This window comes from Scyliorhinus torazame, chromosome 5 (assembly GCF_047496885.1).
Source record: "Scyliorhinus torazame isolate Kashiwa2021f chromosome 5, sScyTor2.1, whole genome shotgun sequence".
In the NCBI taxonomy this organism is placed as follows: domain Eukaryota; kingdom Metazoa; phylum Chordata; class Chondrichthyes; order Carcharhiniformes; family Scyliorhinidae; genus Scyliorhinus; species Scyliorhinus torazame.
The window spans coordinates 122,452,041-122,524,129 of NC_092711.1; the positions used below are offsets into that span (position 1 = coordinate 122,452,041).

Consider the following 72,089-nt stretch of genomic DNA (forward strand, 5'->3'; position numbering starts at 1 on the left):
GAGGGCACCTAGCGGAATGCCCGAGGGGACACACATACGATCTGTGGCCCTAATTTCACAGTGGGCAGTCGCAGTCATGCGCAGCTGCATGGCTGCCTTGCAGTCTGCGGCAATAGTGCTTTGTGCCCATCCACGCTGACCCCACAGCCCACCTCCTGGCCATACCCCACTACTCCCCCGAACTTGGCAGAACTCCCCCCGGTCAGCGGCACAACTGTCAGCAAACTATGGCGATGTTGGACACTTTCCGAACCCCTTCTCACTCATCAGCCATGATGCCTGTTTCAAGATTTTTAAAAGCACAAGTGAACCTCACCATCGGGAATTTGGCCCATCGGAGGCGGAGAATTGCCGAGGCCCTGGAGAATACCGGGTCAGGCCTGCCAATTGAAGCCTAACTTCATTGAAGCCTACTCGTGACAATAAGCGATTTTCATTCATTTCAATGATATGCAAATGCCGTTTACTGTATGTGTATTCCGGAATGCCGCTGTCAAGGCAATGGAGAATTGTGATATGGCATGAAATTGGTGCCCGTCGCGATTTCAGAGTCGGAACTGCTTCGCCACCCAATCGCGTTTCGCGATTCCGGCGTCGGTTGATGGAGAATCCCAAACAGTAACTGTCACCCTGTTCAAAATGAAATAAAACTAACTGGTTGACTTTACCAAGGAGATAGGTACTACCTAGGCCATGTAGACAGACTAGGAAGCCTTGTCCCTACATTTGTTCAAAATTGATAAGGAGGAAGGGTTGAACTGAAAATGTAAATTTCAGCGGTGCTGGAAATGAGCCCTCAGTCTTTCCTGGAGGTGCCAGACTGAGAATTACAAATCTTATGCCTTTATACAAAAAGGGTTGTAAAGATAGCCCCAGCAATTACACACCAACTAGTTTAACATCAGTTGTTAGGCATGCTTCAAGAATCAATTATTCCAGATAGAATTGATAGTCACATGGAAAAATTAGGGCTTATTTGGAAGAACCAGTATGGATTTCTTTTTTTTTTCTTTTTTTAATAAATTTAGATTAACCAATCAATTTTTTCCAATTAAGGGGCAATTTAGCGTGGCCAATCCACCTAGCCTGCACATCTTTGGGATGTGGGGGTGAAACCCATGGAAACATGGGGAGAATGTGCAAACTCCACACGGACAGTGACCCAGAGCTGGGATCGAACCTGGGACCTCGCGCCGTGAGCCAACAGGGCTAACCCACTGCGCCACCGTGCTGCCCAGAATGGATTTTTAAAGGGGAAATCATGTTTCATTAATTTGCTGGAGTTTTTATGAAGGTAACAGAAAGGATTGATGAGGGTAATGCTGCTAATGTCGTGTACATGGACTTTCAGTAGGCATTCAATACAATCCAACATAACAAACGTGAGAAAAATTATAGTGCATGTAATAAAAGAGACAGTAACAAAGTGGATATAAAAAAGTGGCTGAATACGAGGAAACAGAGAGTAACAGTCAATGGATATTTTTCAGGCTGGAGGAAAGTATGTAATGGTGTTGTTCCCCAGGGGTCAGTATTTGGACCCTTGTTTTTCCTGGAGTATATTAATGATCTAGATCATGGTCTGTGGGGGACAGTTTCAAAGTTTTCAGATGACACAAAACTTGGAAGTGTTACAAACTGTGAAGAATACAGTGTAGAGCTTCAAATTGGACATAGGTTGGTGGAGTGGGCAGATGGGTGACAGATTATTCAATGTGGAGAAGTGTGAGGTGATACATTTTGGGAGGAAGAGCATGGAGAAACAATATAAAATAATGGGTAAACTTCTTGAGGGGGTGCAGGAGCAGAGGAACCTGTGTGTATAGGTGAGGAAGTCATTAAATGTGGCAGGATAGGTGAAGTGAGCAGTTAAAGCATATAATATGAGCTTGATTAATAAGGGCATAGACTACAGGAACAAGCTGGTTATGCCAAACTTGTACAAGACACTAGTTAGACCTCAGCTGGAATATTGCATACAGTTCTGGGTGCATTACATCTTCCAACTAACCACAGGAGACCCAGGGACAGGTAATAACAGTTTATTCATGATTCAAGCATGGAGAGAACTATCGCAGAGGAACCTCTTGAGTAGCACCGTCCCCTGATTCAGCTCTTTGTCTTTCCCACTTATATGTTTCATATCACCTGGCTGGAGCTCAGAAGAGTGGGTGCGGTAGGGGAGGGTGGTGATCATATGGGAAGAACAGAATTTCAACCTGGACACAGTCCACGAGCACAGTGACCATCCACATCTTGTCCCTATTGGAAAGAAAATCAAGCACAGTATTTATTCTCAATCTAGTTATCCGACTTATTTTTATTTTGCACCTCACACACTTATCACCAATATAACACAGATACTGTACTTCCTTCCCTCATTTGTGAATAGCCAATAAAAGACTTGTTCCTCCCAATTCATCCAGATCACCATGTCGAACATCCCAATTAGTCTTCCTGTCACACAGCCAGATTAGTTTGGATACAGGTTCAGGTGGTGACGAACAACCTGGTGTTTTCTCAGTCACCAGTGCTAATTATGAACATATGGGGACATGAAAGAGAAACACTCCCCCAATCTGACCCCTAAACAAAATTAATTCTTTTGCAAGACATCACGATGTAATGCAGGACAAATTAGAGCCACTTTATGATAGAAAACCTCATCATGTAGGATGGGTGAGACCTTACTTGCTGTGAAGGATGAGGGAAAGTCTTTGCAATGGTGTACCACCTCTTTGACCATACTCACTTTAGGGTTAGGGTCCTGACAAGTTTTTAAATGAGTTTAACTGGAGTCTGACACACCGGTGCCAATGATTGTGTTTTGTCTTTTGGGTGAATCCCACAGAATCTCCTCTACAGCAGCATTCCTGGTGAGTCAGTCTGCCTGGTTATTACCATTACTCTCTTCACTGACTCCTGCTGCTGCTTACAAATAACAATTTGTCCTGGATTTTTCAAGCATGGAGAGAACTATCACAGAGGAACCTCGAGTAGCACCTTCCCCTGATTCAGCTCTTTGTCTTTCCCATGGGGTACGGAAGGGTGGTGATCATATGAGATTCTAAATTCTCCCTCTGTGTACCCGAACAAGCGCGGAATGTGGTGATTGGGGGATTTTCACATTAAATTCATTGCAATGTTAATGTAAGCCTACTTGTGGCAATAAAGATTATTATTATCATCCCAAATCATTCAGAGTTTTGAGTGGAGGGTGAGCAGTTTCCATCCTGCTGTGCAGAAGCTGTATGTGTGTTTCTTAACCAGAGAAGTATGTTTTCAGAGAGGGTGTTACAACTAATGGAGCTTTCAGAATCATTTTAATTTTATCAGGAACAATTTCAAGGGCTGTGATTATTATGATGTCCTGAGATTATGGGCTAAATACCGGGGTGGGTATTTAATGAGGATACTACAGCTGTTATTGGGAATCAAAGGCACAGCAACCATACTGATACGGACCTTGTTCATAAAACACAGATTCATTCACAAATCACAGTACAGTCTAAGAGTGATGTGGGTCTATTAGAATTGGTTTGCTTCCTCTGACAGATTTGCGGGGTCTTTTCATACTGCAACATTCCAGCCAAGTGATAATGGGGGGCACGGTAACACAGTGGTTAGCACTGTTGCATCACAGCGTTCGGGACTCAGTTCGATTCCTGACTTGGGTCACTGTCTGTACGAAGTCTGCACAGTCTTCTGGTGTCTCCATGGGTTTCCTCCAGGGTGCTCTGATTTCCTCCCACAAGTCCCAAAAGACATACTTGTTAGGTGAATTGGACATTCCAAATTTTCCCTTTGTGTACCCGAACAGGCGCTGTGGTGTGGTGACTAGGGGATTTTCACAGTAACTTCGATTTTTAAAAAAAAAAATTGATTTGATTTATTGTCACATGTACAGCAAAAAGTATTTTTCTGCGGCCGCGGGAAGGTACACAGTACGTACATAATAGACAAAAAAATAATCAACAGAGTACATTGACAAATGGTACATCGACAAACAGTGGTTGGTTACAGTGCAAATCAAGGGGCCAAACAGAGCAAATACATGAGCAGGAGCAGCACATAGGGCGTTGTGAATAGTGTTCTTACAGGACCTCAAACCTGTAAGAAAACATAGAAGAACATTATTAGTAATTATATAAGAAGTGGAAAATACTTTTAGTAGGTCAGAACGGTGATAGGAGATAAAAGAAAAGGGTGTGGGGCGAGAGCTCGCAGAGAGTCGCCATGCTCTGGCACCATCTTGGATCTTTGCAGTGTTCATAGAGTATCAGAGAGTGTCATAGAATTTATAGTGCAGAAGGAGGTCATTCAGCCCATCGAATCTGCACCAGCCCTTGGAAGGAGCGCCCTACCTAAGCCCATACCCCACCCTATCCCCATAACGCAGTAACCCCACCCAACACAACCGTTTTGGACACTAAGGGCAATTTAGCATGGCCAATCCATCTAACCTGCACATCTTTGGACTGTGGGATGAAACCGGAGTACCCGGAGGAAAACACCTCGCAGACACGGGGAGAACGTGCAAACTCCGTGCAGACAGTGACCCAGCCAGGAATCGAACCTGGGACCCTGGAGCTGTGAAGCAGCTGTGCTAACCACTGTGCTACCGTGCCCACTGTACTGGGGTTAATGTAAGCCTACATGTGACATATGATTCTGATATTAATTGTGACATTGCAGGATATGAATGCCTTTAATTTGGAACCCCATAATTCATCTGCTCTATCACATCAGGATACTCCCTTAACTTGGCCCTTTGTTAATAATGTCACTGTGGTTTGTGCAGTCTGTCAATTGTTGAATTAACTCAGTTCGTATAAATGCTTTAAAAACTCTGCATGGTCACACAGAAGAACTTTGAGAAATGAGGCATAGCAGATCACCAATTCAGAATTCATCACATTTTAAAATTAATTCATCTCAAATGTTAACAAAGTTATTTTGTTTTAATTGTTTGATGTTTCAATGGTGCGAATATTATCCAGCATGCGCCGCGGCTGTGAATGTGCCCGATTCATACCACAGGAACCCAGTGCGCAGGCGCAGTACCACTTTGTTCGGAGCCCTGCGAGAACGGGAGAGGCGTTTTGGGCGGGTGAGTCGTGGGGCGGAGGGAGGAATGGAGCCGGGAGTCGGGGTGGGGAGAGAACGGAGGCTTTATAAACACCCAGTGCAGGTCCCACGATCGGAATAAGAGTCTGCAGGACCCGAGTTTGCAGCTGCGGGGCTTTTATCGGGGATCAGGCCCAATTCCACCGCCGCCACCTTCCATCAGCGGGGAGCAGAGCGCATGCGCGGCCATCCTGCCATCTTTGATCACAGAATCCCTGGAGTGTAGAATGAGGCCATTCGGCCCATCGAGTCTGCACCAACACTTTGAAAGAGCACCCTACCTCGGCCCACTCTTCACCCTATCCCCACCTTACCTGTGGCAGGAAACCAGAGCAGCCGGAGGAAGCCCACGCAGAAACGGGGAGAAAGTGCAAACTCCACACAGTCACCCAAGGCCGGAATTGAACCCAGGTCCCTGGCGCTGTGAGACAGCAATGCTAACCATTGTGCTACCATACTGCCTAAGGGGCTTCAGGGTTCCAGTGACCAGGAGAGAAAATGTATGACTCATTGATTGAAAGGTCCAGTTTACTGTTGGAGGGAAAACTTGCTTATTGGTAGCACAGTGGTTAGCACAGTTGTTTCACAGCTCCAGGGTCCCAGGTTCGATTCCCTGCTTGAGTCACTTTCTGTGCCCACGCCTGCACGTTCTCCCCATGTCTGTGTGGGTTTCCTCTGAATGCTCCGCAAAGTCCAAAGATGTGTGGGTTAGGTGGATTGGCCATGATAAATTGGCCTTGGTGTCCCAAATAAAGGTTAGGTAGGGTTACTGGGTTACGCGGAAAGGGTGCAGGTGTGGGCTTGAGTAGGCTGCTCTTTCCAAAGGTCGGTGCAGATTCGATGGGCCGAATGGCCTGCTTATGCACTGTAAATTGTATGCATGTATGGATTCAGGGTGCATCTGATGCCATCTGAATCACAGAAGAATAAGATAATCAGAATTAGCAGCAGGAGAAGGCCATTCAAACCATTGAGGCTGCTCTGCCATTTAATAAACCCATGGCTCATCTGATCATTAACTCCATTTTCCTCCTGTCCCTAATGCTTGACACCCTTGAAGGTAAAATGGTGTGCAACACAGCCTTGAATATACTCCATGGCCCAGCCTCCACTGTTTACTGGGGGAAAGAATTTTACCAGCTACTGGTTCTCTGAGAGAAGCAATTTATCCTGTTCTCTGTCTTAAACCCTTATTTTTAAACTGTCCCTGCAGTTTTAGATTCCCTATTGAGGGCAAGCATCCTTCCAGCACTTTTCCTGTAAACTGCCCTCAAATACTTATATGCTTCAGTAAGATCGCCTCTCATTTACCTAAAATCCGTTACACACCTTGTCCACCATTTCCTCACGAAACCAACTCCTTCTAGCCAGGAATCTGCTCAGTGAATGTTGTCTGAACTGCTTCCAATTAAGTAGATCCCACCTTAATTAATCCTACACCAGGAAACGTGTAGAAGGAGAGAATGTTATGAATTTGCATCCCTGACTGACGGACTTTGAAAACTCCTTTTACAAGAGGTTAGAATTGGAATAGTTGCACAGCAATCTCAAATCAAGAAAAATGTTTCTCTCTTAATTTGTAACCACAATTGACACATGGCTCTTGTAATCTCCTTTTCCAGGGAGTTAGAAGATTTGAAGACTGTGCTTTTTCTCTGATTCCAGAGAATTCTTTTGAGCTGCTGCTCCAGCAGCAGGGTTTAAATTTGAAACCAATGAAATGGTTCCAGAGGTGAGTATTATTGAGCATTAATCTTTAATTTAGAGTTTTTAGTGTTGTGCTTTGTTATCTATGCTCTGGTTCCATGGCTATGGGGCAGGTTTGGCTCCTTTACTGTGGATCTGAATCCATATTTCACCCATTGCTCGGTTTCCGCTCTGCCCTCCCTGATCACCTCTCTGCCATTGTTTAACTTCTTCTGCCTCTATTGGTGTATTTATTTTATTTTATTAATTTTTCCAATTAAGGGGCAATTTACATGGCCAATCCACCTACCCTGCACATCTTTGGGTTCTGGGGGTGAGACCCACGCATACACGGGCAGCAGTGACCCGGGGCCGGGATCGAACCCCGGTCCTTTGCGCTGTGAAGTAGATAGTAGATTTATTTTAACTACGTTTGGTATTTTACTGTTATTTCTTCCAATGTGTCTGAATGAAGATTTCATTGCTGCCCACCCCTCGGCTATGTGCTGCTGATTTACCATCTTTATCTTCCCATGGTCAGGAATTGTTTTTCCTGCGTAGAGATCATTTCTCTTCTGTTCATCAGCTGATATTAACCATCAGATTCTGCACCATATTTATTCCCTATAATTGAAGATTTGAGATTACTATCAGACCAGCCATGATCTTATTAAATGGTGGAGCAGGCTTGAGGGGCTGAATGGCTCCTGCTCCTTGTTCGTATTGATGCTGCACACTCTGAGATATTATCTCTGTTTCTCCTGCCACAATTACTCGCTGACATATTGAATATTTTCAGCAACAACAGTATTTTGCTATTATTTTGTTGGAGGTGTTTCTCATAGAACCCAAGTTTAGAAGCAGAGATAGACCAATTGAGGACACAGTACAGAGGTTCATCCCAAAGAAAAGAAAGGTTATCAGAGGGGGGATTAGGCAGCCATGGCTGACAAAGGAAGTTAGGGAATGCATCAAAGCAAAAGAGAAAGCCTATAATGTGGCAAAGAGTAGTGGGAAGTCAGAAGATTGGGAAGGCTACAAAAACAAACAGGGGATAACAAAGAGAGAGATAAGGAGAGGATCAAATTTGAAGGTAGGCTAGCCAGTAACATTAGGAATGATAGTAAAAGTTTCTTTAAATACATTAAAAACAAACGGGAGGCAAAAGCTGACAATGGGCCGCTCCAAAATGACGCTGGTAATTTTGTGATGGGAGACAAGGAAATAGCCGAGGAACTGAATAAGTACTTTGCGTCAGTCTTCACAGTAGAAGACATGAGTAATATCCCAACAATTCCGGAGAGTCAGGGGACAGAGTTGACTATGGTAGCCATCACAAAGGAGAAAGTGCTAGAGAAACTAAGAGGTCTAAAAATTGATAAATCCCCGGGCCCAGATGGGCTACATCCTAGAGTTCTAAAGGAGATAGCTGAAGAAATAGTGGAGGCGTTGGTGATGATGTTTCAAAAGTCACTGGAGTCAGGGAAAGTACCAGAGGATTGGAAAATCGCTGTTGTAACCCCCCTGTTCAAGAAGGGAACAAGGAAAAAGATGGAAAATTATAGGCCAATTAGCCTAACCTCGGTTGTTGGCAATATTCTAGAATCCATTGTTAAGGATGAGATTTCTAAATTCTTGGAAGTGCAGGGTCGGATTAGGACAAGACAGCATGGATTTAGTAAGGGGAGGTCGTGCCTGACAAACCTGTTAGAGTTCTTTGAAGAGATAACAAATAGGTTAGGCCAAGGAGAGCCAATGGATGTTATCTATCTTGACTTCCAAAAGGCCTTTGATAAGGTGCCTCACGGGAGACTGCTGAGTAAAATAAGGGCCCATGGTATTCGAGGCAAGGTACTAACATGGATTGACGATTGGCTGTCAGGCAGAAGGCAGAGAGTTGGGATAAAAGGTTCTTTTTCGGAATGGCAACCGGTGACGAGTGGTGTCCCGCAGGGTTCAGTGCTGGGGCCACAGCTGTTCTCTTTATATATTAACGATCTAGATGACGGGTTTGAGGGCATTCTGGCTAAGTTTGCCGATGATACAAAGATAGGGGGAGGGGCAGGTAGTATGGAGGAGGTGGGGAGGCTGCAGAAAGATTTGGACAGTTTAGGAGAGTGGTCCAAGAAATGGCTGATGAAATTCAACGTGGGCAAGTGCGAGGTCTTGCACTTTTGAAAAAAGAATAGAGGCGTGGACTATTTTCTAAACGGTGACAAAATTCATAATGCTGAAGTGCAAAGGGACTTGGGAGTCCTAGTCCAGGATTCTCTAAAGGTAAACTTGCAAGTTGAGTCCGTAATTAAGAAAGCAAATGCAATGTTGTCATTCATCTCAAGAGGCTTGGAATATAAAAGCAGGGATGTACTTCTGAAGCTTTCTAAAGCATTAGTTAGGCCCCATTTAGAATACTGTGAGCAATTTTGGGCCCCACACCTCAGGAAGGACATACTGGCACTGGAGTGGGTCCAGCGGAGATTCACACGGATGATCCCAGGAATGGTAGGCCTAACATACGATGAACGTCTGAGGATCCTGGGATTATATTCATTGGAGTTTAGGAAGTTGAGGGGAGATCTAATAGAAACTTACAAGATAATGAATGGCTTAGATAGGGTGGATGTAGGGAAGTTGTTTCCATTAGCAGGGGAGACTAGGACCCGGGGGCACAGCCTTAGAATAAAAGGGAGTCACTTTAGAACAGAGATGAGGAGAAATTTCTTCAGCCAGAGAGTGGTGGGTCTGTGGAATTCATTGCCACAGAGGGCGGTGGAGGCTGGGACGTTGAGTGTCTTTAAGACAGAAGTTGATAAATTCTTGATTTCTCAAGGAATTAAAGGCTATGGAGAGAGAGCGGGTAAATGGAGTTGAAATCAGCCATGATTGAATGGTGGAGTGGACTCGATGGGCCGAATGGCCTTACTTCCACTCCTATGTCTTATGGTCTTATAATTAAGAACGGATTTGTATTGCGGAGGGTGTTGGTTGTGGAGGTTGGTCTCTGGCCTCCAGTTACAGTCCTTTTTGACAGAATCATTGAATGATTACAATACAGATGGAGGCCATTCAGCCCATCATACCTATGCTGGCTCATCCCACTGCACTGCCCTTTCTTCACTTGCCTGCAGCATTTCTTCTTTCCAGGGTCCTGTCCAATTCCCTTTGGTTTGTTGTATCAGTTTGGCTGGAATGGAGATGCAGGAGAAGCTGCTGGGTTGAACCCCGAGGACTTTGTAACCCAGTATTGAGCAATGATTTTGGATGTGAAGTTGTCAAGAGAGGTACGGGGAATGCACTAAGTCATCATCCTCGTTTGGAGAGTTGGTGCAGACACAATGGTCCTTCTGCACCCTAACAATTCAGTGATTGGGTGATCAAGAATAGTCAGCTCTCTGGTCAGCTCTAGCATGTGCTGCTGTAAGAAACTGTCCCAAAAAGACTCTGCGAGCTCATCTGTCTGGCTACCTTTGCCAATCTTATTCGCCCAATCTACATGTAGATTAAAATCATCCATGATTATTGCCGTACTTGTCATAGAGCCATTATTGCTCTCTGTACACTGTCCTACAGTGTAGTGTTTTGGGCCAGGGACTAGAGAACACCAAAATATATCATGGAGTTCACCTGACCTACAACTGTTTATAGATTTTGGTTATGAGGAGCACAAGAGCCTACTTTTCAGGTGTTATTCAACAGAGCCTTAAACACTTTAAATCAAAAACAAAGTTTATTCTACAAATTCAGTTAACATTTCTATAAACACACATAGTCAGCATTTTTATCAACTACAAATCTAAATACCCCACACAGCTACAGTACTCTGTATTTAACCCTTAATAACGTCCCTTTACTGTTTCACTCAAGTAACAACCTCCATAAATCAGACAATCCCTTGTACCACAAAACAGTAGGTTTGAATTCCTTCCAGAACACAGTTATTACTTTGAAGTTATCAAGTGATCTGGCGATACCTTTTTAACATGGAGAGACCAGAGAAGCCGTCTTTTGCCTGAATGCAGCTTCCAACAGTCTAAACCGAAAGTAAAATTCAAAGCCACAAATGGCTTCCAGCTCAAAACGAAAGTAAAAACTAGAGCCACAGCCCAGCTCCACCCACACAATGACATCACTGCAGCCAATTGAGAAGACAAACAGTTCTTAAAGGGACATTCCCATGACAGTAGTTACTGTTAGGGGGGGGGGGGGGCTAGAAACTACGCCCACAAGTGACTCCCTATCTTTATCATTTCTTATCGTTACCCAATGTGATTGTACATCTTGACCTCCATAACTAAGGTCATCTCCATCTATTGTACTAATGTCATCCTTAATTAACAGAACTGCCCCTCCGCATATTCCCAGCTTCCTGTCCTTCTCAAAAGTGATGGAATCTTGAATATTCAGGTCCCAGTCTTTGTCATCTTGCAGCCGTGTCTCTGCAATGACTATCAGATCACAGTACCTGGAGTATGGTGCACACTTTTAGTCTCCTTAACTAAGGAGGGTGATTCTTGCATTGGGAGAAGTTCAGGGAAGGATCACCGGGCTGATTCCTGGGATGAAGGTGTTGTGTTGTGAGGAAAGCGTCTGGACTCATTGGAGTTTAGAGGTGATCATATTGAAACATATAAGATTCTGAGGAGATGAAGAGAGGATGTTTCCCCTCATGGGGGATTCAGGAACAAGTAGCCAGATTGTCAAAATAAAGGGTCCCCATTTCTGAGGGGAAATTTCTTCCCTCAGAGGGTAGTTAGTCTTTGCAATTCTCTTCCCCAGACAGCAGTGGAGGCTGCATCATTAAATATATACAAGGCCCAGTTAGAGTTTTGATGGAAAAGGGAGTTGGGGGTTATGGGTGACAGGAAGAAAACGATGTTAAGGTCACAATCCGATCAGCCATGATCTTATTAAATAGAAGAGCAGGTTTGATGGTCTCAATGGCCGACTCCTGCTCTTATTTCTGAGGATATGTGATCTCTTAGTCGAGAACAGGAAACGCTGAGTGTCGATCAGCATGAATTAGCACCTTCAGGAGAATAGGGAGTGTGTATTTTAGATATAGCAGAGTGAGAATGGAGGGAGAGAGTGTGTGTGACAGCAAGTAGAATTGTCTGTTCTGAATTTCTGAGCTGTACTGACCATGATGACATTTGTAAACTCCTTTAACAGGATGTTCAAAGGGGAGGATTTGCAGCAAGAAATCTCAAACCAAACTTCACATCAAGATCTGATGGAGTCGGCCATTTTACCATCAGTGTGACTGGTAAAGCACCGAGACACCCGCACCAGGGGGAAACCGTGGGGATTGTGGGAAGGGATTCACTTCCCCATCTGAGCTGGAAACTCATTGACTCACTCACACCGGGGAGAGACCGTTCACCTGCGCTCAGTGTGGGAAGGGATTTACTGCTTCATCCAATCTGCTGACACACCAGTGAGGTCACAGCGGGATCACACTGTTCACCTGCTCTGTGGGGGAAGGGAGTTACTACTTGTTCCAGTCTACACAAACACCAGCAAGTTCACACTAGGGAGAGACCATTTACCTGCTCGCTGCGTGGGAAAATATTCGTCCATTCATTCAGTCTGCTTACACACTGGCGACTTCACACTGAGATGCCGTTTATCTGCTCCGTGTGTGGGAAGGGATTCGGAGATTCATCCAAACTGCTCACACATTCACGAATTCACACTGGGGAGAGGCCGTTCACCTGTTCTGACTGTGGGAAGGGATTCGCTCAGTTATGCAGCCTTCTGAGACACCAGCGAATTCACACTCGGGAGATGCCATTTATCTGTTCTGTGTGTGGGAAGGGATTCGGAGATTCATCCAACCTGCACACACACTCCCGAGTTCACACTGGGGAGAGGCCATACACCTGTTCTGACTGTGGGAAGGGATTCACTCAGTTGTCCAGCCTGCTGAGACACCAGCGAGTTCACACTGGGGAGAGACCATTCACCTGCTCCGTGTGTCGGAAGGGATTTGGAGATCCATCCAGCCTGAGCAGACACCAGCGAATTCACACTGTGGAGAAGCCGTTTACTTGTTCTGTTTGTGGAAACAGATTTGTTGATTCAATCCACCTGCAGAGACACCAGCGGGTTCACACTGGGGAGAAGCCATTCACCTGCTCCGTTTGTGGGAAGGGATTCACTCAGTTATCCAACCTGCAGACACACCAGCGAGTTCACACTGGGGAGAGGCCGTTCACCTGCTCAGTGTGTGGGAAGAGATTTGTTAATTCATCCAACTTGCTAACACACCAGCGACTTCACACTGATGAGAAGCCGTTTATCTGCTCTGTCTGTGGGAAAGGATTCAGAAGTGCAGCCCACCTGCAGAAACACCAGCGAGTTCACAAGTCATTACACGAGTTGGATTCTGTTGTTATTGCTGCTGTTAATCACATCCAGGATTGAAACATGTTCATTCTGACAGTGGGTGAAGTGGGAGGGTTGGTGGGGGATTTCTTCCTGTTGCACTGACCATGTCCCAATTTTATTTTCTGTTGGCTGAATCTCTGAACGAGGGGACATTTCCACTGAAAGGATCCACAGAAGCAGATGGAATGCATTAATTTTATCCTGGACAGTTGTGATGAATGTAGGAAATTATTATACATGTTGAATTATATATATATTGCAGTAATATTTTTGAAAATCCACATTTACTCTGTATGCGTCACCCAATATCTATGTCCATGCATTTACATTGCGTATTTATCATATGTCCTATGTTTTTTCACGCACGGAACGATCTGCCTGGATTGTACGCAGAACAATACTTTTCACTGTACCTCTGTACATGTGACAATAAATCTAAATCTAACATACAGGCAGGTGGTATGTCTGCAAAAGATGCAATTAAAATGTTGTAAAAATGGGATAATCATTGATTCTAACCATTTAATTGTTTCCCTAAATTGGGCAAATGGAATCTAGTTTATAGAAAGGTTCACTGGGGTTTAAGATAATTGAGGGGTTGTGTTTAGCCTTATTAAAATGGCAATAAGACAGTTAATGGGGAAGCAAAATGTAACTAATGAATCAAAGACAGAAACCTGAAAGGGGTCTCACTTTTACTGAAAGCAACTCTACACAGGACAGCAAGGATCCCTGTGTTTGCTAACTTTATTTGCAAGTGACTTTTGACCAGTAATGGGCTTTGGTTAATTGGAGAATAAGAAGGTATAAGGTAGTAGTTAAGAATAGTTTAACTGTTAATTGCAGCTATTTTCTGTGATGTTAGTGTAGTTGGTACTGTATTAATAATAAAGTTTGTTTGAATATAAAAGATCGCAGTTAGTCAGTGGAATCACTCCTGGGGCGAAGTATCCTTTCCTCTCAGTTTTATAAATTGAAAAACGTTGGGGTCTCGTCCGGATTCCTAATATAAATTGGGGTCTGGTAACACAGTAAATAAATGACGCAAAGTTGGGTGGGAGGGTGAACTGTTAGGTGGATGCAGAGATGCTTCAGCAGGATTTGGACAGGCTGAGTGAGTGGGTATATACATGACAGGTGCAGTATAATGTGGATAAATGTGAGGTTTCAGCTTTGATAGCAAAAACAGGAAGGCAAATTATTTGTTGAATGGGTGTAAATTGGGAGAGGTGGATCCTCAGCAAGATCTTGGTGTCCTCGTGCATCAAACGCTGAAAGCATGTGCTCAGGTAAACTTTTAGAACTGAGGTGAGGGGAAATTTCTTCACCAGGGAGTGGTGAATCTGTGGAGTTCACTCCCACAAAAAGTAGTTGAGGCCAAAACGGTGTTTAATTTCACGAAGGAATTAGATCTAGCTCTTGGGGCTAAAGGGATCAAGGGCTAAGGGGGGAGGGTGGGGGGGCAGGACCAGGGTATTGAATTTGATGATTAGCCATGATCATAATGAATGGCGGAGCAGGCTCGAAGGGCCGAATGGCCTCCTCCTGCTTCTATTTTCTATGTATGTTTGAAGTAAATAGTCTTTTTCTTACCACTACAGGTGTCTTGTCTTTCATCTGTCCTCGTTCTGGAAGTTGGCCGCGCTCTGAATAATCGACATTTAATTCGTTAATTTAATTACTATATATTTGAATTTGGTGGACTTTTCATTATTAGATTGATGCCCTTAAGGGAAAGTGGGTGAGAGGGGTTGACAGGCCTTTAACAGAAAGTGCGTCCCTCTAAGGCCATTGGCAAAGGAGCCAGAGGGGGAGAAGAGATTTTATTTTTCACAGTGAGTTGTTCCGATCTGCCTGAAAGCAGATTCAATAGTATCTTTCCAAAGCTTAAGTACTTGAAAGGGAAGATTTTGCAGGGCTGTGGGGGAAGAGCAGAGTAGTTGGATGAATCAGAGAGTGCTTTCAAAGAGGTAACAGGGGAATGATGGACCAAACGGACTCTTGCTGCAGCCTGTGAATCTGAGCCCCCTCTTTTTGTGCAGGTTAAAAGGGACAAATTTAATTTCAGCCTCTTCCCTGTTTATGTATTTAAAGAGAAGATATAACAATGTTTTCCTCGGTGTATTTTAAACATTGAGGTCTTGCATGCCCGAATATAGTCAACAGCCTTCCTGCAGCTCTCTCTGGACACAGCAAGAAAGCGTTTGACTGCTTATCAATAGCAGGTTCCACTGAATATGATCTAACCACAACAACAAAAACAACTTGCATTTGTATAGCACCTTTAAACTTCCCCGAGAGCTTCACAAATGTGAATACCGAAGAGAATTTGACACTGAACCACAGATATTTGGTCAGTTGACCAGTCACTTGGTCAGAGGTAGGTTTTAAGGAATGTCCTAAGGAAGCAAAAGAGATCGAGGGGCAGAGGTTTAAAACCGAGTCGTTAATTTAATGGCAGTCAACGTAGATCAGGGCGAGTAGGGGGTGATCGGTGAATGGGACTCAGTGTGAGTTGGGACAGGGGCAACAGAGTTTCTCTACTGAAGACAACTGGGACAGTTCTGTACATTTCCCAGCACACTGCTTATGTCTAAAGTCCAACTGACATCACAGCATTCCATTGGGATTGTGGAATCCCCTGATGTCATCACATTCTATTGTGATGTCATAAAATGACATCAGCCTTTTTATGATTCCATAATCAGCTGACACCAGACTGGGAGTGTGGAATTAGCTGATGACTGCACATTCCTTAATCATTGTGCAGTGAGCAGAAATGATTCATTTTTAAAATTTATACATAGAATTTGGACTACATGTATATAAATAATCTTCTGATCCAAAAACAAAAATATGTGTAACTTTTCGGGCAATTTGTTATTATTGTCCACAATAAATCATTGGGAAGAAGAAAACCACATTTTGCTCCCAATGTTGACAAAACCTTTCACAAACTGAGTATTGCTGAAAGAGTTAGGCATGTTGTCGAAGCTTTTCATCTTGTGCTCATCAGGATAGATGCAAGAATACCAAGTTTCAAAGAGAACAATAATTCATACTGTCTGAGTAACAGGGTGCTGATTGGTTGGCTGGCAAGTGGGCTCCCAATTGGTTAAAGCAGTGCCACAAACAAAACCAGGGAACAGTTCCCCAAAGCTTTGTTTAAATACTAAAATGGTAGTGGACTTTCACTGGTCAAGTCGTTGCCGTGGGGAATGCATTAGAGAATAACTTTCCCCCAAGCTTTTGTTTAACTGAAAAATGCAATGCCTGAACAAATTCCTTTTGTGTGCAGAGGACCAGGTCCTGTGTCTGAATATTTTCAAAATCCAGGATCAAGCCCATATGTTCACCAAATCTAATCATTCATCCTTGGGCCACAGCCTATTTGTTTGTCACATTTTCTTCAAATCCATCAATTAGTTTAGTGACATTGTATTACAGACAAACAAACCAGGATGAAAACATGCTTTGTAACTACAGAGCTGATAAAGTAAGTGTATTTATTAAGAGTATTCATCTCACTGAACAGACTTCAGGCTCGGGGGCTGGTTTAGCGCAGTGGGCAAACAGCTGGCTTGTAATGCAGAACAATGCCAGCAGCGTGGGTTCAATTCCTGCACCGGCCTCCCCGAACAGGTGCCGGAATGTGGCGACTAGGGGCTTTTCACAGTAACTTCATTGAAGCCTACTTGTGACAATAAGCGATTATTATTATTAATCCACAGCTAACAGCCTGCTGTACAAACTCTGCCCATATTTTTACAGCTGTGATAAACAGACACCATCCACATCATTCTAAAACAATTAACATTCAAAATAAAACAAAGCACAATTATCTTAAAGAAAATATCAATTCACCTGATCACCCAATGTGAACGGATCCTATAAAAAAATTCCAGGATCCCAATCTTGGCCAAAATTAATCAGTTCTTCCATGGGTCATACCTGGCCAGTGTACCAAGTTTCAGTGAAATCTGTCTTAGTTTGTGGGATAAATTTGTTCCAGAAAAACAGAATAACAGGGAGAAAACATAACATTTAGCCAACTTCAATGGCAGAGATACTTTCAAGACATTGAGCAGCCCCGATGCCTATTCTCAGCCAGCATTACGCAGCAGGATCAGGGATGTGTGCTCAGACCAGCAAGTCAAGGCACCCTCTTTAAATGACCAGTTTCCACAATGTATTCAATGGCCTGTGAAGGGAAGCAGCCACAGTCCATACTGGGAGTACCTGCCCTCGCGCTGTCAGCTGGCGTGTGCTGGCTCAAACTGCTCGATGATCTACCTGCAAGGATAGGAGCAGGATCGGAGTTTGTCAATTTACAACAGAAACTAGCATTTAAATAGCACCTTTCACAACCTCCGGGCATCTCAAAGGCCTTTCTGAAGTGTGGTCACTGCAGGAAAAGTGAAGCAATGTTGCAAGACCGGCCAGTCCAGCAGAAGGAAACCCACTGACCCTCCGACTTCAGGAACTGTCAGAATTAACATGGTTCAGCCCTGGATGTGATTAACAGCAGCATTAACAGCAGAATCCACCCCCTGTCATCACGTGTGAACTCGCTGATGTCTCAGTAGGCAGGATGACTGAGTGAATCTCTTCCCACACTCGGAGCAGGCAAACAGCCTCTGCCCGATGTGAACCTGCTAGTTTCTCAGCAGACTGCATAACTGACAGAATCCCTTCCCACACACTGAGCGCGTGAATGGGGTCTCCCCAGTGTGAATTCGCTGGTGTGTTAGGAGTGCAGGTGTATCACCGAATCCTTTCCCGCACTCAGTGCAAGTGAATGGTCTCTTCCCAGTGTGAACTTGCTGATGCATCATCAGGTTGCATGACTGAGTTTCCCACATTGGGAGCAGATGAATGGCTTCTCCCCAGTGTGAATTTGCTTGTGTATCATGAGAGAAGATGAATTACTGAATCCCTTCCCACACTCTGAACAGATGAACAGCCTCTCCCCAGTGTGAACATGCTGGTGCTTCAGCAGGGCGGACGACTGAGTGAATCCCTTCCCACACACACAGTGCAGGTGAATGGTCTGTCTCCAGTGTGAACACATTGATAGGTTTCCAGTACAGATGGGGTGCAGAAACCCTTTTCACAGTCCTCACATTTCTATTGGTTCATCATCGTGTTGATGCCCTTGTGACTCTCCAGGTTCGCTAGTCAGTTGAAGCCTCGTCTACACACACAAAAGTTATACAATATCTCCTCACTGTAAATGGTGTGACATTTTTTTCAGGCTGTGTAACTGGTTAAAGCTCTTTCCACAATCAGTTCACTACAATGCTCTCACTTGGATGTGTGTTGGTGCTTTTCCAGTCACACTTATATAAAAAATATTTTCCCACAGACTGAACAGACAAACATTTCTCCTTCCACATTCAAAAGAGATGATATTGAGGTCCTGATGAATCCAGTCACTCTGTCAGATCTTGCTGCAATATTTGGTTTAAGTTTCCCCAAGTTAAAATCCTCTTCTCATGTCCTGTGAAAGGAGTTTGCAAACATACCGCTGTCAGGACATGATAGAATTTCAGAACTTACAATGCTTGTTTCTATGGAATATCCCTTCCTCTCTCCTTCCCCAAAAGCTGTAAATCTCCACCCCACACACTCTCCTTCCATTCTCACTCTGCTGTGCCACATATGCATCTTTGTGATTCACATGAATGGCAATTCATGCTGATCTACAGATCCATGTTCACTGCTTCCTGTCAAGGGCACAGGGACCTGAAAATGATCATGTACTCTGCCAGCCATGTATATGTATATATTATTGGATTAAAAATGTGTGCAATATACAGTGCATCACTTGATTAAGGATGCAGTGAGAATGGAAGGAAGAATTTTATTTATGAGTGAATGCACATGGCCAGGAACTCGTTACGTATAAGAATGGTGAAACTGGACATGATCATGATTTCAAAATGGAATTGGATAAGCCCTTGGAAGAAATAAACTTCTAAGCAGGAGAACGGAGATATAAACTGGGAATGGTACTGACTGGATTATTCTAAAGACTGTCAACATGGACACAAGTTGTTGAATTGACTTTCTGTGCTGCAATAACTCCACAATTGGGTGTCCAGAACCAGGGGTCACAGTCTGAGGATTCAGGGTAAACCATTTCAGACAGAGATGAAGAGACATTTCTTCACCCAAAGAGTGGTGAGCTTGTGGAATTCATTACCACAGGAAGTAGTTGATGCTAAAATATTGAATATATTCAAGATGCGGCTAGATATTGGGGAGAATGGGATCATAGGCTATGGAAACAGGATTAGGCTATTGAGTTGGATGGTAAGCCATGATCGTGATAAATGGCGGAGCAGGCTCGAAGGGCCAAAAGACCTCCTCTTGCTCCTATCTTCTATGTATCTCTGAAACACTTCATAAAACTACACGAGACATATCTCTAGCCTCTCAATTTACAGTCCCCTTAAATGTCAGCCATCTCCTGGGGAAACCATTATCGTGAACTTTTAGCCAGACAAATAAATGTGTCAAAATAAAAGCAAATTACTGCGGATGCTGGAATCTGAAATCTGAAGGTTGGAAATAAATGTGCCAAGCTGAGGGAGAAAAGGATGTCAATCTCTTGAGAGAGAGAGACCTGGGTGTAGCACCGTCAATATGACGCGAGGCAGGTTGAGGTAATGTCAATTGAAGGCTTTATTAAGCAGAACTTTATCCCCAGCAGCGTGGTTACAGAATACAACTGCTGAGGGAAATGGAGGGAAAAACTGGGTTCTTATACCAGCATTTCTGGGTGGAGTCCAGTAGGTGGCAGATCCTATCAGGACCTGGCATCCCTCCACCAATAGCCTGTCGACACGTGGTGTACCATATTACCCCTAATACATACCACCACACTGGGCCAACCTTTCCAGAGTCTGCACCCTCCCTGGATTCATTCCCATTCCGTCCAGTTCCTGCAAATCAACAATTTAACCCTAAATTAAAAAAGAAATGGAAAGTATGAGAAAGGGAAGTGTTTTACTCACAGATATTTGACACGGGAGGAGATTTTAGTCTGAGTGAAGCTCAATCTTTACTCAGATGGAGCAGCAGCCACTTTGCTGGGCAGCACTGGACGGGTTCACAAGTTTTTCGTTCAGACAATGGAGGAAGCTTCGTGCAGCCATTGGCACAAAGCCCGCGTTCTGATTGGCTGGGTGATCCGAGTGCTTCCGGTCTGCAACTTCTTCCTATTGGTCAATACCCGGCATGAGTGGGCCGAGTCCACGTGGGTGTGGGAGCCACTTTGACCTCCAGACACGGCTGAGCTGTTGTCCAATCCGCAGTATTTTCCTTCTGGAACCAGTGATATCCTCCCAATGGGACAGTGTGTGCTGGGAACGCCCCTCTGAGGCATTGTGACGTCACAATGGAGCCCAGCCTGAATCTGTTCCGCGGTGACGTTCTCGGGTTCCAATGCGCAGGGCCGGCGGGCGGACACGGTGTACTTTACAGCAGGACGCGCGCGCGCCCCCACCATTGTTTCCCCCTCCCACTGATCCTCCTCGAGACAAAGTTTCCAGGCAACCGGCTGACAGCTCCAGCCAATCGGACGCCCTGGAGGACTGGAAGGACTCTGGTCCTCCAACCAATCCGAGGGTGAGCTTTGTGTGATTGAAGATGTTGCTTCACACACAGTCTCAGAGTCATGGTCACAGAGCTTAACAGCACAGACCTCCTGTGTCCAACATCTGTGAGTGAAACAGTTTGCGTTGAAAAGCGGGAGAAGCGATACAGACAGGGTTTGAGAGGTTTTCAAATAGAAAAGGGGAGTTTAGTAAGTGAACAGTGAAGCTCTGAGTGGGAGATGGGGAGGAAGGAAGTCTGAGCAGCTGGAAAAAGAAGAACAAAAAGGCTGATTGGGGGAATCCAGCAGGGAGATCCAGAGGTGGGAAACCAGCATTGAGAGATACAGAGGTGGGGAATCCAGCAGTGAGAGATACAGAGGTGGGGAATCCAGCAGTGAGAGATCCAGAGGTGGGGAATCCAGCAGTGAGAGATCCAGAGGTGGGGAATCCAACAGTGAGAGATCCAGAGGTAGGGAATCCAGCAGTGAGAGGTGGGGAATCCAGCAGTGAGAGATCCAGAGGTGGGGAATCCAGCAGTGAGAGATCCAGAGGTGGGGAATCCAACAGTGAGAGATCCAGAGGTAGGGAATCCAGCAGTGAGAGATGGGAAATCCAGCAGTGAGAGATCCAGAGGTGAGGAATCCAGTAGTGGGAGATCCAGAGGCGGGGAATCCAGCAGTGAGAGATCCAGAGGTGGGAAATCCAGCAGTGGGACATCTGGAGGCAGGGTATCCAGCAGTGAGAGATTCAGAGGTGGGGAATCGAGCAGTGAGAGATCCAGAGGTGGGAAATCCAGCAGTGAGAGAGCCAGAGGTGGGAAATCCAGCAGTGAGAGATCCACAGGCTGTGACTCGTTTTTTTAAATATAAATTTAGAGTACCCAATTCATTTTTTCTAATTAAGGGGCAATTTAGTGAGGCCAATCTACCTAGTCTGCATTTCTTTGGGTTGTGGGGGCGAAACCTACGCAAACACGGGGAAAATGTGCAAACTCCATATGGACAGTGACACAGAGCCGGGATCGAACCTAGGAACTCGGCGTCGTGACGCAGCAGGGCGAACCCACTGCGCCACCGTGCTGCCCCCAGAGGCTGTGACTCCTGGGACTGCCTGTGGGAATGGGCTGTGGGGAGACATCTGGCTGAAGGGACTTCAGTCAACCTCCTGTAAGAGGTAAATAATTTAATCTGTACCTGAGTCTATATGGGGATTGTAACAACAGAGATATTTCTCAAGTTATAATGGTACATATTAGGTATATTAATTTTGGTCCTGCTGTAAAGTACATGTATTATTTCTGTTCTTATAATGCAATACTGTAGTTAGGTTAAATAAAAGCCAATTACCACGGGTGCTGGAATCTGAAACCAAAAGGGAAAATGCTGAAAAATCTCAGCAAGTCTGGCAGCATCTGAAAGGAGAGAAAAGAGCTAATGTTTCGAATCCAGATAGTTATGTTATATATTTCCAGTCAGAGAGACATTGCCGCATAGAAGGAGTGTATTCTGCAACTCAAATCCAAGCCAACTCTCTGTAGAGCAATCCAATCAGTCCCATTCTCCGTCTGTATCGCTGCCCTGCAAGTTTATTTCATTGAAATGACTATCCGGTATTATTTTGAAATCATGAATTGTCTCAGCTTCCACCATCCACATACGGAGTGAGATCCAGTTTATGACCACTTGCTATCCAAATAAAGCTTGTCCTCACATTCTCCAGTTATCTCTAATTAAGTAATATTGAATTTTACACACTGTTAGTCCAGTTATATATACATATATGGGATACATATGTATAATGTATATATAGAATATAGGTGAACAACCTGCCTGAAGATTTTCAGTGTCCTGGATAGTAAGCATGGATCTGTTGATCAGCATGAATCAGGAAAATTGGGAGGATGCATATCAGGAACAGCAGAGTGAGAATAGTGGGAGAGTGTGGCACGGAGATTTACAACTTTTTGGGAATAAGTGAATAAAAATGTTTCATTGAATCTAGCATTTTCTGTTGTGAATTTTTTCAATATGGACGATGTTGACTATTGTAAACTTATTTTACAGGTTATTAGAAGGGGAGGATATGCAGACAGATCAAAACAAACATCACGTTCAGATCTAACAGTCACTTGATTAATCACAGCATGAATATCGTCGGCCTCTGAACCTAGAATCTGTTGGTAAGGAAAAAGGATTAAACATTCGCGTGACTGGAAAAGCGCTGAGAAGTACATGCCCGAGTGTGAGTGTGCAGGTTACGCAGCCTGAAAAAATATCACACCAGGAGGGACTGTACACATGTGTGTGAAGACGAGGCTTTAACTGATTGTCAAACCTGGAGGAACAGAAGGCCAGAGAGAAACCATGGAAGTGTGTGGACTGTGGAAAGGGATTTAAAGCCCCTTGGGAGCTGGAGATTCATCGACGCAGTCACACTGGGGAGAAGCCGTTCACCTGTCCTGAATGTGGGAAGGGATTCTCTCAGTTATCCAACCCGCTGACACAGCAGCGAGTTCACACTGGGGAGAGGCCGTTCACCTGCTCTGAATGTGGGAAGGGATTCATTGATTCATCCCGTCTTCTGACACACAGTCGCATTCACACTGGGGAGAGGCCATTCACCTGCTCTGAATGTGGGAAGGGATTTGGGAATTCATCCAGCCTCCGGAGACATAAGCGAGTTCACACTGGGGAGAGGTCATTCACTTGCTCCATGTGTGGGAAAGGATTCACTCTTTCATCTAACCTGCGGAGACACCAGCAAATACACGCCCGAGAGAAGCTGTTCAGCTGCTCGGAGTATGGGAAGGGATTCAGGGATTCCTCTGCCCTGCAGAAGCAGCAGAGAATTCGCACCGGGCAGAGGCCATTCACCTGCTCTGACTATGGGAAGGGGTTCACTCGGTCATCCCATCTAATGATACATCATCGGGCTCATACCGGAGAGAGGCCGTTCACTTGCACTGTTTGTGGGAAGGGATTCACTCAGTTATCAACCCTATTGCAACACCAGGCAGTTCACACTGGAGAGAGGCCATTCCCCTGATCTGTGTGTAGGAAGGGATTTACGAATGTCCATAAGTCTACTGACACACCTGCAAATTCACTCAGGAGAGAGGCCGTTTACCTACCCTGTGTGGGAAGGGATGCACAGATTTATCCAGCCTGTGGAAGCACCAGAGAATTCACACCGGAAAGAGGCCGTTCACCTGCTGTGTGTGTGGGAAAGGATTCACTGAATCATCCAGTCTGCGGACACACCGACGCGTACACACTGGAGAGAAGCCGTTCACCTGCTGTGTGTGTGGGGATTCACTGAATCATCCAGTCTGCGGAAGCACCAGCGAGTTCACACGGAGGGGACAGGCAGTTCATCTGCTCTGAGCGAGGGAACTGATTCACTGAGTCATCCAACCTGCTGGGACACCGTGACAGTCACACCCATTAGAGACATTTTCGGTAGATGTTCTAACCGTGGATGTTAATTGCATCATTTGGGGTTAATATACACGCAGTGGATACTGATTGGATGTTTACATGACTGCATTAAAGAGACATTTACTGAAAACTGAGTTAGGATTTACAGACCTGTAATGTTACACTCTGTGAATAAATCTTTACCAAGTAAAGATTGGCTCGTTTCTTCCTTCACTGTAAGGCTGTCAAGATTATAACATGGTCACATGTTTGTTATGAAGAGAGATTGGACAGACTTGGATTGTTTTTCTTGGAGCAGAGGAGACTGAGGGGGGGCATGATTGACTGAGGGGGGGCATGATTGACATGTGAAAATCATGAGGGGCATAGACAGAGTAGACAGGAAGAAATCTTTCGCCTTGGTGAAGAGGCCAATAACCAGGAGGCAGATATTTAAGGTAAGGGGCAGGAGGTTTAGAGGGGAAGTGAGGAAAATACCTTTTTTTACCCAGAGGATGATGGGAGTCTGGAACTCGCTGCCTGAAAGGGTGGTGAAAGCAGAGACCCTCATAACATTGAAGAATTTAGATGTGCACTTGTGATGCCAGGGCCGACAAGGCTATGGGCCAAGTGCTGGGAAATGAAATTACAACAGTTCAGTGGTTATTTTCGACCGGTGCAGACACAATGTGTTGAAGGGTCTTTACTGTGCTGTAGACCTCGATGACTATGGCCTTGGAAAGGCTGCAGGGATTCAGTACGGTGACAGGAATGAGGAACTTCAGTGATGTGAACACACTGGAGAGGCCGACTTTCTTCTCCTTGGAGTAACGAAGATGAAGAGGAGAATTGACAGAGATATTCAAGATCGTAAATGGTTCACATTGAATAAATAAAGAGAAACTGTTTCCACAGACCAAAGGGTTGTTAACCAGAGAACACACACCAGGAGGCATGGTGGTGCAGTGGGTAGCACTGCTGCCTCACGGTGCCGAGGACCCGGGTTCAATCCTGGCCCTAGGTCACTGTTGAGTTTGCACATTCTCCCTGTGTCTGCGTGGGTCTCACCCACACAACCCAAAGATGTGCAGGGTTGGTGGATTGGCCACGCTAAATTGCCCCTTAAATTGGAATTTAATTTTAAAATTTAAACCAAAGGTCACAGATTTAAGGTGATTGACATAAAGGTCAGAGGGGAAGATGAATGAGGTGTTGACCGGAATGCACTTCCTGAAAGGCTGGTGGAAACAGATTCAACAAAGGGAGTTGGATAAATACTGGAAGGGGACTAGTTTGCAGGGTTCATGGGAAAGAGCAAGATAGTGGGACTAATTGAGTAGCTCTTTCAAAGAGCCAGCACAGGCTCGACGATCGGAATGGCCTTCTGTGCAGTGAGATTCTGTGATCACAGATAAATGTGTGCTCCCTGTGTCTGTGTGGGTCTCAACCCCTTTGATAAAGCGAGAGGAGTCCAACGAGTTTCTTAAAAGTCTTTTTATTCAGCAACAGCATTATTCCCACAGGGCTGGGTTACAATTCATCAGCTCCTCTCTCCTTTTTAGCTGACTCTACTAGTGCTGGGTTAATTCAGTTTAAGGAGCACGGGGAAACAATCATCCCCAGTTGGATGAGTCCTGTACAGGTCATTACACCCCCACAACCCAAACATATATGGAGGTTAGGTGAATTGGCCACGCTAAATTGCCCCTTAAATTGGAAAAAAAGAATTGAGTACTCTAAATTTATTAAGAAATAAATGTGTCTTCAATATGTAGAGTAATGCTTGGATTTCCCATCATTCCCTGCTATCTCTTTGAAAGGACTCTAATTCAGCCAATTGCTCTGCTCTTCCCCCACAGCTCTGCAAATTCCTCCCTTTTAAGTATTTACCCATTGGAAAGATACATTGAATCGGCTTCCAGGCAGATGAGAACAACTCACTGCGTCAAAAAGTAAAATAAAATCTCCCCCCCCCCCCCCCCCCCGGCTCCTTTGTCAATTACCTTGGAGGGCCGCACTTTCTGTTAAAGAACCTGCCAACTCCTCTCGCCCACTTTCCCTAAAGAGCATCAATCTAATCATGAAAAGGCATGAGAGATGTAATATTTTTACTGAAAAAAGTTTATTAATGAAACTGAACATGATTAAAAACAGAAAATTACTGGGAGATCAAAGCCAACAAGAGTAACAGGATGTTCACAATGTTCTGGGCCCCAATGGTTTCCCTTCGGCTCCTCTGTACCCTGTTCCCATGATTCCTCGCTTTGGACACAGGGGTACTGAACCCTGGGGGTCGTGTCACCATCAGACATGGTCACCCCCCTCCAATGCCCCATTTGGAGACCCATTTCTCAGTCAGTCCTCCAGGACCTTCCTGTCTCTCTATTAGTGCGATACCCATGGCAGTTTCCCACTGGGGAACAGGCCCCATTATTCTCAGCTAAATTCAGCCCTCAGCTCCATCACCGGGCTGCCATTGACATGTGTAATAGAGACAGAAAGGTGCCAGAGGGTCAAGTGAGAAGTGAAAACTTGTGTCTCTAAACAATTGTTAAAATCTCTGTAAAGATCAGTAACTTCTCCAAAGAATTTAAAATTCCCAGTGAAAGAATTACATCACAGGATTTCACGTTTTTAAGCAAAAACAAACTTTATACATAAAGGAAAAAGAAAATAAAAAGCAGGACACTGCAGTTTATAAAATGTCTGCTATAAACTCAGTTCTACTTTTCAAGTAATGATATCCAGCACTTGGCCCGTAGCCTTGTATATCAAATGCACATCTAAATACTTCTTAAATGTTATGAGGGTCTCTGTCTCCACCAGCCTTCCAGGCAATGAGTTCCATACTCCCACCACCACCCTCTCGTTTTTCCTCACATCCCCTCTAAACCTCCTGGCCCTTACATAGATACAACAGCCAAGGGTCATAGATGTAAAGTAAGTGCGTGCATGTGTCCATCCATCCATGTTGCTCATAATTGTATACATCCCAATCATGTCCCCTCTGCTCCAAAGAAAACAATCCTCATCTGTCCCGCCTCGGTTTATAACTTGTTTTTTTAATTTAGAGTACCCAATTGTTTTTCCAATTAAGGAGCAATTTAGCGTGGCCAATCCACCTAACTTGCACATCTTTGGGTTGTGGGGGTGAAACCCACTTAAACATGGGGAGAATGTGCAAATTCCACACGGACAGTGACCCAGGGCCGGGACTCGAACCGGGGTCCTCAGCGCCATAGGCATCAGTGTTAACCACTGTGCCACCCCGCCTCTCTTCATAACGGCAACTCTCCAGCTCAGGTGACATCCTGGTAAATCTGCACCCTTTCCAGTGGTATGATATCCCTCCTCTAATGTGGATTCCATAATTGCACACAATACTCTAACTGTGGACGAACAAACATTTTATTCAGTTCCAACATAACCTGCCTGCTCTGAAACGATGCGCCTCGGCGAATAAAGGCAAGTATACTTTACCATCAAACTTAAAACGCCCAGACTTCAAGTCAAGATTGCGAAGGCAGCCAATTCTCAATCCCCACTACCCTCAAGGGACCTGGCGTGCGAGCATTCCCTATCCAGCCCCAACTCCCCGAGTCGGTGAGGATAATCAACACCCCATGCAACAAGATTTACAAGCACTGAAGACGAGCCCTCACCGGGGAGTTTGCCCCATCGAGCAAAAGGATTCTCATCTCCACTTCCACTATTCTCTTGATTTCGCAGTTCATCAAAGTGAGCACCAACAAGCTGCGCCACGGAGCAGAGACCATCGGCCACAACATCCTTCCTAATGGCAGCCAGCATCACAATGTCAACAGCACAGCCGAGGTGTAGGTCTGCTCACCAGCAAAACCACCACTGCAAGCTGGGCCCACCCCAGCCACCTCAACTCGGATCCTCATCACTAAAGTCCAGCCAGGAGCTTCCAGGGACATAGTACAAGACACGTGCTCCAAAAGCAGGTATTTATGTGATGTCCATCCAGAATAAAAACAAGGATTAAAAGATGAGTATCGCCTTGGCTTGAGAAAATGCAGCCGCTTCATGTGCTCACGTGTCTACCCCCTTCCCCGTTTTGCAGTTCGATGAGGGTCAGAGTTCTTACTGCCCCCACTCGGTGTTGAAGGTAAGATGGTGGACAGCGCAGGCTGCGTGCCTGGAGCTACTGTTTCCCGGCGATCCAGCAGAGACTGCCCGAGTTCAGTTCCACAGGACAATATTACAGGGGCTAGCAGCTTGGGGAAGGCCTTCCACCATTCCCCCGAGACATTGAACAAGGGATGCATTTTCCCAGGTCTGGAAGCTTGAGGTGTTCAGTTGTAATCAGGGTTCCTTTTATTGTTCGAGACAATATGTTTCATGTTGAAACCTTTGTTTCAGAACAGTTAATGTTGAGGCCATTGGCACTATTATTGAAGATTAAGATTTGCAACCAGACGCCTTTGTTGGTAACTGGTTGGGGCAGACAGACCGTCTGCTGGGCCACTGTGTGGCTTAGCTGGAATGTTCATGTGATGCAAGATGTGTTACATTCCAGGACATCCGTGGTGTTAGCCTTTGTTCACTTTGAAACTCCTCAGAAACTTGCAGAAACCAGAATGTGACCTGCTGGAGTCAACCCGTCAGCTCAGCAACTGTACCTTCCGAAAAACATTAATAAAAAGACTTAATAAAAGTATGTTTCCTCTTCCATCTTGATGGTGATGTATATTTCATTGAAAGTTTTTAAAAATCTTTTTAACTTGTTACTTTCCCACCTGTGAACAGTTAATGAATCCTATGAAGTTACCATTTGAAGTGTCCATTCTGGCTGGATGGTTAAGGCTTGTGAAACTTGATTGAATTTGCAATGGTAATTTCTTGTACCCCATAAATCAACCTGTCATTTGTGAATTTGCTGGTGTTTCTTGAGGGTGGATGACTGAGTGAATCCCTTCCCACAGTCAGAGCAGATGAATGGTCTCTCCCCAGTGTGAAGTCGCTGATGTGACAGCAGGGTGGACGAACGATGAATGCCTGCCCACAATAAGAGCAGATGAATGGCTTCTCCCCGGTATAGCGGTGCCAATAGATTTCTAGCTGGGATGGGAAAATAAATCCCCTCTCACATTCCCACGGTTTTGCCATGATCCAGGTGTCTCTGCCTCTCCCCAGGTTCAATGATGATTTGAAGCCTCGCCCACACACACAGAAAACACGTGTACAATCCCTCGCCGCTGTGAATGGTGCAATGTCTTTTCAGACTATGTCAGTGTTTAAAGCTCTTTCCACAGTTTGTACAATGGAATACGCTAAATTGGGTGTCTGTGAATCCCGGTGCTTTGGCAGTCACACTGATTTTTAAAATCTTTTGAATCAGGTTGAACAGGCAAACATATTTCCTTCTAGATTCAAAGACCGATGATATTCAGGTCATGATGAACTGAGTGACTCAGTCAGAGCTCGACTTGCGTTTGGTTTGAGATTTTCCTCCGTAAATCCTCTCCTTCCATTATCCTGTGAAAGGAGTTTGCAAAAGACATTACTGCCGGTACAAGATAGAAATTCAGAACAGACAATTCTAGTTTTATGGAACATTCTTTCCTCTCTCATTTACTGAAAAGCTATAAATCTCCATCCAACACATTCTCCCTCCATTCTCACCCTTCTGTACCTGATAGGCAACCTCCAAACTCTACTGAAGGTTTTGGTTCAGGCTGATTGACAAATCTATGCTCACTGCTTCTTATCCTGAACACAGAGACCTCAAAATCTTCATGCAGGCTGCCAGACAGATGTATGTCCCTGGCCCAAGGATGGAATTGAACCCGGGTTCCGGCTGCTGTGAGGCAGCAGTACACCACTATGCTGCCCTCAAGGAGATCGATAGGCCAAATGGCCTCCTTGAGGGCAGCACTGTGGCACAGTGTTAGCACTGCTGCTTCACAGCGGCAGGGACCCAGGTTTGATTCCAATCTTCGGTGACTTGCTGTGTGGAGTTTGTACGTTCTCCCCTGTCTGTGTGGGTTTCCTCCCATAGTCCAAAGATGTGCAGGTTAGGTGGATTCGCCATGTTAAATTGCCTCTTGGTGTTGTTGCATCACCCTGGGCTAATGTGCGGTCAATTCCAGGCCCACAGATCCGGAGTCGCGACACGAGTGAATGAACCAACAATTCGTATAAAGTATCCGACATCTTTGGCACTTAACTGCCCCAATAACTTACAGGCATCAGATTTGTAAGTGAAACACAACAACTGTTTATTTATAACAAAGATAGGAATAAGACAAGCAATAATTATAATAGAATAATGACCAGATAATCTACCAGTCCCCCCTTTTACCATCTGACCCTCCACCTAAACGCACACAAGACACTCAAAGGGAGGAGAAGGGGTAAAAATAATAAGAGGATTAATATGAAATGGAAGATGAGTGTCCTTGCTTCAGATGCTGAAATTGTTGCAGCAGCAGGCTGTCCTCCCAAGCCGAGGGGTGATTGTAACCAACGGTTGGATCGCCAATGAGGATCTTTTGGCAGTAGCATTCAGCCAGAACTCCCAGCTGTAGGATTCCCTGTGGGGAAATCACTTTAACTTGTGTTAACCTGAGCCTTCACTCTAAACGAACAGCCTCAGTCCTGTGTTTTTAAGTTTTTGGTCTCACTTTCTCCCCAGCTTCAACTTGTGATTTAAACTTCACTGCTTTCCAGACTCACCAGAATGTCCCCTAGCTTTACTGAGGAAAATGGAGTATCAGAGAAGCACCTTCCACGAGATCTTAGAGAGATCTGGTAACCTTTCAGGGAGAGAAATCCAAAGAGTTCCTCCAGCTCCGTCTTCAGGCATTGAACACTAGTTAGAAGCGGAAAGTTGGCTGCATCCATTTACCTGGAGTGAGCTGCAGGTTTGAGAGAGTTTTACCCTTTCAAGGAGAGAGAAACTCAAAGAGCCTCCTTCAGCTCGGAGTTCAAAACAAAACTAAAAACAGGAAACATAGTCTCACAGAGGATGGGACTATTCCTGAGAATGGAGCAGCGCTCCGAAAGCGAGTGATATCAAAACAAACCTGTTGGACTTTAACCTGGTGTTGTAAGACTTCTTACTGTGCTCACCCCAGTCCAACGCCGGCATCACCACATCATGAGAAAAACCTGACCAATCAGCACAACCTATTGATAAGGCCCGGCAATCTGAACCAGTCGATTGGCCGACAGCCAAGTCCATCAAGAAGTGCCATCATTGATGTCAGACCAAATAGCATATCCTGCTGGAGATCCCTGTTTTAAAATTAAAGGTGAAATCCATAAGACCATAAGACATAGGAGCGGAAGTAAGGCCATTCGGCCCATCGAGTCCACTCCACCATTCAATCATGGCTGATTTCAACTCCATTTACCCGCTCTCTCTCTATAGCCCTTAATCTTAAAGATACTGGCATATTTTTGTCCATATACAAATAATGAAATAGAATCATAAAATCATCATAGAATCCCGACAGTGCAGAAGGAGGCCATTCAGCCCATCGAGTCCACACCAACCCTTTGAATGAGCACTCTACCCATTTACATTCCCTCTTCCACTCACCTTATTCCCATAACCGAGAATCTAATCTGCACATCCCTGGACATTAAGGGGCAATTTTGCGTGGCCAATCTATGGTGGCAGAGTGGTTAGCTCTCTTCCTTCACAGCTCCAGGGTTCCAGGTTCATTTCCCGGTTTGGGTCACTGTCTGTGCAGAGTCTGCACATTCTCCCCATGTCTGCGTGGGTTTCCTCCAGGTGCTCCGGTTTCCTACCACAAGTCCCGAAAGACGTGCTGTTAGGTAATTTGGACATTCTGAATTCTCCCTCAGCGTACCCGAACAGGCACCGGAGTGTGGCGACTAGGGGATTTTCACAGTCACTTCATTGCAGTGTTAATGTAAGCTTACTTGTGACAGTAAAGATTATTACCTAACCTGCATATCTGTGGACTCCACAAAGAGGCCGGAATTGAACCTGAGTCCCTGATGTTGTGAGGCAGCAGTGCTAACCACTGTGCCACCATGCCATGTTAAATAGAAAAACAACAGAAATTAAAAGGGAAAACAAGGGGCAGACAGGGATTTAGAAGAGGATCCTTACAATGTCCAAAAGGTTAGGTGGGGTTACAGGTGAGCAGGCATGGGCCTAGGTAGTGTGCTCTTTTTGAGAGTCAGTGCAGAGTCATTCCTTTCCCTTCAACAGTCGTAACAGCCTCCCCGAACAGGCGCCGGAATGTGGCGACTAGGGGCTTTTCACAGTAACTTCATTTGAAGCCTACTTGTGATAATAAGCGATTTTCATTTTTTTTAATTTTCAAATTGCTGCAAGTCAACAATTGAAGCCCAGAATGAGAAAACAAATAGAAAATGAGAGGAAAAGTGTTTTACTCACAGTTGTTGCTCACAGGAGGAAGTATCAGTCTGTGCAGCTCAATTTTCACAAAGCCCGCGCTGATTGACATGAGGACCAGAGTCCTTCCGGTCCACCAACACTTCCTATTGGTCAATATCTCAGCATGCAGCTCACGGGACAACCCGCTCATACGCAGTTTACCCTCTCCCTTGGATATGCGCAGTCGCAGGTCATTAGGGAGGTGGCGATCACCGGAGCGGCTTCTCGCTCTGGCCGGAGCCGGCAGCCGTTTGCGTGGAAACCGTGGAGGCGAGACCAGGCATGCGCATTGGAACCCGGAGACGTCACCACGGAGCAGAGTAGTTCCTATTGGCTGATTCAGGCAGGAGTCCATTGTGACGTCACAATACGGAGGTTGAACAATGAAATTGTCTCCCTTCAACATCTGGGAGGAATGATGTGGAGATGCCGGCGTTGGACTGGGGTGAGCACAGAGTCTTACAACACCAGGTTAAAGTCCAACAGGTTTGTTTCAAATACTAGAAGCACTGCTCCTTCCTCAGGTGAATGAAGAGCTATGTTCCAGAGACATATATACAGACAAATTGAAAGATGCAGATACAGAATTTGTCTATATATATATATATATATATATGTGTTTCTGGAACATACCTCTTCATTCACCTGAGGAAGGAGCAGTGCTCCGAAAGCGAGTGTTCGAAACAAACATGTTGGACTTTAACCTGGTGTTGTAAGACTTCTATCTGGGAGGAAGTCAGTGTTTCACCCTTTCCATTTCTCGTCTCATTCTGGGGGCAAGTTGGTGACTAAACCCCAAACTTCCTCTGGTAGCCACAGGTGACTGACCTTTTTGGGTTCTTGTGTATTGAAGGAATGTAAACAATGTAATAATCATGTAAAGTCTATCCATCGCCCGTGTACCATCACACCTCTTTTAATGTATTTTCCCAATCCACCACAACTAATTTGTCCTTTATACGTTCATAATTTCCTTTGTTCAAATTTAATACCCTGGCTGCAGATTGAATATCTCACATTCAGACTTCCGGGTGCGGCGATGACCAGCTGAGTCGCATGTTTCGGCAGCTCCCGGTGAAACGGACTTTTGGGCTCTTAATAGGAGCCTCAACGGCAATTTTGACGGCTAAAAACACTGTGCGGTAAACCAGAAGGGAATCCCCCCTGGATACGGATGAAAAAAGGAGGAGAAAGTGGCCGGATTGCAGTGGATCCTTTAGAACAGCGGCAAGGAAGGCAAGCAAAAACCAAGATGGCGTCGGAAGGTGGCAGTTTAACATGGGGCCCTGAACAACAAGAGTTCTTGAAATGCTGTGTGGAAGAGCTCAAAAAGGAAATGAAGAAAGAGCTGTTGGCCCCGATACTACAGGCGATCGAAGGGCTAAAGGAGGAACAAAAGACCCAGGAGCGGGAGCTTCGGGTCGTGAAGGCAAAGGCAGCCGAGAATGAGGACGACATACAGGGCCTGGTGGTGAAGACGGAGACGCATGAGGCACATCAGAAACGATGTGTGGAAAGGTTGGAGGCACTGGAGAACAACGCAAGGAGGAACAACCTGAGGATTCTTGGTCTTCCTGAAGGTGCGGAGGGAGCGGACGTCGGGGCATATGTGAGCACGATGCTGCACTCGTTAATGGGAGCGGAGGCCCCGGCGGGTCCGTTGGAGGTAGAGGGAGCATACCGAGTGATGGCGCGAGGACCGAGAGCAGGAGAAATTCCCAGAGCCATAGTGGTGAGATTCCTCCGTTTTAAGGATAGAGAAATGGTCCTTAGATGGGCAAAGAAAACTCGGAGCAGTAAATGGGAGAACGCGGTGATCCGCGTTTATCAAGACTGGAGTGCGGAGGTGGCGAGAAGGAGGGCGAGCTTTAATCGGGCCAAGGCGGTGCTTCATAAAAAGAAGATAAAATTTGGAATGCTGCAACCGGCAAGACTGTGGGTCACATATCGAGGGAGGCACCACTACTTTGAGACGGCGGATGAAGCGTGGACTTTTATTGTGGAAGAAAAACTGGAATGAGCGGGTTATTAAAAAGAACGTTTGAACAAAGTGGTGGGGCGAATGTGGGGGGCGAAGAGGGGGGTTAAAAAGGGGGGAAAGATGAGTTTTATGTACTAGTCCTGCGATGTGGTAACTTTTCTCTCTTCCACAGGTGGTGATGGGGGGAGGAGGGGAGGTGGAGGAGATGGGGCGTTGGCCATTGGGGGCGGGGCCAAGGGAGAAGCGCGGGCTTGGTTCCCGCGCTATGATAATCATGGCGGGAATAGAGAAGCAGGAAGGAGGGGGCGTCGCACGGTGCGAGCCGAGGTCACGGGGGGGAAGCCGAGGTCGGCCAGAGTTTGCTGACTTCTGGGAGCAACATGGGGGGAGTAATTATGCTAGCGGGGGATCTAGCGGGGGGGTGGGAGGGGGGAATTACTGGGTTGTGCTGCTGGGGAGAGGGGGAGCTGGTATGGGAGGGGATGGGCGGGGGGGCACCGCCTGGGGGAGATACAGCTGCGTGGGAACCGGGTGAGGAGCTGGAAAAAGGGGATGGCTAATCGACAAGGGGGGGGGGGTAGGAAGGCCCCCAACCCTGCTGATCACGTGGAACGTGAGAGGGCTGAACGGGCCGATAAAGAGGGCACGGGTACTCGCACACCTTAAGAAACTTAAGCAGATGTGGTTATGTTACAGGAAACGCACCTGAAACTGATAGACCAGGTTAGGCTACGCAAAGGATGGGTGGGCAGGTGTTCCATTCGGGGCTAGATGCGAAAAACAGGGGGGTGGCTATATTAGTGGGGTAGCGGGTAATGTTCGAGGCAAAGACTATAGTGGCGGATAACGGGGGCAGATACGTGATGGTGAGTGGCAAACTACAGGGGAGACGGTGGTTTTGGTAAACGTATATGCCCCGAACTGGGATGATGCCAATTTTATGAGGCAGATGCTAGGACGCATTCCGGACCTAGAGATGGGAAAGCTGATAATGGGGGGAGATTTTAATACGGTGTTGGAACCAGGGCTGGATAGGTCGAAGTCCAGGACTGGAAGGAGGCCGGCAGCAGCCAAGGTACTTAAAGATTTTATGGAGCAGATGGGAGGTGTAGACCCGTGGAGATTTAGCAGACCTAGGAGTAAGGAGTTCTCGTTTTTCTCCTATGTCCATAAAGTCTACTCGCGAATAGACTTTTTTGTGCTGGGAAGGGCGTTGATCCCGAAGGTGAGGGGAACGGAGTATACGGCTATAGCCATTTCGGATCACGCTCCACACTGGGTAGACTTGGAGATAGGGGAGGAAACAGGAGGGCGCCCACCCTGGAGAATGGACATGGGACTAATGGCAGATGAGGGGGTGTGTCTAAGGGTGAGGGGGTGCATTGAAAAGTACTTGGAACTCAATGATAATGGGGAGGTCCAGGTGGGAGTGGTCTGGGAGGCGTTGAAGGCGGTGGTTAGAGGGGAGCTGATATCAATAAGGGCACATAAAGGGAAGCAGGAGAGTAAGGAACGGGAGCGGTTGCTGCAAGAACTTTTGAGGGTGGACAGACAATATGCGGAAGCACCGGAGGAGGGACTGTACAGGGAAAGGCAAAGGCTACATGTAGAATTTGACTTGCTGACTACGGGCACTGCAGAGGCACAATGGAGGAAGGCACAGGGTGTACAGTACGAATATGGGGAGAAGGCAAGCAGGTTGCTGGCACACCAATTGAGGAAAAGGGGAGCAGCGAGGGAAATAGGGGGAGTGAGGGATGAGGAAGGAGAGACGGAGCGGGGAGCGGAGAGAGTGAATGGAGTGTTCAAGACATTTTATAAAAAATTATATGAAGCTCAACCCCCGGATGGGAGGGAGAGAATGATGGGCTTCTTGGATCGGCTGGAATTTCCCAAGGTGGAAGAGCAGGAAAGGGTGGGACTGGGAGCACAGATCGAGGTAGAAGAAGTGGTGAAAGGAATTAGGAGCATGCAGGCGGGAAAGGCCCCGGGACCGAATGGATTCCCAGTCGAATTCTATAGAAAATATGTGGACTTGCTCACCCCGGTATTGACGAGGACCTTTAATGAGGCAAAGGAAAGGGGACAACTGCCCCCGACTATGTCTGAAGCAACGATATCGCTTCTCTTAAAAGAAGGAAAAGGACCCGCTACAATGCGGGTCCTATAGACCTATTTCCCTCCTAAATGTAGATGCCAAGATCCTGGCCAAGGTAATGGCAATGAGAATAGAGGAATGTGTCCCGGGGGTGGTCCACGAGGACCAAACTGGGTTTGTGAAGGGGAGACAGCTGAACACAAATATACGGAGGCTGTTAGGGGTAATGATGATGGCCCCACCAGAGGGGGAAACGGAGATAGTAGTGGCGATGGATGCCGAGAAAGCATTTGATAGAGTGGAGTGGGATTATTTGTGGGAGGTGTTGAGATTTGGTTTTGGAGAGGGGTATGTTAGATGGGTGCAGCTGTTGTATAGGGCCCCGATGGCGAGCGTGGTCACGAATGGACGGGGATCTGCATATTTTCGGCTCCATAGAGGGACAAGGCAGGGATGCCCTCTGTCCCCATTATTGTTTGCACTGGCGATTGAGCCCCTGGCGATAGCGTTGAGGGGTTCCAAGAAGTGGAGGGGAGTACTTAGAGGAGGAGAAGAGCACCGGGTATCTTTGTATGTGGACGATTTGCTACTATACGTGGCAGACCTGGCGGAGGGGATGCCAGAAATAATGCGGATACTTGGGGAGTTTGGGGATTTTTCAGGGTATAAATTGAACATGGGGAAAAGTGAGTTGTTTGTGGTGCATCCAGGGGAGCAGAGTAGAGAAATAGAGGACCTACCGTTGAGGAAGGTAACAAGGGACTTTCGTTACCTGGGGATCCAGATAGCCAAGAATTGGGGCACATTGCATAGGTTAAATTTAACGCGGTTGGTGGAACAAATGGAGGAGGATTTCAAGAGATGGGATATGGTATCCCTGTCACTGGCAGGGAGGGTGCAGGCGGTTAAGATGGTGGTCCTCCCGAGATTCCTCTTTGTGTTTCAGTGCCTCCCAGTGGTGATCACGAAGGCTTTTTTTAAAAAAGGATTGAAAAGAGCATCATGGGTTTTGTGTGGGCCGGGAAGACCCCGAGAGCGAGGAAGGGATTCTTACAGCGTAGCAGGGATAGGGGGGGGCTGGCACTACCGAGCCTAAGTGAGTATTATTGGGCCTCTAATATTTCAATGGTGAGTAAGTGGATAGGAGAGGAGGAGGGAGTGGCGTGGAACAGATTAGAGAGGGCGTCCTGTAGGGGGACTAGCCTACAGGCTATGGTGACAGCCCCATTGCCGTTCTCACCGAGGAACTACACCACAAGCCCGGTGGTGGTGGCTACACTGAAGATTTGGGGACAGTGGAGACGGCATAGGGGAAAGACTGGAGCCTTGGGAGGGTCCCCGATAAGAAACAACCATAGGTTTGCCCCGGGGGGAATGGATGGGGGATATGGAATGTGGCAAAGAGCAGGAATAACGCAACTGAAAGATCTGTTTGTGGATGGGAAGTTCGCGAGTCTGGGAGCGCTGACCGAGAAATATGGGTTGCCCCAAGGGAATGCATTCAGGTATATGCAACTGAGGGCTTTTGCGAGGCAACAGGTGAGGGAATTCCCGCAGCTCCCGACACAAGAGGTGCAGGACAGAGTGATCTCAAAGACATGGGTGGGGGATGGTAAGGTGTCAGATATATATAGGGAAATGAGGGACGAAGGGGAGACTATGGTAGATAAACTAAAAGGGAAATGGGAAGAAGAGCTGGGGGAGGAGATCGAGGAGGGGCTGTGGGCAGATGCCCTAAGCAGGGTAAACTCATCGTCCTCGTGTGCCAGGCTAAGCCTGATTCAGTTTAAGGTATTACACAGGGCGCATATGACTGGAGCACGGCTCAGTAAATTTTTGGGGGTGGAGGATAGGTGTGCGAGGTGCTCGAGAAGCCCAGCTAATCATACCCATATGTTTTGGTCATGCCCGGCACTACAGGGGTTTTGGATGGGGGTGACAAAGGTTCTTTCAAAAGTAGTGGGGGTCCGGGTCGAACCAAGCTGGGGGTTGGCTATATTTGGGGTTGCACAAGAGCCGGGAGTGCAGGAGGCGAGAGAGGCCGATGTTTTGGCCTTTGCCTCCCTAGTAGCCCGGCGCAGGATATTGTTAATGTGGAAAGAAGCCAAGCCCCCGGGGGTGGAGACCTGGATAAATACCATGGCAGGGTTTATAAAGCTAGAGCGGATTAAGTTCGTCCTAAGGGGGTCGGCTCAAGGGTTCGCCAGGCGGTGGCAACCGTTCGTCGAATACCTCGCAGAAAGATAGATGGAATGGGAAAAAGAAGGCAGCAGCAGCAGCCCAGGATCGGGGGGGGGGGGGGACCAGAAGGACTCTCAGGGTTGTTAATATATACTGTATAATATGTATAGGTCGTTGCGACAGATAATTATATATTGGACTGTTAAATTCTATTTTTGGAGAGTGTTACTTGTGATAAGGCAGTTGCCAATTAGGGTTAGTTTTCATTTTTGTTATTTATTATTTATTCATTTTTTGTTTATAAAATAGGTCATTGTTATTTGTGTTGTTATAATATTGTGTAAAGGATGCACAATGTACTGTGTTGGTTGACCAAAAATTTTCAATAAAATATTTATAAAAAAAAGAATATCTCACATTCAAGCATCATGTAAGTCTATCATCATCTGGTCACACATCTCTAAAGGTTCTTTTATGGCAAGATTATCAATTAACCCTTTATCCTTACATAATACTTGATCTAAAACACCCTGTTCTCTTGTCTGTTCCTCAACAAGGTAGCGTTCCTCAACGACTATCGACTGGTGGTCCTGACATCTGTCATCATGAAATGCTTCGAATGGCTAGTCATGGGACGGATCAATGCCAGCCTCCCAGACAGTCCCGAACCATTGCAGCTCCCCTTTCACCGCAACCGGTCCACAGCAGATGCTATCTCCTTGGCCCTACAATCAACACTCGAACACCTCGACAACAAGGACACCTACATCAGATGTGTTCATAGACTACAGCTCCGCCTTCAATACCATTATCCCGACAAGACTAACAACCAAATTCTGCAATCTTGGACTTGACCCCTCCCTGTGCAGCTGGATCCTTGACTTCCTCATCAACAGACCACAATCTGTCAGGATAGGTAACAACACCTCCTCCACAACAGTCCTCAACACCAGGGCCCCGTGAGGATGTGTGATCAATCCTCTACTGTACTCCCACAACTGTGTGGCAAGATTTAACTCCAATTTGATCTATATGTTTGTGGATGATACAACTGTGGTGGGTCGTATCTCAAATAATGACGGGTCAGACACCAGAAGGGAGATAGATTGCTTAGTTGGATGGTGTACCGAAAACAACCTCTCTCTAAATGTCGGAAACACCAAGGAACTGATCATCGACTTCAGGAAGTGTAGTACAACACACGCCCCCATCTACATCAATGGCTCTGAAGTGGAGATGGTCAATAGCATTAAGTTCCTGGGAGTCACCGTCACCAACAGTCTGTCCTGATCCACTCATGATGATGCAACAGTCAAGAAAGCCCAACAATGTCTCGACTTCCTATGGAAGCTAAAGAAATTCGGCATGTCTGCATCGACTCTCACAAACATCTGCCATAGAGAGTATCCTATCCGGCTGCATCACAGCTTGGTATGGCAACTGCTCGGTCCAAGATCACATGAAAATATAGTGTGGTGAACTCAGCCCAACACATCACACAAGCGTGCCATTCTCCCATTGATTCTGTCTACACCTCCCACTGCCTCAAGAAACAGGCAGCATGATCAGAGACCGCTCCCACCCAGGCTTTGCTTTCTTCCAGACCATTCCATCAGGAAGAAGATACAGAAGTCTGAAAACCTGCACATCCAGATATAGGAACACCTTCTTCCCACAAAGCTATAAGACTCTCAACGATTCTCCCTCGGACTCATCCGTTCCCTGTAAGAATACTATTCACGGTGCCCTATGCTGCTCTTGCTCATGTATTTGCTTTGTTTGGCCCATGTTCCACAATGTATCCAATCATTATTTATCAATGTACCATTTGTTAATGTACTCTGTCAAATATTCTTTTTGTCTACTGCGTGCATACTGTGTATGTTCCCTTGGCTGCAGAAAAATACTTTTCACTGGACTTTGGTACATGTGACAATAAATCAATCAATCAAACTCTGGCCCCATCTGCCCTCAGTTGGGTGTAAAAGTTCCCATGATGTTATTCCAAAGAACAGGGGAGTTCTCACTGGTTTACTGCTTAATATTCATCCCTCAATAAACATTACTGCATGGCACTAAGGACCTGGGTTCAATCCCGGCCCCGGGTCGCTGTCTGTGTGAAGTTCGCACATTCAGATTAATGTCTATCACAAGTCATCAATGAAGTGAATTATAAAACATATTCTTACCTCTAATTATATAAATTTGGTAAAAAGGTACAGAAAGGATTATCAAACATTTTATTTGGTTTTCAGCCCCAGGAGGAGGGAGAGTGTGTGGGACGGGGATTTACAGCTTTGGGGAAAGAAGAGAGAGAAAAATGTTCCCCAGAAACTGGAATCGTCTGTTCTGAATTTCTATCCTGTTCAGTTACAGGGCATTAGGAGAGGACTTCCAGACTGGAAACACAAATCAAATATCACATCAAGCACCAACAGTGTCATTCGGTTAATCAGGACCTGAATATCCTCAGACTATGAATGTAGAATGAGAAAGTTTCCTTTGAACATCAGTGTGACTGGAAAAGCCCCAAGACACACACACACCCGAGTGAGAGTGTTCCAGTGAGCTGACTGTGGAAAGAGCTTTAATCAGTTACACAGCCTGAAGAAAAGATCACACTATTCACTGCCAGGAAAAAACATCCATGTGTTGTGTGTGTGGCCATGCTTCAACTGATTGTCTAAAGAGGAGAGGCACAAAGACACTGACTCCATAGAGATACCATGGAAACATGGAGATTGTGGAAGTTGGCTGTTCGGCAGTTTAGTGAGAATCAGGTCAAAGGAGCAATGGGTGAGTTTCACAAACAAGATGATTTCTGCGAGAGCATGATGGAAGATAACAGAAAAGGAGGGGAAAGATGTGAGTTCAGAACTTGGGCAAGAAAGGACTTTAGAGGCAGTTTTACGGAGTGGTTTAGTAGAAGAGGAGGAGCAAGGATTTTCACAGTAACTTCATTGCAGTGTTAATGTAAGCTTACTTGTGACAATCATAATGATTATTAGAATCAACAGAATCAGATTGTTTCAATGGGTGGGATTTTCCAGCCCTTACTGCTGGTTGGATCTTCCAGACCCACCAACCGCCTTGCAGCGGGGTCCCATGCGGCAGGACGGCTGAACCATGCAAATGGCCGTCGACTTTGACAGGACTGGAAGATCCCGCCTGTGGCCAATGGGAAGCCACAGGAGAACCGGAAAACCCTGCCCAATCTGAGTGACAAAGAAGCTCCATGAGCTCGTCACATTTGTTTGGGGTGAGGATGGAGGAGACAGGGGAGAGGGAGAACTTAGGTTAGAGATATTAAAAAGACTCAACACATATTATTTAACACAAATATTTGGCCGCAGAAAAATACTTTTCACTGTACTTCGGTGCATGTGACAATAAATCAAATGAATGGCCTACTTCTATTCCTTTAAAAAAAATTTAGAATACCCAATTCATTTTTCCAATTAAGGGGCAATTTAGCGTGGCCAATCCACCGACACTGCACATCTCTGGGTTGTGGGGGTGAGACCCACGCAAACACGAGGAGATTGTGTAAACTCCACGCGGACAGTGACCCAGAGCCGCGCTCAAACCTGGGACCTCGGTGCTATGAGGCAGCAGTGCTAACCACTGTGCCACCGTGCTGCCGGAGCCTACTCCTATGGAATATTCATTGTTTCATAGAATGATACAGCACAGATTGAAACCATTCGGCCTAATATACCAGTGGTGGCTCTTTGAAACATCCATCCAATTAATTCCACAGTCAGACTGGCTGAGCCAGAACAATGAATATCTGCTGTAGTAATCCGAGAGTTTAATGGATGCAGTTGGACACTTCTGAGGTGCTCGCACCTTTGTGGAGAAAATGATTGGCCAGTGTATTAAGCTGGTTTAAAAACTCACTGAAATCAAAACAGAAAGTTCTGGAAAAGCTCAGGCAGCATCTGTGGTGAGAGAAACAGAGTTAATGTTTCAAGTCTAATATGACCCATCTTTGAAACTGGACAGTCTTTTGACCTTTATTCTGACATTAAAACTTCCTGTAATTTCTTTCTTTATCACAACCATTGCAAGTCCGCTTGCAAAGATGATGGGAGTCAAAGACATTGGATAAAAATGGAATAGCGAGGGGGAGCTTCAGAAAATACAAATTGCTGGTCATGAGACCAGAGGAGCACAGTGAGGGGCTGCAAGGGGAAGAAGGCAGATTGTATGCCCAAGACTCAGCTATCTTCAGATGATAGTGTGTAGTCCCTGAGGAGACTCTGCCTATCAAGGCAAGTGGTCCGGACATTTGCGCTCTGGTCTACAATGAACGGATGCCTCATGCTTCTTATAGAAGCCCCTCCCTGCAGCGGAGAGAAGGAAAGACCTTCAAAAGGAACTAACTTGTTTCAGCGATATTAAAAAGACTCAACGCACTATAATTAACACAAACTAATTTGACTTGATTTTTATTCTGAATTTAATTGCTTCTAACTGGGTTGGAGTTCATGAACATCAGCAGCAACTGACCCCAATTAACATGTTTCAGTTCAGGATGTGATTACCAGAAAAAAACAATCACTGAAGTCACTTGTGAACTTGCTGGTGCATCAGCAGTTTGGATAACTGAGTGAATCCCCGCCTACACTCGGAGCAGGTGAACGGCTTCTCCCCTGTGTGAACTCACAGCTGTAGTGAGGTGAGAAGATCGTCTGAACTCAGTTCTACAGCGTGAACATGTTAATGGGACATCAGTTACCAGAATTTTTAAAAAACTCACAGTCTGGATATTTAAATGGTCTTTCCCCAGTGTGAACTCACTGATGTCTCTGCAGATTGGAGGAATGAGCAAATCCCTTCTCACAGTGGAAGCAGGTGAACAGCCTCTCTCCAGCAAGAAATGTTGGTGTGGCTGCAAGTGGTGCGAGTGTGGAAGCCCTTTCCCACACTGGTAGCAGGTGAACGGTCTCTCCCTAGTGTGAGTGCACTTGTGGATTTTCAACTTGGATGGGTAATCAAATCCCTTTCCACAGTCTCGACATTCCCATGGTTTCTCCCCAGTGTGACGGCATTTGTGTGCTGACAGGCCAGATGATTGGCTGAAGTCTCGTCCACACACAGGACACATGCACGGTTTCTCTCCCCTGGGAACAGTGCTTTTTCCTTCTATGTTCAAAATCTGATGATATTCAGTTTCTGATAAATTGGGTGAGTGTTAGATGCTGATATGATGTTTAGTTTGTGTTTCCTAACTGCCATTCCTCTCTTTCCAAGACCAACTACATTAACACCTATAACTGAGCTGGAGTTATTTTTCAATTCAACAGAAACAGACTCAGATGAACATGGTTCAATCCTGAATATGATTACCAACAAATTCCAATCACAAGTTACTTATGAATTCGCTGGTGTTTCAGCAGGTTGGAGGACTGACTGAATCCCTTCCCACACAGGGAGCAGGTGAATGGCCTCTCCCCAGTGTGAATATATCGATGTGCAAGTAGGTGGGATGATTGAGTGAATCCCTTCCCACACTGGGAGCAGGTGAACGGCCTCTCCCCAGTGTGAACTCGTTGGTGTCTCAGCAGATTGGCTGAGTGAGTGAATCCCTTCCCACATGGGGAGCAGGTGAATGGCCTCTCCAGAGTGTGAACTCGCTCGTGTGTCCGCAGGGTATATGAATGAGCAAATCTCTTCCCACACTGGGAGCAGGTGAACGGCTTCTCCCCAGTGTGAACTCGCTGGTGTAATGCTAGGTTGGATGACCGATGGAATTCCAACCCACACACAGAGCAGGTGAATGGCCTCTCCTGAGTGTGAAGTCGCTGGTGTCTCAGCAGAGTGGATGTGTGAGCAAATCCCTTCCCACACTGGGAGCAGGTGAATGGCCTCTCCCCAGTGTGACTGCGTCGATGAGTTTCTAGCTGGGATGGATAATTGAATCCTTTCTCACAGTCCCCACATTTCCATGGCATCTCCCTGTCATGACTGCAATTATGTTCCAAAAGGCCAGGTGACTGGTTGTCTTGTCCAGACACAGAACACGTGAACAGTTTCTCCCCACTGTGATCGGTGCTTTTTTCTTCCATGTTCAAATTACGATGGTGTTCAGGTTACAATAAATTGGCCAACTCCATCAGATTCTGATATCATTTTCCGTTTCAGTTTCCTGACTGCAAATCCTCCTCTTCTACCACCCTATGAAATTGATTTGAACAGAAAAAAGGGAGTGAGAGAAAAACCACAAAACACAAAGGCAGGTTGTGAAATTGAGCTGAATGAATCTGGTCATTTGTGGGCCGGCAATAGGAAAAAGTGACCATGAAAACTGCTGGATTGTCATAAAAACCCAACTGGTTCACTGATGTTCTTCAGGGAAGGGAATCTGCCAAACTGGAGTCCCACTCACTCACCCATCATCCCTGTGTTCATTGACCTACATTGGGCCCTGGTTAAGCCACATCTCAATGGAACATTCACATCCTTGTTTGCAAATCTTGCTCTATCCTATTTTCAGCTGCACAGATGTTTAAATCTTTAACCACAGATTAAACAGAAACACTTACATTCAGGCCCTGATGAACTGAGTGACTGTCAGATTTTGAAGTGAATCTTGGTTGAGTTTTCTGAGGGAGAGAGCGAGTGAGAGAAAGAAGGGATTTTATATGTCGCTAGCTGGTAGCCCTCACCCTCCATGGGCATTTTGCATTGTTTTTTGAGAGTCACACCAGCCCCAGAGTCATGGAACCCCTCACAGGTAACAGAGCACTAAAAGCTCAAAATGGTTGATAAATGCACAGAAATACTGAGCTGTGAAACAGTTGCATTGTTTTCAATATTAAAATGTCCCACTGTAGCCTGCAGCTGGAAAGATATCAGCAGCTCTGGAGTTGGAGGAAAAATCTCCCAGTTGAGGAAATATCTGGGGATGTCCCCGTGCAAGTGTTGGTGCGTGATGACATCACAGACAGATAGACAGAACATCTGGGTGTGTGCAAACCAGTGATCACCACATATTATGGAGGATGTGACGGTCCTTGAGAGAGTGCAGGGGAAACTTACCAGAATAGTTCCAGGAATGAGGGATTTTAGTTGCAATGTGAGGTTGGAGAAACTGCGGTTATTCTCCTTGGAGCAAAGGAGAATGATAGAGGTACAAGTTTCTGATTGGTCTCAGTAAAATAGCTAAAGAAACGTTGCTCCTCCCAGCTGATTGAAAAAGGATTTCGGGACACAGATTTAAGATCTTGAGCAAGATCTACAGGGCGATATGAGGAAGAAATTTTACAGTGAGTGGTAATGTCTTGGAACTCAATGCTTACGCTGAAAGTGCAATAATATCCAGGTCCTGATGAATCGAATGATGCTGTAGGGATTTGATGTCAGGTTTCGCTCGCGTTTCCTGTCTGCAAATCCGCTTCTAATACCCTGAAAATGAAAGTAACAAAAGCCATCTTTGTCAGTCCAAACAAGAAATTCAGGAAAAAAGTAAACCTATTCTTGGTTTGAGTTTGCTTTGAGTAAATCCTCCCTTTCTGATCCCTTGTAATAGGAGTTTCCAAAATTCATCACTATCGGTCCAGGATAGAAATTCACAACATTCTCTCCTCCTGCTCCCTGGACCAGGATGACTGCTCATACTCCCAGCTGCACTTTGCCCCTCGTTGTCATCAGCAGTCCCTTGATTCGAGGATGACGTTTACTCAGGGTTGAGAGTTTTTGACATGGTTCTTGAAGTGACTAGACACATGGAGGAGAATATCCCAAGAGGTAGTGAGAACTGAAAAACAGGATGTCTTTCTCTTCTTTTCCTTCTCTGCCTCAACAATAAGAAATTGGGTCTCAAAGGCTAAAGTAGCTTGATGGTTGTCTTCATTCTGAACAATGGGTAACAAACTCCTCCCAAAACACTCTCCTCCTTCAAAACATCCCGAAAGACATGCTGTTCGGTGAATTCGACATTCTGAATTCTCTCTCGGTGTACCCGAACAGGCGCCGGAATGTAGCGACTAGAGGATTTTCACAGTAACTTCATTGCAGTGTTAATGTCAGCCTACTTGTAACAAAAAGGAATATTTTTTTCAAAAAAACATTGCCTCCAGCAAAGATGGCGGCTCCGCAGGCACCCTGATGCGCTACCCTGGTAAAGATGGTGGCCGTTCGCCCGGGCCTAACATGAGGAGCTGCAGCCCCGCTTGGTACAAACTGGATCCAGTAAGCTCTTTTCCCAGATTTGCGGCTCATACAACATTTTTACGCAGTGTTTCTGCCCACCGTGCGCTTCTTCACTCCATCCACACCGTCAATCGCCTCTTACCGATTTTAGATCTCAACAAGGAGCCGCAGTCCATCACCATTACGCACACTGCGCATGCATCAATCAAGCCCAGGCCTGCCCCTCATTCACTCCGATTGGTTGGAGGACCAGCCGCTCTCGGTCAGTTCTCCAGTCCCGCCTCTCCTCTTCCTAATGGCTGGGAGCTGCCGTCAATCACCCAGGCATTGTGACGGTTACAGATGGTGAGAGCGGCCACAGGCTGAGGCTGACTCGCTGATTGTCCAATAATAACAGTGAGAGTCTCAGTGGGACAATCAGACAATAATAGTGGAGATGGGGCCCAGAGGAGAAACGGCAAAGGACTCATTCACTCACTTTGAGAGTAACAAACACAGTTCACAAGTTCATAAGATATAGGAGTAGAATTAGGCCATTTGGCCCATTATTATTCTGTGAGTCTGATCCGCCATTCTATCATGGCTGATATGTTCCTCATCTGTCACCTTCAATGCTACAGAACAAGAGGTGGATTGCAAAATCAGCCGGAGCATCTCCTCCTTGGAACACATGACCTAGGAGCAGGAATAGGCAATTCAGCCTCCCGAGCCTAAACACATCAATGTGATCATGGCTGATCCCATCATGACCTCAAATCCACTGTCCTGTCCTTTGTCCATAAACCTTCAAACCATTACCATTTAAAAATCGTCTAACTCCTCCTTAAATTTACTCACTGTCCCTGCATCTGGGGTAGCAAATTCCACAGATTCATAACCCTTTGGGAGAAGTAGTTTCTCCTCAAATCATAGAATTCATAGAATCATAGAATTTACAGTGCAGAAGGAGGCCATTTGGCCCATCGAGTCTGCATTGGCTCTTGGAAAGAGTACCCTACCCAAGCCCACACCTCCACCCTATCCCCATTACCCAGTAACCCCACCCAACACTGAAGGCAATTTTGGACACTAAGGACAATTTAGCATGGCCAATCTACCTAAACCGCACATCTTTGGACTGTGGGAGGAAACCGGAGCACCCGGAGGAAACCCACGCACAGAACGTGCAGACTCCGCACTGACAGTGACCCAAGCCGGGAATCAAACCTGGGACTCTGGAGCTGTGAAGCAATTGTGCTAACCACTGTGCTACCTTGCTATCCGTTTTGTTTTAAATTTTCTCCTTCTTATTATATGGTCTTATGAAAACAAAAAGGGAGCATAAGAGAGAGGCCACAAAAACAAGGAGACAGGTTGTGAAATTGGGCAGAATTTATGGGACCAGCAGGAGAAAAGGAGACCATGAAACTGCTGGATTATTGTAAAAACCCAACTATGTGTTCATATCCTTCAGGGAAAGGTACCTGCCATCGGCTCTGAACCGACACAAGAGTTTGCCAGGACATTAACAGAACCTGTCACTCCACCAGCTACAAAGAGGAGGGCACCAGTGCAGACAAACACTATCACCTACAAATCCTCTTCTAGTCACACACCATTCTGAGTTGGACATATATCCCTGTTCCTCCATCGTCAGTGAATGAAAATCCTGCAATTCTACCAAAAAGTATTTTGGAACACCTCGATAGCTTGAAATACTCAACGGATATACTTGTTAATCAAACAATGTTGTATTCTATTGCAATGTTGGAACAACGTCTGCTTAACAACTAATTTTTCCTGGAACCCACCTCCCTTTAGTGTCCCGTTTTGGACATTTCCGGACTCAATAAGTCCACTGGGGTTTGGACCCATGGGAAAGACTAGGACGAGGTGACACACTTTAAGAATGAGACACGGGGAGAACGTGAAGCCTAAAATAAGGATAGTTTTTCTGTTTCCAAGGTTCATTATTCTGTGGAATTCACTTCCCAGAGAACAGTGGATATTGAATTTATTTAAGGCAGAGTTAGACAGATTTTTGATAGACAAGGGAGTCAAGGGTTCTGGGGGCAGGTTGGAGGTGCAGACAGGCAAGGGGAACTGAGACCACAACCAGATCAGCCCTGATTTTATTGAATGGTGGAACAGGCTTGGAGGGCCGAATGGCCTGTTTCTGCTCCTAAATCCTAGTCAAATGGGTTAAACCCAGCAGCATCTCCTCCATCTCCACTCCAGCCCAAATTGCTTCTGCATCCAATGCCCATCCTAATTAAACCCTGCTCTTAATTGGTCTGCCCAGCCTTTCTGTACCTGCACATTCCAGTCTTTTTGATTAAGATAGGATGAACTCGCCAATGCAACTGTTTTAGAACATAAGAACTAGGAGCAGGAGTAGGCCACCTGGCCCTTCGAGCCTGCTCCGCGATTCAATGAGATCATGGCTGATGTTTTGTGGACTCAGCTCCACTTTCCAGCCCAAACACCATAACCCTTTATTCTTCAAAAAAATATCTATTTGTATCTTGAAAACATTTAATGAAGGAGCCTCAACTGCTTCACTGGGGAGGGAATTCACAACCCTTTGGGTGAAGAAGTTCCTCCTAAGCTCAGTCCTAACCCCTTTGGGGTTGAACTGTGCTCCCTCTTGGGAGGGGTGTTCTTTTTCTCTCCCTCTTCAGCCGTGCCCAATATCAGTGTGTCCTTTACCAGTGGTCTGAGCTGCTCATTTGGGTGCCTTTCCACCGTTGTGGGGCTACCTTTGAGGGGGTGGGGGGGGCTGCCTTGAAATCTGGTGGTTTTGTTTTCTTGTTGATTTTTCATTGGTTGCTGTTTTTGGTGTATTATGGCTATTTTTACTGTATTGCTGATTGTTTTGTATTCCGCTCTGTTCTTGTGTAATATGGAGTTGTTAATAAACTAAAATATCTGTATTCACCCATGCAGAGAATTCTGGGTAGCATGGTCCACCATTTAAATAGAAGAAAAAAGAAAGATGATGTATCAAAATCATGGAAAAGAAGAACGGTATAAAACAACTAACATAATCGCTTCCATTCTCCATCAGTGTCAGAAAAAAAATAATATATTAATTGCAATCAAGTGCTTTGACTTAAATCATTCAGTTTATCAATTGAATCATGTTTCTTTAACTGTATTTCCGAATTCAGATTCATGTCCTCATTGTTTTCCTCCTCTGAGTCTCTGAACTCCATCAGACAGAATAATGTAGGAGAGTGGACACTGATTGTCCTGGGAAACAACAGCAAGAGGAGCTCAGAGGCCAGAAGGGCAAGGGAGCAGTGAGGTCTGTCACCAGACTTGAGGCTGGAACCTGAGTTGCTCAGTCAAGTGAGTGAATGTCTTTTTTTTATTAGTGTCACAAGTAGGCTTACACTGCAATGAAGTAACTGTTCAGCTACAGAGAGAGAATTCAGAATGTTCATTTCACCTAACCTGTGGACTATGGGAGGAAACCGGAGCACCCAGAGGAAACCCACGCAGACACGGGGAGAACGTGCAGACTCCGCACAGACAGTGACCTGGGATTCGAACCAGGGTCCAACTATCTATATTTTAAGAATGTCTTCCATCAACTGAGCAGTTTGCTATTTATCAGTACTTTGATTTCCTGAAGCTCCTGTTTTGAGTTTCAGACAGTTCTGTGCCAAGTGAGATGTTTAAAGAACTTTCATCTTCCTCTCTGCATATTCATTACGGATGTATAAATTGTTCTCCCTGTGTCTGCGTGGGTCTCAGCCCCACAACCCAAAGACGTGCAGGGTAGGTGAATTGGCCACCAAAAAAGGATTCACAAATTGATTTCCCTCTCATTAGATATCTATTTTCCAATATTAGATGGAGAGGGTTTCCCACATCGATGCTACGACCAAGAAAGAGTAACAGCGCCTATACGTCCTCAGGAAACTATGGAAATCCAGCATGTCCACGTTGAGTCTTACCGGTTTTTACAGATGCAGCATAGAAAACATCCTTCCTGCTGCATCACAGCCTGCTGTGGCAACTGCTCAGCACAAGACCATCAGAAACTACAGAGAGCCATGAACACAACCCAGTCCATCACGCAAACCTGCCTCCCATCCATTGACTCTGTCTACATCCCCCGCTGTCTTGCGAAAGTGGGCAGCATAATCTAAGACTCCTCCCATCGGGCAGGAGATACAAAGGTCTGAGAGCACGCATTAACAGATCCAAAGACAGGTTTCTTGCACGCTGTTACCAGACTCCTGGATGACCCTCTTCTGGACTGATCTCATCTCTCCACGAACTTCTCGACTGAGCAGTGCTACACACCGTATGCTTCACCCGATGTCTGTGTCTATGTATTTACATTGTGAATCTGTTGTATGTCCTCTGTTTTTCATCCAAGGAATGATGCCTGGATTGTACGCAGAACAAGGGGCTGGATTCTCCGATCCCCGCCACTAAAATCGTGTTCGGCGACGGGGCGGAGAATCTGTTTTGACGCCGAAATCGGGGTCGGCCCCGGTTTTCGGAAGCTCTGCCCCCTGAAAATCAGTGTACTCTAGGAGTACGCCGCACGCCGCATGACCTGAGGCCATTGCCTGAGGACCGCCCCGCAATGCTCCGTCTCCGACCGCCCGAGTTCCCGACGACGTTGGATTCTCATGGTCCCAGCCGTTCGGCAACCTTGCATCATATTCAGTCGGGGGAGGGCCGATCGACGGGCAGGGGGGGCTTCAATTGGGAGCACTGTGGGGGGGGGGGGGGGTCCAGGGCATGCGAGCGGCCAAAGGGGATACTTCTTTTGCGGTCCGGGTCTGCGGGCATAGTCTGCCTTGAAGCACGGCGAGGCCGCTGCTGGCCTCACCCTGCGCACGCGCGGCCACGGACCCGGCAATCCTCCAGGCCGTATCAGAAGCTAGAGATGGGAGCTATACGCTGCCTCAAAGAACAAAGAACATACAGTGCAGAAGGAGGCAATTTGGCCCATCGAGTCTGCACCAACTCACTTAAGCCCCCACTTCCACCCTATCCCCATAACCCGATAACCCCTCCTAATCTTTCTTATGGTCACTAAGGGCAACTTATCATGGCCAATCCACCTAACCTCCATGTGTTTGGACTGTGGGAGGAACCCGGAGCACCCAGAGGAAACCCACGCAGACATAGAACAGTATAGCACAGAACTGGCCCTTCGGCCCTCGATGTTGTGCCGAGCATCGTCTGAAACCACGATCAAGCTATCCCACTTCCTGTCATTCTGGTGTGCTCCATGTGCCTATCCAATAACCGCTTGAAAGTTCCTAAAGTGTCCGACTCCTCTATCACAGCAGGCAGTCCATTCCACACTCTAACCACTCTCTTTAAAGAACCTACCTCGGACATCCCTCCTATATCTCCCATCCTGAAACTTATAGCTATGCCCGTTGTAACAGCTACATCCACCCGAGGAAATAGTCTCTGAACGTCCACTCTATCTATCCCCCTCAACATCTTATAAACCTCGATTAAGTCGCTTCTCATCCTCCCCCGCTCCAAAGAGAAAAGCCCTAGCTCCCTCAATCTTTCCTCATAAGACCTATCCTGCAAACCAGGCAGCATCCTGGTAAATTTCCTTTGCACCCTTTCCAATGCTTCCACATCCTTCCTATAATGAGGTGACCAGAACTGCACACAATACTCCAAATGTGGTCTCACCAGGGTTATGTATAGTTTGCAGCATAACCCCGTGGCTCTTAAACTCAAGCCCCCTGTTAATAAACGCCAACACACTATAAGCCTTCTTCACGGCTCTATCTACTTGAGTGGCAACCTTCAGAGATCTGTGGACATGAACCCCAAGATCTCTCTGATCCTCCACATTCCTCAGAACCCTGCCGGTGACCTGTAATCCGCATTCAAATTTTTTCTACCAAAATGAATCACCTCACACTTATCAGGGTTAAACTCCATCTGCCATTTTTCGGCCCAGCTCTGCATCCTATCAATGTCTCTTTGCAGCCTACAACAGCCCTCCACCTCATCCACTACTCCACCAATCTTGGTGTCATCAGCAAATTTACTGATCCACCCTTCAGCCCCCTCCTCCAAGTCATTGATAAAAATCACAAATAGCAGAGGACCCAGCACTGATCCCTGTGGTACACTGCTGGTAACTGGTCTCCAGTTTGAAAATTTTCCATCCACCATCACCCTCTGTCTTCTAAGTGATAGCCAGTTACTTATCCAATTGGCCAAATTTCCCTCTATCCGACACCTCCTTACTTTCTTCATGAGCCGATCATGGGGAACCTTATCAAACGCCTTACTGAAATCCATGTATACGACATAAACTGCTCTACCTTCATCTACACACTTAATTACCTCCTCAAAGAATTCAATCAAATTTGTGAGGCAAGACCTACCCATCACAAATCCGTGTTGACTATCCCGGATTAAGCTGCATCTTTCCAAATGGTCATAAATCCTATCCTCCAGGACCTTTTCCATTAACTTACCGACCACCGAAGTAAGACTAACTGGCGTATAATTACCAGGGTCATTCCTATTCCCTTTCTTGAACAGAGGAACAACATTCGCCACTCTCCAGTCCTCTGGCACTATCCCCGTGGACAGTGAGGACCCAAAGATCAAAGCCAAAGGCTCTGCAATCTCATCCCTTGCCTCCCAAAGAATCCTTGGATATATCACATCTGGCCCAGGGGACTTGTCGACCCTCAGGTTTTTCAAAATTGCTAATACATCCTTCCTCAGAACATCTACCTCCTCCAGCCTACCTGCCTGTATCACATTCTCATCCTCAAAAACATGGCCCCTCTCCTCAGTGAACACTGAAGGAAACTTTTCATTCAACGCCTCTCCTATTTCTTCTGACTCCATGCACAAGTTCCCACTACTGTCCTTGACCGGCCCTACCCTCACCCTGGTCATTCTTTTATTTCTCACATAAGAGTAAAAAGCCTTGGGGTTTTCCTTGATCCGACCCGCCAAGGACTTCTCATGCCCCCTCCTAGCTCTCCTAAGCCCTTTTATTTTTAGCTCATTCCTTGCTACCTTGTAACCCTCAAGCAACCCAACTGAACCTTGTTTTCTCATCTTTACATACTCTTCCTTTTTCCTCTTGACAAGACATTCAACCTCTTTTGTGAACCATGGTTCCCTCACACGGCCATTTCATCCCTGCCTGACAGGGACATGCCTATCAAGGACACGCAGTATTTGTTCCTTGAAAAAGCTCCACTTTTCATTTGTGCCTTTCCCTGACAGTTTCTGTTCCCATCTTATGCTTCCTAATTCTTGCCTAATCGCATCATAATTACCCCTCCCCCAATTATAATCCTTGCCCTGCCGTCTGGCCTTATCCCTCTCCATTGCAATAGTGAAAGACACCGAATTGTGGTCACTATCTCCAAAGTGCTCTCCCACAAACAAATCTAACACTTGGCCCGGTTCATTACCCAGTACCAAATCCAATGTGGCCCCCCCCTCTTGTCGGCCTACCCACATATTGTGTCAGGAAACGGTAGAGGGCAGCACGGTAGCATTGTGGATAGCACAATTGCTTCTCAGCTCCAAGGTCCCAGGTTCGATTCCAGCTTGGGTCACTGTCTGTGCGGAGTCTGCACATCCTTCCCACATGTGCGTGGGTTTCCTCCGGTTTCCTCCCACAGTCCAAAGATGTGCAGGTTAGGTGGATTGGCCATGATAAATTGCCCTTAGTGTCCAAAATTGCCCTTAGTGTTGGGTGGGGTTACTGGGTTATGAGGATAAGGTGGAGGTGTTGACCTTGGGTAGGGTGCTCTTTCCAAGAGCCGGTGCAGACTCGATGGGCCAAATGGCCTCCTTCTGCACTGCAAATTATATAATTCTAATTCTATGAAACCCTCCTGCACACACTGTACAAAAACCGCCCCATCCGAACTGTTCGACCTATAGAGGTTCCAATCAATATTTGGAAAGTTAAAGTCACCCATGACAACTACTCTGAGACCTCCGCACCTACCCATAATCTGTTTTGCAATTTCTTCCTCCACATCTCTTACTATTTGGGGGCCTATAGAAAACTCCTAACAATGTGACCGCTCCGTTCCTATTCCTAACTTCGGCCCATATTACCTCAGTAGGCAGATCCCCTTCGAACTGCCTTTCTGCAGCCATTAAACTATCCTTGATTAACAATGCTATGCCTCCACCTCTTTTACCACCTTCCCTACTCTTACTGAAACATATATACCCCGGAACTTTCAACAACCATTCCTGTCCCTGTTCTAATCATGTCTCCGTAATGGCCACAACATCGTAGTCCCAAATACCAATCCACGCTCCAAGTTCACCTACCTTATTCCGGATGCTCCTTGCATTGAAGTAGACACACTTCAACCGACCTTTCTGTCTGCCGGTACACTCCTGCGACCTTGATACCTTCCTCAGTACCTCACTACTCTCCCTCAGTACCTCACTACTCTCAACACTGGCTTCTGGACTGCAGCTCGTTTTCCCATCCCCCTGACAAATTAGTTTAAACCCCCCCCCCCGAAGAGCCGTAGCAAATTTCCCTCCCAGGATACTGGTGCCCCTCTGGTTCAGGTGCAAACCATCTTGTCTGTACAGGTCCCACCTTCCCCAGAATGTGCTCCAATTATCCACGTACCTGAAACCCTCACTCCTACACCATCCCTGCATCCACGTGTTTATCTGCACTCTCTCCCTGTTCCTCACCTCACTAGCACGTGGCACCGGCAACAAACCAGAGATGACAACATGGTTTGTCCTGGCTCTCAGCTTCCACCCTAGATACCTAAATTCCTGTTTTAAATCACCGTCCCTTCTCTTACCTATGTCGTTGGTACCGATGTGTACCACGACTTGTGACTTCCCCCTCCCCCTTAAGGACTCTGAAAACACGGTCCAAGATGTCACGACCCTGGCACCCGGGAGGCAACATACCATCCGTGAGTCTCTTTCGCTGCCACAGAACCGTCTATCTGTCCCTCTAACCATCGAGTCCCCAATAACTATTGCTCTCCTGCTCACCCTCCTTCCGTTCTGAGCCAGAGGGATGGACTCAGTGTTGGAGATCCGTTCACCGTGGCTTACCGCGGTAGGTCATCCCCCTCAACAGCATCCAAAACAGCATACTTGTTACTGAGGGGAACGACCACAGAGGATCCCTGCACTGACTGCTTCCTCCCAGCTCTTCTCACCGTCACCCAACCATCTTGATTCTTCGGAGTTACTACATTTCTGAAGCTACTATCTATGACCACCTCTGCCTCCCGAATGATCCGAAGTTCATCCAGCTCCAGTTCCCTAATGTGGTTTCTGAGGAGCTGGAGATGGGTGCACTTCCCACAGATGAAATCAGCAGGGACACTGACGGCGTCCCTCACCTCAGACATTCTGCAGGAGGAACATTGCACAACCTTCCCTGCCATCCCCTCTAGATAAAAAAAAAAAAAAGAAAAAGAAAGAGCTTACCTGTTATTGACTCTCCCCCTTAGGTTAAAGAAGGTGGAAGGGTGGGGGACACTACAAGTGTAGTGTCTAGGGTTTAGGAACTGCCCAACTTAAATACAGGTAAAAAATAAAACACTTAACCAGCAACCACTGGACCTCACACAAGAACAGCAATCAGCTGGTATGGGCCTGCGCAAACAATTTAAATGTTTACTACTTACCCAGCAGTCACTCTGTCCTCACTCCGACCGGATTCAACTGGAAACTTCCAACAGCAAGATTTTTTTAAATGTACTCCCCTTCTCAGCAAGCACTCACTCAGCAACCACTGCGTCCCGCACGATAACACCTCAGGGAAACACCTCACCAGCCAATCACTTACCTGCAGGCTGTGACGTCATGATTCAATGACACGGGGAGAAAGTGCAGACTCTGCACAGACAGTGACCCAGCGGGGAATCGAACCTGGGACCCTGGCGCTGTGAAGCCACAGTGCTATCCACTTGTGCTGCCCTGCTAGCCCCTGACCTCAGAGCAGGGAATCAGCGGTTGTTTTGTGCCAATTTTCCTGGCGTAAAACACCACCGCTTACATGCCGGCGTGGGGACTTGGTCCAGCCCAATACTTTTCATTGTACCTCAATGAAAATTAATTTGTACTCCCCTTCGTTCTGGTTTATAATTGAGAGCCTGCTCACTTGGATTTATGTATAATTTTTATCCCATCCATCCAATCTTCACAACATAGCAAACAAAAATCACTATTCACTAATTGGGTTGACCAATGACGTGTTCATTACCCGGCATTCCCCGTGGTGGTGAATGTCCCCTCTCGACACTGCAGGACAGCAGTGCGCAGGCGTATTGCCTGGGAGTAGTTGGAGCATGCGCAGTGTGTGATGGCGCCTGTGAAAGAGACACTTCTTTGTCTCAAGGGCAGCGGGTACGGATGTGGAAATCCGGAGCAAACGATGGAGCCGGCTCTGGAGGGAGAGAATTTTTAAACACCGCGTGAAGGCCCTAAACCAGGAATACGTACCTGCAGATCCTGCGTTCGCAGCTTCGGGTCTTTTCCCCGATAACAGGCCCAGTTTAACGGCCGCCATCTTGATTTAAATGGAGCGGCGCGCATGCGCGGGTGCGGTCACGTTATTAATGGGCGGGGCTTCATAGTCTGTTCCAGGCCAGGTCCTAGTGCCCGTAAATGCATTTGGGCTGCAGCTTGATTCATTTATTTGCCAAGTTAAAAGATGATAACAGAGATGATAATCGCTTATTGTCACTTTCCTAATGTTCCCAATTAAAGGGCTGGTTTCCCCAGGAGATGGCTGACATTTCAGGGACAGTAAATTAATATTGGGCAGAGATATATCTAATGCAGCGGCATGGTTGCAAAGTGGTTAGCACTGTTGCTTCACATCGCCAGGGACCTGGGTTCGATTCCCATTTGGGTCACTGTCTGTATGGAGTCTGCACGTTCTCCCTGTGTCTGCGTGGGTTTCCTCCCGATGCTCCGGTTTCCTCCCACAAGTCCCGAAAGACGTGCTGTTAGGTAATCTGGACATTCAGAATTCTCCCTGTGCACCCGAACAGGCGCCGGAGAGTGGCGACTAGAGGCTTTCACAGTAACTTCATTGCAGTGTTAATGTCAGCCTACTTGTGACAATAATAAAGAATATGATGTTCTGAAGGTTAGTCTTTGGATTTCTCTTCCACAGGGAGCAGCGAAGTCTGGGGGTCATTGATTATATTTAAACACGGGTTCGACAGATATTTTATTGACAATGGAGTTAAGGGATATGGGGTTCAGGCAGGAAATAGAGAAAGCTGAGCTGAGGAGGGAATTCTTCCCTCGAGGATGTGGTGAAGCTTTGGAATTCTCTATCCCAGAAGAATGTTGAGCCTTAGTCATCAAATATGTTCATGACGAATATCGATAGTTTCTAGATATTGAAGATATCGAAGGATATGTGGATCGTGTGGGGAAAATGGTGTTGAGGTAGATCGGCCAAGGATCTCATTGAATGGCTGAGCAGACTCGGTAGGCCGAATGGCCTACTCTTCCTCCTATTGTAATCGCTGTGTTCTGGTCAGGTGGCAGTGAGCTGAGCTTGGATCTGTCAATCAACATGAATAAGCACCTTCAGGAGCATTGGGAGGGTGAATATTAGATACAGCAGAGTGAGAATGGAGGGAAATTGTGTGCGATGGAGATTTACAACGAGAGAGGAAATAATGTTCCATCGGAACTAGAATTGTCTGTTCTGAATTTCTATCCTGTACTAACAATGATGACTTTTGTTAATTGTTTTTAAAGGATATTGGAAGAGGAGAAATTATAGACAGAATCTCAAACATCACATCTCGATGTGACAAACTCACTCGATTCCTTCTGATCTGAATATCATCGGGCTCTGAATATTGTTATGGGCGTGGCTTTTCAGAACCCCAAAATGTATCATGGAGTTCAACCAACCTCTCCCTTTAATGGATTTGTTGCTTTTCCGAGCACACGGCTTTTTCCCTCGGTGTGGGATTACAATTATGGGCACGTGGGTTTTTAAACACAAAACACTGTTTATTCCATGAACTCAACTTAACATCTTAAATAAACATTGTATCTCTTAACACCCCTTACTTCAAAGATAACTCAGAAAATATTGCAACAGTAAATAATTCCTTAAAATGTTCCTTCAAACTTCCAAGCGACTTAACAACTTTAAACAGTATCACATCAGGTTAAAGGATATATATTTTTTCTGTAGAATGGCAGAGACTGTCGCAAACTGGCTTTCTACTTTTAAACTGCTCTCAGCAAAACCAGCCAGGCACTTTTTAGCTGCTCTCAGCAAAACCAAACTGCAAAACTTGCAACTCTCTGGAAACACACAGACACTGCTTTTAAACTGAAACTAAAAACCTGCAAAATGGCTGACCTAAAGCCCAGTCCCACACACTCTCTGACATCACTGTTTTCTTAAAGGTACATTGCTTACACATCCATTTCTTAAAGGCACTCTTGCATGACACATCCCCCCCCCCCCAAGAAAAATAAATAAACCGTCAACTTCAAGATGGTTTCATTTTTCACTTTTGCACCATCCACTAAGAAAAGCACACAGTAAATACACATTTTCATTTAAAGAAAACAACACACACAAACAGGTATAATAATATAGTCCATTTTTCTTTGTTCTTCTTCCTCCAACCGAAATCCTTCTCGATTGACAGTCTCTTTGAACAAAGTCTCTGCACGATCCATCCATTCCTCTCCTCCTCGGCATTTCTCTTTAGAATCAGATACTTTAGTTCAATCTGACCACAGAGTCCCTTGCAATTCTCCAATACAGGAGCATTGGCGATCACAACTTTCAGGCAGTGAAATGCCTGTTGAAAGTCCACTGTCCCTTGAAACTTTTGACGTTTCTTTAGCAAGTCCATCAGTGGAGTAATCACGCCACAAAAATTTGCACAACTGTTCGATCAAATTCATTCATAGAACATAGAACATAGAATGATACAGCGCAGTACAGGCCCTTCGGCCCATGATGTTGCACCGAAACAAAAGCCATCTAACCTACACTATGCCCTTATCATCCATATGTTTATCCAATAAACTTTTAAATGCCCTCAATGTTGGCAAATTCACTACTGTTGCAGGTAGGGCATTCCACGGCCTCGCTACTCTTTGTGTAAAGAACCTACCTCTGACCTCTGTCCTATATCTATTACCCCTCAGTTTAAAGCTATGTCCCCTCGTGCCAGCCATTTCCATCCGCGGGAGAAGGCTCTCACTGTCCACCCTATCTAACCCCCTGATCATTTTGTATGCCTCTATTAAGTCTCCTCTTAACCTTCTTCTCTCCAACGAAAACAACCTCAAGTCCATCAGCCTTTCCTCATAAGATTTTCCCTCCATACCAGGCAACATCCTGGTAAATCTCCTCTGTACCCGCTCCAAAGCCTCCACGTCCTTCCAAAATGAGGTGACCAGAACTGTACGCAATACAGTTGCAAATGCGGCCGAACCAGAGTTTTGTACAGCTGCAACATGGCCTCCTGACTCCGGAACTCAATCCCTCTACCAATAAAGGCCAACACTCCATAGGCCTTCTGCACAACCCTATCAACCTGGGTGGCAACTTTCAGGGATCTATGTACATGGACACCTAGATCCCTCTGTTCATCCACACTTCCAAGAACTTTGCCATTAGCCAAATATTCAGCATTCCTGTTATTCCTTCCAAAGTGAATCACCTCACACTTCTCTACATTAAACTCCATTTGCCACCTCTCAGCCAAGCTCTGCAGCTTATCTATATCCCTCTGTAACCTGCTACATCCTTCCACACTGTCGACAACACCACCGACTTTAGTGTCGTCTGCAAATTTACTCACCCACCCTTCTGCGCCTTCCTCTAGGTCATTGATAAAAATGACAAACAGCAACGGCCCCAGAACAGATCCTTGTGGTACGCCACTTGTAACTGAACTCCATTCTGAACATTTCCCATCAACCACCACCCTCTGTCTTCTTTCAGCTAGCCAATTTCTGATCCACATCTCTAAATCACCCTCAATCCCCAGCCTCCGTATTTTCTGCAATAGCCTACCGTGGGGAACCTTATCAAACGCTTTACTGAAATCCATATACACCACATCAACTGCTCTACCCTCGTCATTCTACCCTCTACCCTCTACCATTCTACTGCTCTACCCTCATTCATTCTAGGAGATCGCATTGCCTCCCTTTGTCTTGAGGATAACGGAAACTCTGCAAGGAAAGTGATTCCGGCTTCTCCAAATTCACTTTCGGCTAGGTTCATCACCAAACCCGCCCCCTGAAGTCGATTGAAGAACTCCATACAATGTTTTAAATGTTCTTTCCATGTCTGGAAGTTGGAAATAAAAGCAGATTGTCCCACTTTCTCCATGCAACCCATCAAACATGGGATAGGATAAGAGTCCGTTCTTGTAACTGCATTCCCCTTTCTGTAGTCCACACACAACCTTTGGGTACCGTCTGGTTTAGGTACCATCACTATGGGTGAGCTCCATTGGCTGCAACCCACTTCAATTATGCCATTCTTCAGCATACTCTCAATCTCTCTGTTAACCTGTACCAATTTTAAAGGATTAAGTCTAGATGGATGTTGTTTGATAGGAACAGCATTTCCCACATCTACATCATGTATAGCCATTTTAGTACTTCCCAATTTATCTCTACAAACTTGCCCATGTGATATCAATAACTCTCAGTTCAGTTTGTTTTTCCTCTGGAAGGTAACAACAATTCATCCCAATTTTTAAGAACATCCTCATTTTCCAATTTAATTTGAGGTATGTCAAATTCACAGTCATCTGGATTTGGTTCGTTACTTTGAGCTAGAATCATTAAAACCTCCTTTTTCTCTCCTTCCCTTTCAAAGTACCTTTTAAGCATATTCACATGACACACTCGGTGAGTCTTCCTTCTATCTGGTGTTTTTAACCACATAATTCACCTCACTTAATTTCCTTTCAATCTGATACGGTCCACAAAACCTAGCTTTTAAAGGCTCCCCTACCATTGGTAATAACACTAAAACTTTATCCCCACTGGCAAAACTACAAACTTTGGATTTCTTGTCCGCTACCCGTTTCATCACATTTTGTGCAACTTTCAAATGTTGTCTAGCCAATTCACCTGCTCTATTTAATCGTTCCCTAAAATTTGACACGTAATCCAATAGTGTAATTTCCGATTTCTCACCCATCAATTTTTCCTCAATCAATTTAAGTGGTCTTCTTACCTCATGACCAAAACTTAGTTCAGAAGGACTAAATTTGGTAGACTCATTAGGTGCATCCCTAATTGCAAACAATACGAATGGGATTCCTTTATCCCAATCCTCTGGATAATCTTGACAATATGCCCTCAACATTGTCTTTAATGTCTGATGCCACCTTTCTAACGCTCCCTGCGATTCTGGATGGTACGCAGTTGATTTAAATTGTTTTATTCCTAAGCCAACTATAACTTCTTTGAATAACTCTGAAGTAAAATTCGATCCTTGATCCGATTGAATTTCTGTGGGTAGTCCATATCTAGTAAAGAATTTAAGTAACTCCTCCACAATCCTTTTAGCTTTAGTTTGGGAGGTGACAACATGTTCAAAGAGTTTGGAGAGGAGAGGGAGGTTGAAGATGGAGCAGTAATTTGTAAGGATGGCAGGGTCACGGCTTTGTTTTATTGAGTAGGAGATGATGGCAGATTTGAAGGACAGAGGGGCAGTACCTGAAGAGAGAGAAATGTTGACAATATCCATTGTTGCTAACTTTTGGTTGGTTCAATTTGCTCTGTTTTATAACCTTTGCTCTAGAGTCGCCAGGTATCTAAGGCGACTTAGCTTCGGAACTGGCCCACCAGGTCAGGGGAACAAATGGCCTTTCGTTCGGTCCTGAGTCTGTAGGATTCAAAAGCTGGTATGGACTGGTAGCTAGGAGCGCCTATCTCGTAGCGTGCGTTGACTGGAGACTTACTTGGTTGTTGTGGCAGCTTAGACAGTTCACTGTCCAGGGTTGGTTCGCTCCTGAGTGACCTTGCCAAGAAGACCGATTTGAACTTGGGGACGCTACTTTATAGTCCCCAGGGGCTTCCCGCCGTTCGGGGCGGACCCCGTACCTGGTTCCAAGTGATTGGACTTCGTTCCGATCACTTGGATCGATTTCTCCAATACTGGAGCTGTTCTCGGATCGCTGGGCGGTCCCTCAGTGTCCGTTGGCCTTCCTTTGTCTTGGCTCCTGCTGGCGCCGAGAAGTCTAGCTTGACCTTATTCACCTTAAATGTTTCAATTGTTCCCGGGATCGCTCATTAGTTAGATTGGGATAATTCTCTCCAGGCCATTAATCCAGGCCTCCAGGCTAGGGGGCTTCGCCTCCTTCCACAATAGCAAGACCCTTCGCCGGGCTACTAGGGACGCAAAGGCCAGAATTCTGGCCTCTTTCGCCTCCTGCACTCCCGGCTCATCCACTACTCCAAATATTGCGAGCCCCCAACGTGGCTTGACCTGGACTTTCACCACCTGGGATATTACTCCCGCCACACCTCTCCAGAACCCCTCCAATGCCGGGCATGACCAAAACATATGGACATGGTTCGCCGGGCTCCCTGAACATCTTTCACATCTATCCTCTACCCCAAAGAACCTACTCGCCCTCGTCAAATGCGCTCTGTGAACCACCTTAAATTGTATCAGACTGAGCCTGGCACACGAGGAGGAGGTATTAACCCTACCCAGGGCACCTGCCCATAGCCCTTCCTCAATCTCCTCCCCCAGCTCCTCCTCCCATTTACCTTTCAATTCTTCTACTTGCGCTTCCCCCTCTTCTTTCATCTCTTGGTATATTTCCGACACCTTGCCCTCCCCGACCCATGCCCCCGAGATCACCCTATCTGGAACTTCTTGTGCCGGGAGCAAAGGAAATTCCCTCACCTGTCGCCTCACAAAAGCCCTCGCCTGCTTATATCTAAATGCATTTCCCGGGGGTAACTCAAATTTCTCCTCCAGTGCCCCTAAGCTCGCAAATGTCCCGACAATGAACAGGTCCCCCATTCTTCTTATCCCCGCCCGATGCCAGCCTTGGATCTTCCCCGGGACAAACCGGTGGTTACCCCTGATCGGGGACCACACCGATGCTCCCATTGCACCCCTGTCTTCTCCACTGGCCCCAGATCCTTAGTGTTGCCGCCGCCACCGGGCTTGTGGTGTATTTTGTCGGCGAGAGCGGCAGCGGTGCCGTTACCAACGCCCCCAGGCTCGTTCCTTTACAGGTCGCCATCTCCATCCTCTTCCATGCTGCCCCCTCTCCCTCCATGACCCACTTGCGGATCATCGCCACATTTGCTGCCCAGTAGTAACTCTCTAGGTTTGGCAAAGCCCTGTTGCGTTCCAAGAACCCTCTCCTAACCCTCGGGGTCTTATTTGCCCACACATACCCGATAATACTCCTACCTACTCTCTTGAAAAAGCCCTTGGTGATCACGATGGGGAGGCACTGAAACACGAACAAAAACCTCGGAAGGACCACCGTTTTGACCGACTGCACCCTACCCGCCAACGAGAGCCGGAGCATGTCCCATCTTTTAATATCCTCCTCCATTTGCTCCACCACCCTCGTCAAATTCAGTTTATGTAGGGCCCCCCAACTTCTGGCTATCTGGATCCCCAGATACCGAAAACTCCTCTCCGCCCTCCTCAGCGGCAGGTCCCCTATCCCTCTTTCTTGGTCCCCTGCCTGTAATACAAAAAGCTCACTCTTCTCTACATTAAGCTTGTGGCCCGAGAACTCTCCAAACTCCTTCAGAGTCTGCATGACCTCCACCATCCCCTCCATTGGGTCCGCCACGTATAGCAGCAGGTCATCCGCATTTAGCGACACCCGATGCTCCTCTCCCTTGTGAAATATCCCCTTCCATTTCTGAGACTCCCTAAGTGTTATGGCCAAGGGTTCGATGGCCAATGCAAACAACAGGGGGGACAGGGGGCACCCCTGTCTCGTCCCTCGGTACAGCCGAAAGTACTCCGACCGCCGCCGGTTCGTCACTACGCTCGCCACCGTGGCGCTGTAAAGGAGCTTAACCCATCTAATAAACCCTCCCCCGAACCCAGAGGTACTCCCACTCTACTCGGTCAAAGGCTTTTTCTGCGTCCATAGCTGCCACTATCTCCGCCTCTCCCTCCTCCGATGTCATCGTTATCACGTTTAAGAGCCGCCGCACATTGGTATTTAACTGCCCGCCCTTTACGAATCCCGTTTGGTCCTCGTGAATCACCCCCGGGACACAGTCCTCAATCCTAGTGGCCAGTACCTTCGCCAATAGCTTAGCGTCCACATTGAGGAGCGAAATCGGCCTGTACGATCCACATTGCAGTGGATCCTTGTCTCGCTTTAGAATCAGGGAGATTATCGCCTCCGACATTGTCTGGGGCAGGGTTCCCTCCTCTTGCCTCGTTGAAGGTCCTCACTAGTAGCGGGGCCAGCAGGTCCACATATTTTCTATAGAATTCCACCGGGAACCCGTCCAGCCCCGGGGCCTTCCCCGCCTGCATGCTCCCCAAACCCTTACTCAACACCTCCAACCCAATTGGTGCCCCCAAACCAACCGCCTCCTGCTCCTCCACCCTCGGGAACCCCAGCTGGTCCAGGAATCGCCTCATCCCCCCCCCCCCCCCCCCCCCCCCCCCCGGGGGCTGGGATCTGTATAGCTCTTCATAGAAGTCGTTGAATACCTTATTTATTTTTGTTGCACTTCGAACCGTGGCTCCCCTTCCATCTTTGATTCCCCCTATTTCCCTCGCTGCCGCCCTCTTACGGAGCTGGTGCTCCAGCATCCGACTAGCCTTTTCTCCGTACTCATAAGTCGCCCCTTGCGCCTTCCTCCACTGTGCCTCCGCCTTGCCCGTAGTCAGCAGCCGTCGCCTTTCCCCAAGTAATCTTTCCTCCGGGGCCTCTGCGTATCTCCTGTCCACTCGCAAGATCTCCCCCACTAACCTCTCCCTTTCCATACCCTCTGTCTTCTCCCTATGAGCCCTGATGGAGATCAGCTCTCCCCTGATCACCACCTTCAATGCCTCCCATACCACCCCCACTCGCACCTCCCCATTGTCGTTGGCCTCCAAGTACCTTTCAATACACCCCCTCACCTTCCCACACACCACCTCATCGGCCAGCAGTCCCACATCCAGCCGCCACAGCGGGCGTTGGTCCCTCTCCTCTCCCAGCTCCAGTTCCACCCAGTGCGGGGCATGGTCCAAAATGGCTATGGCCGAATACTCCGTCCCCTCCACTCTCGGGATGAGCGCCCAGCCCAAAACAAAGAAATCTATCCGGGAGTAAGCCTTATGCACGTGGGAGAAAAAAGAAAATTCCCTGGCCTGCGGTCTTGCAAACCTCCATGGGTCCACTCCCCCCATCTGATCCATAAACCCCCTGAGCACCTTGGCTGCCGCCGGCCTCTTTCCCGTCCTTGATCTGGAGCGGTCCAGTGCTGGGTCCAGCACCGTATTGAAGTCCCCTCCCATTATCAGTCCTCCTATCTCCAGGTCCGGAATGCGCCCCAACATGCACTTCATGAATCCAGCATCATCCCAGTTCGGGGTGTATACATTTACCAACACCACCCACGTCCCTTGCAACCTACCACTCACCATCACATATCTCCCTCCCTTATCCACTACGATAGTCTTGGCCTCAAATGACACATACTTTCCCACCAGAATTGCCACCCCTCTATTTTTTGCGTCCAATCCCGAGTGAAATACCTGTCCTACCCATCCCTTTCTTAACCTGACCTGGTCCGCCACCTTCAGGTGTGTCTCTTGGAGCATTGCCACGTCTGCCTTCAGGCCCTTCAAGTGCGCGAACACTCAAGCCCGCTTCACCGTTCCACGTTATCAGCCGGATTGGAGGGACTCTCTCCCCCCCCCCCCCGCCGACTAGCCATCTCCTTTTCTGGGCCAGTCCCTTGTCCGCGTCTCCCTCACTCTCCAGTCCCCCAGCCGGGGGGACCCCCGTCCCAGCCACCTCTTCTGTGTCCCGTTCTCTTTCGGCCAGTGCAGCAGCAACCCTTTTCCCCTCCCCTTCCCCCCTCCCTCCTCTTTCCCCCCCCCCCCCCACTAGATCCCCGTCTAGCTTTTTTGCTCCCCCATATCCCTCCCGTAAGTCAGCTGACACCTGCTGACCCCGGCTTCCCCCGCCATCCCTTTAACCCCCCCGTGTGGGAATCTCCCAATCGATGTACATTCCTTTGTTCCCCTTCCCGCCTTTTTTGCCGCGCGCGGGAAAGACAACCCCGTGCTTTCCAAAGCCTGCCCCGCCCCCCATGGCGCAGCTCCTGTTGTGGCCTTGTCCCTCTCCCCCAGCCCATATAGCATTTCCTGCGCGTGGTTGACCCCCTATGTACAACAACCATCATACTTCAACCCTCAAACACCCCCCTCCCACACATACCCTCAATTAGAGTCCAATTTTTCAGCTAGTATAAAGGTCCACGCCTCTTAGGGCGTTTCGAAGTTGTGGTGTTGGCCATTATGTGTAACCCACAGTCTCGCTGGCTGCAACATTCCAAATTTCACTCCTTTCCGATGCAGCACCGCTTTGGCCCGGTTGAAACCCGCTCTCCGCTTAGCGACCTCCGCGCTCCAGTCCGGGTATATTCTGATCTCCGCATTGTCCCACTTGCTGCTCCGTTCCTTCCTGGCCCATTTCAGGACCCTCTCTCTGTCCGTAAACCGGTGAAATCTCACCACCATCGCCCTTGGCGGCTCTTTTGCCTTGGGCTTCCTCGCTAGCACTCGGTGCGCCCCATCCAGCTCCAGCAGCCCCGGGGGGGCCTCCGCACCCATCAGCGTCCCGATCATTGTGCCCGCATATGCCGCGGCATTGGCCCCCTCCACTCCTGGGAGACCCAGGATCCTCAAGTTGTTTCTCCTTGATCTGTTCTCCAGGTCTTCGAGTCTTCCCGCCCACGTCTTGTGCAGCGCCTCGTGCCGCTCCACTCTCTCCGCCAGGCCCACAAGCTCGTCGTCGTTCTCACTCACTTTTTCCTGGATCTTCACCTCTTGGGCTTTCTGGGTTGCTCCAAGTCTTTCAACCATTGCCAGTATAGGCGCCACCATCTCCTTACGCAGCTCCTCGAAGCAGCACTTGATGAACTCTTTCATCTCCTCTCTGTCCGTGGGCGCCGCCATTTTGTTTTTATCTTCTTTTTCTTTCTTCTCCCGCTGCTCCAGGGCCGCTTTTTTCGCCGTTTCGCTGCGGGTCCGATCCATGCAGGTCTGTAGGGGACTTTCTCCTTCCTTCCCCACGGGTTGGGTTTTTAAAAAAAGTGCCGTTGGGGCTCCGTTAGCGGGCCCAAAAGTCCATTTTCGCGGGAGCTGCCGAATCACGCGGCTTAGCTCCGCATCGCCGCAACCCGGAAGTCGTGACTCCACTTTCAAGGAGCTATTAATCTGTACTCCTAGATCTCTTTGTTCTATAACTTTCCCCAACTCCTTACTACTAACTGAGTAGGTCCTGCCCCGATCTACCAAAACGCATCACCTCACGTTTAGCTAAATTAAACTCCATCTGCCATTCATCGGCCCACTGACCCAATTGATCAAGTTCCGTTGTAATCCTAGATAACCTTCTTCACTCTCACTATGCCACCAATCTTGGTGTCATCTGCAAACTTACTAACCATGCCTCCTACATTTTCCTCCAAATTATTAATCTAAATAACAAATAATAGTGGACCCAGCACCGATCCCTGAGGCACACCGCTGGTCACAGGCCTCCAGTTTGAAAAATAACCCTCTACAGCCACCTTTAGTCTTCTGTCGTCAAGCCAATTTTGTATCCAATTGGCTACCTCACCCTGGATCCCGTGAGATTTAACCTTGTGCAACAACCTACCATGCGGTACCTTGACAAAGGCCTTGCTAAAGTCCATGTCGACAATGTCGACTGCACTGCTCTCATCTACCTTGTTGGATACCCCTTTAAAAAACTCAATCAAATTTGTGAGACATGATTTTCCACTCACAAAGCCATGCTGACTGTCCCTAATCACCCCTTGCCTCTCTAAATGTCTGTAGATCCTGTCTCTCAGAATACCTTCTCACAACTTACCCACCACAGACATTAGGTTCACCGGTCTGTAGTTCCCAGACTTTTCCCTCTGGCCTTTCTTAAACAAAGGCACAACATTTGCTACCCTCCAATCTTCAGGCACCTCACCTGTGGCGATTCAACTATCTCTGCTCGGGGACCCGCAATTTCCCCCTAGCCTACCACAATGTCCTGGGATACATTTCATCAGTTTCCGGGGATTTATCTACCTGGATGCGCTTTAAGCTTGATCTAATCCCATTCCCCCCCTCCACTTTGTGGGTAATCTGCGATCCCAAAACCAAATTTTAATAGTCCCAGCTCGCCATACCTTCCATTCTGTCTCTCCTAGCCTTGGCATCCAGGGATGGTTTTGCAAACCTGCCTATGTATCTGCACCTGGCAGTATTTGATGACGGAGGGTAACTGGAGCTATACTCTGTATCTAACCCCGTGTTGTACCTGTCCTGGGAGTGTTTGATGGCGTCAGTGTATAAGGAGATTTCTTCTGAAGCTAACCCCGTGCTGCACCTGGCCTGGGAGTGTTTGATGACGGAGTGCAACTGAAGCTTTACTCTAACTCTGTGTTGTACCTGTCCTCGAGTGTTTGATAGGGACAGTGCAGAGGAGGATATACGTTGTTTCTAACTTTGTGCTATACCTATCGTGGGAGTGTTTGATGGGGACAGCATCGAGGGAGATTTACTCTGTATCTAACACCATTTTGTATCTGCCTTGGGAGTGTTTCATGGGGCAATGTAGAGGGAGCTGTGCTGTAACTGATTGGAGAATGGTTCAAGCTGGCACTTGGTACTCAGATTTTCCAGTACAGGCACCCTTCACTTTAAAAATACCCCCCCCCCCCCCCCCCCCCCCCGCCCGCCCACACACACACACACGCCCAGAGGGACAGTGAGAGTCCTGAACATTGTTGTACAGTCTGCTTGATATTTCATATGGGCCTTTTTCTGGTCCATAGAATCCCTTCATTCCAGAAGGAGGCCATTCGGCCCATCAAGTCTGCAGCGACCCACCAATACGGCACCCCACTCAGGACCACTCCTCCACCCTATCCCCGCAACCCCACCTCACCTTTGGACACTCAGGGGAAATCTTTTATAATGGCCAATCCACCTAACCTGTGTTATGGGTGAGGCGTTTTCAGAACCCCAAAATGTATCATGGAGTTCAACCAACCTCTCCGTTTAATGTATTTGTTGCTTTTCCTAGCACACGGCTTGTTCCCTAGGATTACAATTATAGACACGTGGGTTTTTAAACACAAAACATGAAATGAAAAAGGCTTCCACTTCCTTCTCGTCAAACCTTGGCAATGCTTGGACATATTTAAATAGATTCCCACCAAGCCTTCGACTATGACGCTCTTTCTCACTATTCTCATCACTATCATCCAACTGTACGTTTCCCTTTACGTCTGCCAATTTTAACTGATTGTCATGTTTCATGGCCATTTTCAAAAGTTCAAACTCCCTCTCTTTATCTTTTTCCCTGATCTGTATCTCCCTTTCGTTTTCTTTCTGTTCTGCTAGGGCTGTTCTTTCTTTTCTCCTTTATTCTCTCTCCTTTTCTTTTTCCTCTTTCTCTCTTTCTCTTTCTTTTTCCTCTCTCTCTCTCTTTCTTTTTCCTCTCTCTCACTCTAGTATGCAAGAAGCTTTAATTCTTTCTCATGTTCCATTTGTTTAATTTGCAATTGAATTTTTGCCATTTCCAGTGAGTCAAACTCTATCTACGGCAACTTTAAATGCTTCACCACCGCCATAATTACCTCATCTTTTCGCATTTTGTCAGGTAATGTTAACTGCAATGTTCTTGCCAAATCTAACAGTCTGTTTTTCGTTTCTGCCCGTAAAGTACTACGTGTGACATTCTCCACCCCCAAAAACTTCTGAGCCTCTGAAAGAGCCATTGTTCACAACACTCTTCCCACTTAAACTAAAATAACACACCAGAAAAGCAACAATCCTTCACAGTCTTTAAGTTCACAAAAGCCAATCCAATAGATAGACTTTTATCCCCCCTCGAGCCCGCAATTGTTACAGGCAAGGTGTTTTCAGAACCCCAAAATGTATCATGGAGTTCAACCAACCTCTCCCTTTAATGTATTTGTTGCTTTTCCTAGCACACGGCTTGTTCCCTAGGTGTGGAATTACAATTCTGGAAACGTAGGGTTTTAAACACAAAAGAATGTTTATTCCATGAACTCAACTTAACATCTTAAATAAACATTGGATCTCTTAACACCTGTAGAAGCCAGGTATTTCGAATGCAACTAGTATAGGTAAAAGATAGCTGTTTAAGAATAAATATAAAGCCCTGGTTTTAAATACTCATTTAAAAATGAGAATTTTAGCACACATAAATTCAGGTCTTCAATAGATACATGAAATAGCATAAAATTCCATCATAGATTATAACAGCACAGTTGCAAGACAATTTGACACTGCTTGTGCTAATAGTCAAGGACAAGGACTGAGTTCCATTCCAACGAGGTGGCAGGAGTCCAATGCAGTTTGTAAGAGCATTGAATCATATACATATTTCACTCAATCTTCCTCAATATGAAGTCTCCATTGTTACATTAGCCAAGCTAGCTTAAAACCAGTCTATTGCTGGTAAAGATTAGCAGAATATCACATTCCATAACATGTAGACATGAAACAATTAAAAGCTGATGTTGCACATTGAAGATGGACGGCTTGCCATCAAATCAAATGTGTTTGAGTCTAACCCAAACCAATTAGGATTATATTGGGGTGTGATTAGATGACTTAAGACCGATATGAAAGTGTATAACTGAAAAGTTTCCGCCCGCCATTTTAGAGATGTCTTTTGGAGGTTCTGTCTTTGTGTTAGTCTGTGTCAGTGATGTAATGTACTTTTGACTTTGAGTTTGAGTTTAGCTGAAGATTAGCTCTCTCTCTCTCTTCATGTTTCATTGCCAGACTTTGACCTTTTTAAAAGTTACTTTCGAGCTGTCTGCC

The 72,089-nt window shown here is 46.5% G+C and overlaps 4 long non-coding RNA genes across 4 annotated transcripts; 1 reads left to right on the top strand and 3 right to left on the bottom strand.

The window, feature by feature from the left end:
- Positions 1-16,055: 16,055 nt before the first annotated feature.
- LOC140419656 (uncharacterized) lies at positions 16,056-20,375 on the bottom strand. Its single transcript, XR_011945954.1, has 2 exons — positions 20,220-20,375; positions 16,056-18,700 (listed from the first exon to the last, which is right to left on the bottom strand). It is a non-coding gene; the product is annotated as an uncharacterized lncRNA (long non-coding RNA).
- A 155-nt stretch (positions 20,376-20,530) lies between these two features.
- LOC140419659 (uncharacterized) lies at positions 20,531-24,429 on the top strand. The gene is made up of 2 exons (XR_011945956.1): positions 20,531-21,974; positions 22,865-24,429. It is a non-coding gene; the product is annotated as an uncharacterized lncRNA (long non-coding RNA).
- Positions 24,430-26,320: 1,891 nt separating this feature from the next.
- On the bottom strand, positions 26,321-33,043 carry LOC140419655 (uncharacterized). Its single transcript, XR_011945953.1, has 2 exons — positions 32,619-33,043; positions 26,321-29,719 (listed from the first exon to the last, which is right to left on the bottom strand). It is a non-coding gene; the product is annotated as an uncharacterized lncRNA (long non-coding RNA).
- Positions 33,044-41,104: 8,061 nt separating this feature from the next.
- LOC140419654 (uncharacterized) lies at positions 41,105-57,585 on the bottom strand. Its single transcript, XR_011945952.1, has 3 exons — positions 57,494-57,585; positions 46,183-46,288; positions 41,105-45,058 (listed from the first exon to the last, which is right to left on the bottom strand). It is a non-coding gene; the product is annotated as an uncharacterized lncRNA (long non-coding RNA).
- Positions 57,586-72,089: the final 14,504 nt, after the last annotated feature.